The sequence below is a fragment of the Eptatretus burgeri genome, chromosome 8, assembly GCF_056783735.1.
Source record: "Eptatretus burgeri isolate ZD-2024b chromosome 8, Ebu_testis_v1, whole genome shotgun sequence".
NCBI lineage: Eukaryota > Metazoa > Chordata > Myxini > Myxiniformes > Myxinidae > Eptatretus > Eptatretus burgeri.
Window position 1 is genome coordinate 23297782 of NC_140968.1, and position 58358 is coordinate 23356139.

Sequence of the window (58358 nt, forward strand, 5' to 3'; positions counted from 1 at the left end):
GACCTTGAGCACCCTGCGGAAATGTGGTGGGGACAAATCGCAGAGAGAGCTGGGGGGGGCAAGGCTGGAGAGGAGACGGTAGAAGACAGAAAGACCACCGACCAACCTGCGGTGAATGAGTGAGAGGCCCAAAGACTCAGCCTCATTGCGGGAGATGCCAATGATCCGAAATGCCTTGGTTTTTACAGCGTGACGCCGAGAAAGGTGGGAGGCAGGAGCACCAGTCCAGAAGGGAGAGCAGTACTCCATCAGGCTGCGGACAAAAGCTTTGTAAGTTGTCAGGAGCTCAGGAGGGCCGAGGAAGGACTTTGCACGATGGAGGATTCCCAGTCGGCGACTGGCTTTGGAGGCGAGGTTTGAAATGTGGCTTTCCCAGGAAAGGTCAGGGCAGATAGTGAGACCCAGAAGCTTGAAAGAAAGGACTTCTTCCAGAGGATTGTTGAGAAGGTGGATGGGGGGGTTTTCTAAACGGTCCTTTCGAAGAGACATAGTGAGAGTGTGAGATTTGTCCGGATTGAAAGACATGTTCCACGTGTTGGACCAGTTTGTGATTTTATCCAGATCTGCAGTGAGCGAAGAAGCTGCTGCTTGCCTGTCTGAGGGATGACCGATGGTACGGCAGAGGGTGGAGTCATCAGCAAAGAGCTATAGAGGATTTTCCAGAGAGTCGGAGAGATCATTGATGAAAACCAGAAAAGAACAGGGCCCAGAACGTTCCTTTGAGGAACTCCAGCCTGGATAGGAAGAAGGGATGAAACAACTCCATTTAGGGCCACATGGTGACTGCGACAGGAGAGGAAGTCTGCGAGCCATGAGTGGAGAGATGGCCTTGGATACCAGAGGAAGAGAGTTTGTTGAGCAGGGCTGGGTGCCAGACTGTGGCAAAAGCACGTGATATGTCTCGGGATATGGCTCTGATTTCCTGTATGGCATTGAGGACCTCTATCCATTGTTGGGAGAGCAGAAGCAGCATATCCGGGGTAGAGTGACCTGGTCTGAATCCAAATTGATGATCGGAAATCAAGCCATTGGAGAAGAGGAAGGATTTGATGTCTGAAGCGATGATGGATTCCATAACCTTGCTGATGATTGGGAGAAGGCTGATTGGTCTGTAGTTGCAGGGATCTGTTTTTGCACCTTTTTTATGCAGGGCAGTGATGTTAGCAGATTTCCAAGCAGATGGCAGATGACCTTGAGCAAATGAGAGGGTGAATAGAACAGAGAGAGGGTGAGCAAGAGCAGAAGAGCAGGCTTTGAGGACACGTGGGCTGATGCCGTCTGGACCGGTTGCAGAATCTGAGTCGAGGTTTGACAGCAAGCTGTCCACCTTGTCAGGTGAAAAGGACACAGAGTTCAGGGACAGTTGGGTGCGACTGGGTAAGGTGGGTAGAGAAAGTGATGGGTTTTGGACACAAGATTTAGCTGCAAACACCGAGTTTAGGCATTCCAGCCTTTTCACGTGTGGAATCAGCAGTGTGGCCATTTGAGGTAAGGGAGGGGATGGAGGGGGAACATACACCAGAAACAGCTTTGATTAAACGCCACCAGGATTTTGAGGAGGGAGAGAGGTTTGAGAGTTCAGACTTGAAATGAGAAAGATGTTGTTTTCTGCCTCTCCTGAGGGTAGATACACACTTGTTCCGAGCTTTGTGGAAGGAACTGAGATTGCCCTCAGTTGGGTTTGCTTTCCATGAGGCAAAGGCAAGTTGTTTCAGGACAACTGCCTCACCACACGCTTCATTTCTTTTAATTCCTGTGTTTCTGTCTCTGTTTTCATTTCCGTCGTCTCTTTATATTTATTAGTTTCATCCTTTGTCTCTTTTATTATCTGCGTCTCCGTCACTGTTAATTTCTCCGTCACCTCTTTTAATTTTTCCGTCGTCCCCTCGTGTCTCGTCCTACACGTTTCCCCATCAATTGTCGTGGCGTCGCTCGTCATCCCCTGTCCGAGTTTATACACTTCTTGTCCAATCGCCATTATTTTCTCCGTCACTTCTTCCTCACCCGTCATGGCGGTCCGAACAGCCGCCACACTCCCCCTCGAATCGGTCATTTCTTCAGGTAGAGTCCTGGTCCCGTTTGCAAAATCTTGGAGCATTTGTAAATCATCTACCACTGTTCGCATACTCCAATCCTTGCACTTCATCACTTGTTCCATTGTCTCCATCAACTGCCGCACTGTCACCTACCCTGGCCGCTCCCATTGACCACATTTAGTGGTGCGGTTGTGGTTATAAAAATAACCAGATGAATGGCATCGCCACTTTTCCCAACCCTGGGGTAAGGATGTGTCTTCCTCACGGGTGTTTTCCTGAGCCACGGATTCCTTTAACATTATCTCTACACTCACAGAACCCACCTGTTTCAGCCCATCTTGGTTTGACATGTTCCGTGTTGGGAATAAAATTTAATATCGCTCGCAATTTGGGGAAATGGGGGTGAGGGGGGTTTTGCTCCTTACCCCTGATCCGAATCCCGTGGATTTCTCTACAGAGGCCGATGGGCCGAATCGCACTCCTGACTACCAATTTGTTGCGAAGCCAGGTATCGGTCGCAAGCACGACCGCTACGTGGAGCGGACGACCGCTACGTGGAGTAGTCCCTTACCGGACCGTGAATCGTCAATAATTCCACCACGTGGTACAGGGTTATTTGCCAATCTTCAAAATACCTCGAGATTCACGTGGTGAGCTACCGAGTATTCACACCCTCGACGGCACCCGTACAAGTCGAGCCGTTAGCGTGCCCGACCCGTGTGCAACCCGAGCGGATGGTTGCCGAAGTGCCGTCGGTCCAAATGTACATTTTACATTTACAGTGGCAACAGCCTTTGTAATTCACCAACACGCGCCATGCTAAGCCAATGGAAGAAACACAGCAACAAACTGATACATTTAACAAATGTATTTATTTATAATGGGGGGGGGAAGGGGGGAGCACGCAAGAAGCAGAGTTATCCGACTATAGTGATGCAAGTATGTACAGCAAAGAGCACTTAAACAATTCCTACTTACAGACGGGCCCACCAACAGACACACACACACACACACACACACACACACACACACACACACACACACACACACACACACACACACACACGCAGATACCCAGAAGGACATGGACCTGTCCACCTCGTGTGGTTCGGCTGACACGGGTGAACCAGTCCAGCGTCGAGATGCGATGATAGAATCCAGAGCTCCCTTCACCGCCCGTCCCGGCAACCAAAACTCTCCTCTGTTTCCCAAACTGTCGAGAAGGCAGGAGGTTTCTCTGCCACTTCTCCAAGTCTTTGAGTTGAACTTCAAAGCGAGGGCTGATAACTCCACACTTGTTCAAACTGCCCATCACATTGACCACAACCTTGCCTGCTCGATGGTCATCAACTATCTCAAAAGCTCTCTCGCTCACCGACAGAGATATGGCGCACAACCGACTTGCAGGTCTTGTGGAGGAAGGATCGGATCGGTCCTAACGCGCCGCAACCTTATTCACCCTTCTCCAGGGGTGGGAGGGGGCGCCTCCGCCTCCCTGCTCTCCCTCACTGGACGGTTTTGGCACACAGAATCGCTCGTCGCCCTGTCATTGGCCAAAACGAGCGGAAAGTCCATTGATTGGCCCGAGGGCGTGGTGACGTCACGCGGACCGCCTTTCTCACCGTCGCGGGGTCTGATTGGCTGAGCGACGGCCTCCTCACTCGTAGCACGCTGATAAAGATAACAAAAGAAAAATTCTTTCATAAAAATAAAAGAAAACCCTGACTATCAAAATAACTCACAGCGCGTGCACATTTATTCACCCATTAAACAAGGGATGGGGACCCTTACTTACTTAACTAAAACCACATACTTACCAATATAACTGTTCGAAAGGACCTACATGTTGTGTGCTCATGGCTTCCAGATTCGCAACAACAGCACGTACAATAGTTCATTCCAGAAGTGTGCGTAACAGCGCACACAATAGTTCATGCCTTGAGTGTGCATGACAGCACGTACAATAGTTCATGCCTTTAGTGTGCATGACAGCACGTATAATAGTTCATGCCATTAGTGTGCATGACAGCGCACACAATAGTTCATGCCATTAGTGTGCATGACAACACGTACAATAGTTCATGCCTTTAGTGTGCATGACAGCACATACAATAGTTCATGCCATTAGTGTGCGTGACAGCGCACACAATAGTTCATGCCTTTAGTGTGCATGACAGCACGTACAATAGTTCATACCTTTAGTGTGCATGACAGCACGTACAATAGTTCATACCTTTAGTGTGCATGACGGCACGTATAATAGTTCATGCCATTAGTGTGCATGACAGCACATACAATAGTTCATGCCATTGGTGTGCGTGACAGCACATACAATAGTTCATGCCATTCGTGTGCGTGACAGCACATACAATAGTTCATGCCATTCGTGTGCATGACAGCACATACAATAATTCATGCCATTCGTGTGCATGACAGCACATACAATAGTTCATAACATTCGTGTGCGTGACAGCACGTACAATAGTTCATGCCATTAGTGTGCGTGACGGCGCACACAATAGTTCATGCCTTTAGTGTGCGTGACAGCACATACAATAGCTCATGCCATTAGTGTGCATGACAGCACATACAATAGTTCATGCCATTAGTGTGCGTGACAGCACTTACAATAGTTCATGCCATTCGTGTGCGTGACAGCACATACAATAGTTCATGCCATTAGTATCTGTAACAGCACATACAACAGTTCATGCCATTAGTGTGCATGACAGCACGTACAATAGTTAATGCCATTAGTGTGCGTGACAGCACATACAATAGTTCATGCCATTCGTGTGCATGACAGCACATACAATAGTTCATGCCATTAGTGTGCGTGACAGCACATACAATAGTTCATGCCATTCGTGTGCGTGGCAGCACACACAATAGTTCATGCCATTAGTGTGCATGACAGCACATACAATAGTTCATGCCATTAATGTGCGTGATAACGTGTACAAGTGTTCATGCCATTTGTGTGTGTGACAGCACGGACAACAGTTCATAGATCTGCGTGCTTCTCATCTGATTTGAAACTCACAGTACAACTTAGCAACATAAGCATAGCACCACATGTGGCAAAGAACAGGACCTGAGCAATTGTGAGATGACAGTTCCTGGCCCTTCTTTCACTTGGAGGAATAGAGGAGAGGAATGGATTCATGCTGCCTTGCCCTGGCTCTTCATCAAATTTCAATAACCAACCTTTCTCGTCACCATTCAGAATTGTTCCATTCATCAACATTTTAAGACTGCACTGTCCATTTCTTTTAGAAAAAGAAATATCCACTTCCCTTGCACTTTCCACAGCAAAACGCTGTATATTCCATCGCACTGACTCGAACCATCGAAGGCTTGGATGTATTCCCCTCCAAGCTGTCTGGACAAGGTTTGAATCCCAACCCAGCTGTATGCTGTCATCCTGGTGTTTCACAGGTGGGGCAATTCCTCTGTGTGTGTGGGTTGTCTCTCGGATGGGCGTTAAACAGGTGTCACCATCCGCCGGCATTCGTTTGTGGATGTTAAAGTTCCCATGGTGTCCTTTGCGAAGAGTAAGCGAGCTCTCGCTGGTACAATGGCCAAGTTCCAAATTCGTGCTCGAACCAGCGGGGAGTGCATTGCATCACCTGCACAGCTGCACCCTCAGCCAATGATATTACCCCGCAGCCTTGTGTTGCATATGAACAAAAGAATGCTCCTCAGTGATGAAGACTTTTGGTGGTATGCACTTGTACTACTTTGCTTGCCATTCTCTATTCGTCTGTCATTTGAGCTTTCGAGGCTGGTTGTAATTTGTGCGGCAATGGTACACGGATTTTAATCTCGACAAAAGCCAAGGTGTGTTTTCAATTGTTGGTATTTTATATGACACCAGTTGAGACCTTTGGGTGGGTGGTGAGGAGTGGTCAAGAGTGTGCTGATGGTCAATGGCAGAAATTTCAATTGGTTCTCGTTTCAGTTATTTCCCTTCCCAAATGTGATGACGTGGCACAAGCTAATCTCTGCTGCAGATCTCCTGGGTGTGGGAGGCAGTACATGCCATTGTGGAAGAAAAACAATTATATTCATGCATTCTCAATTGTAATTGTTGCTGGTACTTTATAAATTTAATTTTCATCCTATAGTCGAATTGGCTGTTGTGAGCCTGGTGTTGGCTTGGTGGTTAGGATGGCTGGCTTGGGATCCTCGGGTTCTGAGTTCGAGCCCCGTTGGCCACTAAATTAATACCAGGGGGTCGACTCAGCCTGTCAACCTTCCGAGGTCGGCGAAATAAGTACCAGTGTACTGGTCCCGGTGTATCCCCCGGTTAGAATAGGCGTACCATATCCCTGTGTGTCGTGAAGCCTGGTGTTGGCGCAGTGGTTCGGGCAGCGGTTTGGGATCCAAAAGGTCCTGAGTTCAAACCCCGTTGGGCCACTGAATTAATACACCAGGGGGTTGACTCAGCCTGTCATCCTTCCGAGGTCGGCGAAATGAGTACCAGTATACTGGGCCGGTGTATACCCCGGTTAAAATAGGTGTACCATATCCCTGTGTCGTAAGAGGCGACCAGGGTTGCGTCAGGAAGGGCATCCGGCGTAAAACCTGTGCCAAATCACTCTGCGGATCATACGGATGATCCGCTGTGGCGACCCCTAACGGGAGAAGCCGAAAGAAGAAGAAGAAGATCCCTGTGTGTCGTGAGAGGTGATCAGGGTTGGCGTCAGGAAAGGCATCCAGGCATAAAACATTGCCTCAAGAAGGGAACCATGATTGCATGGAGCCCACAAAAAGCTTACCCCTGCTCAGCAGGGAAAAATGGCTGTAAAAAGGCTGTTTTTTATTTTTATTATTATTATTATTATTAATATTAGTCGAATTGGCTGTCAATTATGATTCCCTTTTCCCAAGAGTCTTTTGACCGACACATTGATAAGAAGGAATATCTTACTAGGAAAAAAGTTTTTGCTCGCTGCATGGAAACAGGGTGCCCTGGTTGATAACACTGCAAACTTTTGCCATGATTGTGTCATTCTCTCCCTCCCACCCAAAGGGGACACGTATTGCAGTTTTGAGTTTTCTTGCCTTATGCTTCTCATCCTCCCATTCTTTGGAATGTCAAATTGTGTGTCAGTGCAATTGCTTCGGGCTTCTGTTTCAGTGAAGTCCATTTGAATGTTTCAGTGAATCATTCAATGTTCTTCCTCCGTATATACGAAACTAAACATTGTCCTTTTGTACGCTGATCCAACATGTGGAAATTGAGTTATTTTCCACCACAATGTTGGGGCCCAAAAAGGGACTACAAACCCCGGCAGGGTTGGGAACAGCATTGTCTGACATAACAGCAAGCAAGTGGTCACGAACTAAGATGTTTGCTCTTACTTCAGATCGGATGCTGCATCTCAGCCAAACCGGTAATGTGGTACTCCATTGATAGGAGATGTATATAAAGGAGAACCTTTAGTGACAGGTCTACATATTAGGTGGTTGGAGGGCATTTGAGATTACAGGGTTTACCCTGGGCATTCGAGTGTTTTATGGGGATTGCAAGCCTCTAACGGAGAGTTGAAGGCTCTGCCATGTTCACAGGGGTTGGAGGCCTCTGAAAGGGGGGAGTAGGGGGAGTGTCAGCCCCCCCAGGAGAGGGTTGGAGCCCCTGCTCACTAAAAAGTTCAAGTCTCCAAGGGGGAGAACGAATGAGTGTTATGAATGTTTGTCGAGTTACTGCTTTGGATTTCTGTTTGTTCATTGTACTCACTGAAAGTTTTCTTGCTGTGAAACTGTTGCATTGTTATTGTGGAGAGGTATTACGGATTCGTACATCCTATAGTTTTGTATCAAGGAGTTACCTCTTTGGATGGATTCGTGAATCCTCTGTAATTGGAAATGTTAAGTTTTGTGTTGAAGACATAAGTTGGGTGTTCCAACCTGGAACTCTTGTATGTTTGTATTTATATCTGATTTGTATGTGCACTGATTTGTATGTGCACCGTTATGTATTGATCTGCATGCAGTACTAACTAAGTGAGTGTTGAAATGGACCGTGTGCGAGTCCAGTAGATTACACTGGAATAAAATGTGCTCTGTTGTGTATTGTGACCTGTGAAGCTTATAGGAATGAATAAGTATGGAAAGTGGAGATAAGGATTGGTCGTCACTGACACTGTGAAGCCTCTGGATGAGGCGAAGTGCACACGCCATTTCCAGAGGTAAAACAATGACGACACTTCTCACACGCTGTTGCAGTTTTGGGGTGGACACAAACAACTGGGTATATGTCAGCTTGTATTGAAAGACAGAACCCTGGCATTGTGGTGCAGTCTCTTTGGAGTGCAGGGCGGATGCCGTCGAGAGTGCTTTTAGACCAGATAGAGAGGTGGTGTGTGTGTGAATTCGATCTTGGTGAACATCTGAATTAGGAGCGATTGTGAGCTCGATAAGTAACTGAAGATTACTGAATGATGTCATACACGAATGTCTTGTTGGAAACGATATTGCAACAACAAAAGAATGAATCGATTGAATGTGAAACTTCAGGCAGAGAGTTTAAGCAGTCTGTGTTTGAACTTTTCTGTTCGTGGTTTGGTGGCTGGCTCATGACTTAGAGCAGAGGGATGTTTGTTGTGTGCGTTGTTGATCCCTTCTGTTTGCAGTTTAAGCATGAATACACATCATGTTTATTCCTTAAAATGATCCCTCAGATATGCGCACATGTGTTTTGGTGCAGTTTGGAATATTCCCACAACTGGCTAGGCAATTTTAGTGTGTCTTGAGTCATGAATCACATTATGCCTTGAGAACAACTATATGATGCACGAATGGAATATTGTGTACGTTCCGTGTGAGAATTCCCTCTCTCGTGCTGTCGTTAAACCGTGAGAGTCAAATTGGTTTAAAGCTCGGGCTTTCTCACTCTTTGATAACCTTGTATGCTATTTTGGCTTTGAACACTGTACGTTGCATACGTAATACATGAATGGCCTCCGAAGAATACCATTTGAATACCTGTTGAAGAATAATAATAATATAATGCAACATGTTAAGTCAAGAGAGCACTTTGGCTTGTGGCCACTTTAATAATGCCAAGGCCGTACGGTCCAACACGAAACTGGAATCTCTGTGCTTTGTCGGCAGGAAAGGACATTAATCTGATTTGGATAGACGCTGAAGCAAGAGTCGAAGCTTTATTTAAGAGCCATAGAAATGCTGATAAATTGTGAAATGACAATTGTGAATGTAAAATATATTCTGAGCGGGAGTCCATTTCAGAGACTCGCTGTCGTCAGCATTATGAGACAAAATTAATCAAATAGCGCTTTACTCAGTACTTAAAATGATGAAAAGTGGGAACTTGCCTCCAATTGCTCAGCCCAGTAGGCTGAGGTCTTACAAGCAGCTGTTACTATTGCTCGAAGAGATTTATGGGTACTGAAACACCCCGATCAATTTATATCCAGATCCAAAGGGGGGTTGCGGGGCGACCGTGTCGAAATGCGCATGCCGTGCTCGGTGACGTGTGAGAAATGTTTCCAAAATTTTGATTTGACTCGTAACCATTGTACGTAAAATGTGATCGAAATGTAGAAATGTGATTTGGAATGATTTTAAAGTGGTTTGTAAAGTAGTTGTGTGTGATTTTGGTACCTTGTGATGAACGATGATTTACACCACACAGATGATTCTCAGATAAATGCGAAGTTTAAACTCACAACCATCTCCAAAACTCCCGATTCGTGCTTTGCACGAAGGGCGATTCACAGATGATGCATGATCTCTCGGATGGACGTTAAACGAGGCGTGCTGTCTTCATTAGTCTCGACATGGCAATGGCAAACCACCCCGTGTAACCCTTTGATCGATTCAGGCAGGCAAAATTCCCTGCTTATAATGCTTGACCTGTGAACCAAGTACATCAAGTGGTGAAGAAAATTGGGTAAATAAAATCAGACAAAGCTCGTGCTCCTTAGACGAGCTCTTCATCTGAGTCCTCCTTCGACAAGTGTTAGACTGGCTGTCTCTTGCACACTCACAGCCGTGCAGGCCTTATCACAAGAACACTCCTTGGCACACTTGTCTGTCAAGGTTAGCTGCCGGCATGAATAGCAGAAAGAAAAAAATCTCTGGTGGCTTTATATGTGGCTCTATTTGTCAGGTTAATTCATGAATCGTATAATTGGACTACAAAGGTGGAGTTTGAACCTAATGGTCATCTAGAGTCGCCATTCAGGGTAAGAGGGACCAGTTGGGTGCTAATAGCAGGTTCAAATCCTGCCATGCTTCCCCCACAACAAGGTTAAACATTATTTGTGGAAAAGATAGTGGAGGTTCCAAAAGACAGCTACATGCATGGACGGGGAGTGTTTTGAGCTGCAATTTGGAGTGCCTTTCGCCTGGTGACTCAACTTTGACAAATGACTTGACAATTTTTGTATACCTGATAAAAAAACAGAGGTTTAAACTGTATTTATTTGTTTTGATAAAAGAATGGATTTGTATTTAAAAGATCAGAGCGAGTGATTAGATGGCTCGAGTAAGTGTGATGGGATAGTGCAGCATTTTGCTGTCGAGGTGAGAAAGAAGTGGATAAAAGAAATAGACAATGTCAGAGATTTAAAATGTTGATGGCATTCCGAATAGTGATGAGAAAGATTGGTTGCAGATTATCGTTTTCCCGATTTTGCAGCTCCATTGACCATAAAAATAAATGGATGCTCATCAGATCGATGAAACGACGTTATCATTTAGTAGTGTTTGAACTGTTTGGAGAAATTTTGTATCTCTTAACCGTGTTGTCAAGTTTTGGTCCCAAATTTTTCCAAATGGCAGCTCTGCAGCCAAAGTGGGGTCCACAGCTCGGCAACTCGCACTGCTGTAAAATGTCAAGGGCGAGCGGCGTGGAACTCCTATGATGGGGGAGTTCGCAGAGCTGAGAGCCCGAGAAAGACTTCCAAAATAATTGCCCCGTGACTCTAATGATAGTCATGCTACTTGTTTAATTACTCCTGTTAATTAATGTAATTATAACAACCTCGCTTTGAATTTCCAGTGCGCTTTGACCTATTACGGTAGTGATGGGGATACTTTTATGGTCAATAGGACCAACAAGTGATACTCGTGATAATGCTTGCATGATTTGGTTTCTTGTCATTCACATAAACATGGGGAATAGTTGGTAACTAATGGAAGTTGTGTATGGTAACTTAGTTAATTACTTTCAGACTCTCATAAAAAAATAAAAAAACTCATTGCGAACACTGGAGGCACAAGATTTTTGTGTTCAAGATTTGTGTCTTTTTCTCCATTACAATTCATAATGGTATTGGAACCATCATGTTTCTTTTGGTTATAATAAATATCAAGTTTTGTTTTGGAATTACAAATTTAGAAACCTTTATCATATAAGTCTCATCGTGTCCGCACTTTTGGAAGAGCAGAACAATTTAAAAGCAGTAACTTGGGACACATGTTAATGATCGGTTATATCACAGTGAGGTACACCGTTGGTTATTGATAACTTGGAAAAATTGATTGATATTGTTGCGGATCCGGGGTGGCGGGATTCTCACCCAGTCCTAGGCGCCACCCTCACCACCACCGTCTCCGGGGTTTATAACGCCGGCCGGCTCAGCACAGACCTCGGGTCACGCGCCTTCAATCGCGATACCAACGTAATCCTTGTACCTTGCCAGTTGGGGAAATATAACCCCTGGTTACAGACTGGTTTTGTCAGATGCCGAGCGTTTTCTGCCAGTCTGTAACCATTTTTGGTTTTATATGCCAATCGAACGGATCGTTCCTCGACGTGACACAAATTAATCCATAGCGGCAACTTCATACGAATTAACCAGATTTATTGGGGAACATCGGGGATCAAAACACAAGCAAAATTCACGACAATGTTTTTATTAACAATCTTCAACCCGTTCTTAACTAGGGAACCACGGACTACAAGTTTCGAGGGGGTTGCTACCGAGATATACCTTAAACAACATGCAGACAAGGACAGACAGACAGACAGCATGCATGCAAGATAAGACAGAGTACTTGGTGATGTTTCATGGACGAGAGGACAGTGTCAAAAGCACGAATGTCGCTTGCAACAGGCGGATGTCCACGGATTCGAGCTCCAGCTCGAATGCGCCGCGTGGCGAAATTGAGGTGTCGTACTCTTACCCCCTTCACACCGCACGCGGCCTCCACGCGCTCTGACCCCGAGTAAGGTCGACAATGGGCCTCAGCTGATCTCTCTCACAGTCCAGCATACAAATCCAGGCCTGGCCCGTTCACCAGACAAGGCCCAAATCGAGGTGCCGAGCTCCGCAGGCGGATCGACAAAGGTGTCGAGCCGTGAGGTGAGTAAGTACAGAGGCTCCGCGGCCAGACGCAGGCCGAACCTGTCGATCACCTCCACATACGAGTCGATCGTCGACTCGACGTGCAGGCCGCCTCTCCCACTGTCCAAAAGGGCAGACTCGACGTGCAGGCAGCCTCTCAAAGCCGACTGCCGTTTCTCAAAATAACCTTTTCACGAAGCCTTCGTTTCTCTCGCTTCGAAGCCACTCCGAGCATGCCTCGAAAACCCGACCGTTGTTTTCCACACACAATACTCTTTTCTCCGAAGCCTTCGTTCGCTCGCTTTGAAACACGAGCACCCTTTCAACCGACTGCAGTTTTGCAAGTCTGCTAAACTGAAGTTGTTCACGAGGCCTTTGCTTGCTCTCCCGTTCGCTCCTTCGACACACGAGCACGCCTTCCTCAGCGACTGCAGTTTTGCACGTCTGCCAAACTGAAGTTGTTCACGAGGTCTTCGCTTGCTCTCCCGTAACACGAGCGCGCCTTCTCTCCGCGACGCCGACAAAACTCCTCCCCTTCGCGTCACTTCCTCTTTTTGGCCACATCCTCTCAGCTGACTGGGCGGGGCCTCGTCCGGGATCGGGAAGAAGAAGAGGGACCTCTCGTTCCACCACTACCGCACAACAGTAATACAGCCTCTTACACCTCCCGACACACACATAACGTCCATTTTACCAAACAACCTAACTATACATGCATTTAATGGGGGATCTGAGCTAATCCTATATTTAGTAGTCCAATAAGGGCCATTTCCGTAACAATATATAGACATAAACAAAGACATTTTGAAGGACATTATCATACACATAAAACCACAAAGCTTTTCGTTGTGATCTCTTCAGGTGAAATTCGCACAAAGTGAGTGAGTAATGATGAAGAACACTCATCAACACCAACCAACAAAGTCAATTGTGATTGGACGTTCTCTTCTAATGCGTCATCACCTCCCAATGGTCGAGGTGGGAGGAACCTGTTCAGTGTTCAGCTCTCCAATTGGAGGTTGCAGAGTCTGAGGCTGTTGTGGAATGTTATTCATAACCAGCCGTGATTCAACAACACTACAACCAACCGAAACCAAAAAAACGAGGCAACCGAAATGATCAGAATCTAACCCTGCGACAAGGTAAATAAAAAAAAAGGAAATGATGCAAGAGAAAGAAGGAATCTCCAAAAAGGAGCAATCATTTTAAAGCATTTGCAATTAAAACGAGAAGGGTGTCGTCTTCTCGGATGTCGCCAAATATGCCTCTGCCCACATTATTAAATCATTATACATACTTGTACCAAGTTTGATTTAAATCTCTGAACCCAGATTCAAAATATAAATAATTCTGCCTGGCAGACAATGCACCCGATCAGGTTGAAATTTAAAACATGTCTTCCCCATGACGACGAAATCAAAACTGTGATGTTTCATATCGATTGATGAAGTGATTCAAAAGAGAATTATTATTATTTATTTTTTTTTTAATATTTTTGTTCAAACCAATATGGCTGCCAGACCATGTGACCTATTAATTATTAGTGAACACTGGTATCCCCAAGGATTAGGGAATGTGGTGGAAGTTTCCCCTCGACTGTCAAGCTGTTTTGGAGAAGATTTTTAAAGCTTTGAGGGTAAATCCAATATGGCTGCCAAACCATGTGACATATGACGTCATAGTTGGAGAACTTTTTGTTCCTCATGGATAGGCGATCATACCTGTGAGGTTTTGCTTCGATCTGTTCAGCTGTCTCGGAGAAGATTTTTGAAGTGTTTGATGTTTGAAAAAAATGACTGCCAAACCACGTGACCGATGATCGTCAATTTTTTTTTTTTCACAATTCCAATTCAGCCCTGGATGACATTAATGTTCAGACTGATCGGATAAAGCGTTTGACGTGTGCAATTATGATGTCATAAAGAATCCATCTATGACAACATAAAAAAAATCAACCTTATTTCCCATGAGGAGGACGTGCCATCTGCCAAATTTCAATTTTTTCCTTGGTGTAGTTTCAGAGATGCAGAGGTCCAAAGTTTTTCCATTTTCCAAACATAGCTGCCACACCCCATGACTTATGATATCATAATTATCATTAAAACATTACACATGAATCGTCACCACTCTGGTGAAAATTTTGTCTTAATCCAACAAGTGGTTGTGGAGAACACGAAAGTTCTGTGCAGACAAACAGACCCAAATGCAATACCCTCCTCTGGCGAGGGTAAAACTCACTTGTTTCACGTGGGAATTACTTCACGTGTGCCACGTTTCAGTTTTTTCCAAGGAGCGGTTTCAGAGATAGAGGTCCAAAGTTTTTCCTTTGTTCCAAGATGGTTGCCCCACCAAGTGACCAAGGACATCATAATTATCACAATATTCTTCAGGAGTAGTCACACCTATGGTGAAAATTGTGTCAATCGGATAAGTGGTTGCAGAGAAAACAAAATTAGCATGGAGGAATATACGGACGGACGGACAACCCAAAAATAATGCCACCAGTGACTTCGTCAACAGAGGCATAAAAACAAATGAGAGAGAGAGAGAGAGTTCATAGAAGACTGTGCCCTGTGCAGTTTTTAAAAGATTGTTTACAAAAAGCATCCAGAAGTTTCATGCTTTTTAGCAATCTTTTTCACCACCCCATGTGACATGTCCAAGCACTGCTAAACTGGAGGTTATTGGAAGTGCTAAGAAGGCAATTTGTGTTCTTGTGTGTTCAAGGATATAATTTAAATATAATAAGTTTAAAAGACATAAAATATCAGAGCCCCTTTTGTTTTCTTAATTTTGCTGAAAGTAATTGAAGGGCGAGCCCATATTGAAGTACAACTAAAATGGCAGCCAGTCGGCTATCTTGGCTCTGTTCTCAAAAAAAAAATGACGAGCATCTGTAAGCCATCATTCCTTATCTGAGCGCCAAATTTGAACAACAACGGTAAATGCTTGTCCGGGGAATGGTGGAAGATGTGTTCAACATCAGGTTTTTTACAACTAAAATGGCCGCGAGTCTACCAGTCGGCCATCCTTGATCAGATCGCCAAATAAAGTCAGTTGCACGTGTATGCCATTGTGTACTGTGATTGTGCCAAGGTTGAACAAAATAAGACCATGCATGTCGGAGAAAAGGTTGGAGACACGTTTAAGCAACAAAAGATTCAGCCATCTTGGATGTGATTTCGGAAAAAAACAAAATGACGTGCACATGTAAGCCGCCATTCTTTATCTGTGTGCCAAGCTTGAACAACATCGGTAAATGCATGTCTGAGGAATGGTTGAGGATGTGTTCAACACCGTGTTTTGTTTTTTTACAACTAAAATGGCCGCAGTCATCCATCTTGGATCTGATGTCGAAAAAAATATGACGTGCTTTTGTAACACATCATTCCTTGTCTGTGTGCCAAGTGTGAATAATAAACATGTCTGAGATATGGTTGTGGACGCACATGCACAGACCAGAAAAATCGAGACAAAATCCATAAGCTCCGTTTTGGACTAAGTCCAGCGGTGCCTCATAAAGATTGTAAAAGTAGGATAAATAAATTGATTCCGGAAGCTTACTGCAGTGACGTGGTGTCTTTTCCACCACCCGATCGAACACATTGCATGAGTAATTTGTGTCTGTTGTTTATCTCCTTTATGAAGTCCTTAAAAATGAAGTTTCCTGTTTGGATTGATTTTCAATTTTGTTTGACTCCCAGGCAGGCAGAGTAAAATAAATTATCTCACTCCTCTCTGCGCATGTGCGATCCAACTTTCACTCATGCACTTCCTTGGAGTTCCGTCAGTGTGCATGCAAAGTTTCAGGCTGCTCGGTTTCATGGTTTTGGAGTTATGGAGGAGACACACTGACACACTGACACACTGACACACTGACACACTGACACACTGACACACTGACACACTGACACACACACGCACACGCACACGCACACGCACATTCTTATGGATTTAATTTCACCAATTTCCAACTGGAATTCCTCTTTCAAAGAACTCTGTATAAAGGTAAATCTTTGTGTTTGTTGCTTGTGTATGTATGTCTATGTTACCACAACAGAACTTGCATCAGGCCAGGGATCGCTGATCACAACGGTCCACACGTAGGCTCTCAAACGGGAGATACAAATGTGTAGTGTGTGTGTGTGTGTGTGTGTGTGTGTGTGTGTGTGTGTGTGTGTGTGTGTGTGTGTGTGTGTGTGTGTGTGTGTCATTAAGTATAACATTGTTGTGTCAAAGTCGATTTCCATCAAAGCCAAACGGTTGTGTTGAATTGACTTTTTACTTCCTCAGACGGCGTTCAATTCATGGAAGGTTTGCGCACGTGAGAACCGAGGAGAAACCCGAGAATGTTAAAGCTTTTGTGAAAACTAACGGGTTCATTCCTGAGAAAAATAACCAGGGGAAGGTTAATCTGATGAAAGGCATACGATGGTGGGTTGTGATGGGGAAGAAAGGGAATGCAACATGGAATTGATGAATAAATAATTACATATAATGTGAATAAAACCGATGGCGCCGCACAAAAGATTTAATCACAGATGGGAAAAGAGAACAAAAACTGGGTGGCTTCAGCTGCTGGTGGACAAGCAGGCGATGAGGAGATTGTCAGGACCATAGAGGCAACAGACAGATGAACAAGAACAGTGAAGCAGGACGATCCCCTCAGAGCTCTCCTCAGAACTCACGATCCTTTCTTACGTATCAAACTCATACCATTTTGATTCCTCCTCTCCTGGGGCAATGAAAGGTGATCCAAGCTCCACCCTCTTGTGTCTCTGTTGCCTGGCAGAGCCCCAATACCATCTGGGGGGGGGACATTACAAGGGGTTACACAAACAGTTTCTTTCCTTAATAACATATTGTTGTGGGCCGGGTATCGGCGGCGAGCACGACCGCTAGATGGAGCAGTGGAGTCGGCTCCACCGAACACTCGGAATCTAGATCGTACCTTTCCGATAACTCCGAAGGTACGGGTCCCTTACAGCAGTGCTACTCAGAGTGGTGGTACGCGGACCGGTGCCGGTACGCGAGTCATTGACTGCCGGTCCACGGCGAGTTTCCAGTTTCACATTATCATAATATATAACATGTAATGTATAAAATGAAAATGTATAAAATCTTGAAAAATAATATATTTAAGCTGACAAATTCAAAATACGAGAGAGAAGTCTATATATACTGAAACGCAAAAGAAACTTACACCTTTAAAACCTTCAAATATCAACAATAACACTGCGTGTAGTAAATGTGTGAACTAATTTGTGGACAATAGTGTCCTCACTGTCAGACAAAACGGTCATGGATGGTCACTTGAACCTTCAATGGGAACTTCATAGCACAGCTGTTGAACAGCCGTTTTGACTGTCAGTGATTAGCCAAGGGGTACGGGATGATTTTAATGAGCTGCACGTGATGTCGTGATATTGGCTTTAAAAAGGCCAGTGCAAAATGGGCATTTCAATCAACATGCCACGATTGTCAAGGGATCAACGGCAGTGTGCCTTGGGCATACTGCAAGGCGGATTGAGCTACCGTGAGGTGGCACGTCGCCTTGGCTGTTCACACCAGACGATATCGGCCCTGGTGGACAGAGACACCCTCCACAACTCTGCAGATGACAGACCTCGATCAGGGAGGCCAAGAGTCACCACTGCAAGGCAGGACAGGCAGATGGTCCTAAGTCAGATGGCTTCAGACATTGAGGACTGAGTGGGACAGAATCCAGCAGCAATCCATCCAAAGGCTGGTCGGCAGTATGCGCCGACGATGCACTGCCTGTATCCAACACAATGGTGGCCACACACGCTATTGAAAGGGGACTGACATTGCATCCTGTGCTGTTCTGTAGAACAAACTTATGAGATGGTGTATCTTGGTCAAAAACTTGACACGTCATCAATAAATTGCCAATGTTTCAATTAGCAATTGTTGGTTTGTTTTATTTTGAATTGTTACAATTTTATTACATTTCAAACAAGTGGTTTCTTTTGCGTTTCAGTATATATCATACAAAATATATATTTTAAAATGTGTCTACTTTTATTATATTTTAATATTTTTCTGGTATAAATTAATATTACTACGGATGTTCAAGCAATATTTTCTAGGATCATAAACAAATAATAATATGGCACAAATATGGTACTAGTCCCTGGCACATTGGAAAAAATACCTGCCGGTCCGCCACATCAGATAGTTTGAGAAGCACTACCTTGCAGGACCGTGAATATAAAAAAAAAAATGACCGTTTTTATAGCCATTTTTCCCTGCTGTGCAGGGGTTAGGCTTTTTCTTGAGGCAATGTTTTTTATGGCCGGATGCCTCTTACGACACACAGGGATATGGTACACCTATTCTAACCGGGGCATACACCGGGACCAGTACACTGGTACTCACTTCGCCGACCTCAGATGGATGACAGGCTGAGTCAACCCCCTGGTGTTAATTCAGCAGCCAACGGGGCTTGAACTCAGGATCCTGGGATCCCAAGCCGCCACCCTAACCACTAAGCCAACACCAGGCTTTTACAGGACCGTGAATAGTCAATAAAATTCAACCGCGTGGGACAGGGTTATTTGCCAAACTTCAAAATACCTTGGAGGCCCACGTGGCGAACTACCGAGGAGTTCACACCCTCGACGGAGCTCGAACGGGACGAGCCGTTACCGTGCTCGACCCATGCGTAACCCGAGCAGATGGTTACCGAGGTCCCGTCGGTCCAAATGCACAACTACGGCAGCAACGGCCTTTTTAATCCCCCAACACACACCGTGCAAAACCAATGAAGGAAATAGTCAGGTTCCTTGTGTAATTTCGTTGGAATTTTTTGGAGAGTAGCAAACCTTTAGATTTTTGAGAAGTTTAAAATCTATTTAAATAAAAAAATGACGTTTCACATTTTTTCAACTTTTGGAAAGGTCGTTTTGGGGTGAAAAACGCTTTTTTTGAATTCCAATTTTAAAAAATCTGAAACAATACAAAATAACCAACTGATGTTGGATTACTGTTAAATGGCTAACAATGGATTTTATAAGATAATAAAATGTTGCATTTTGACTGTCGGTTGCCATGGAAACAGCATGTTTGAAGTGGAATTGCTATTTTTTAATATACATTTTTTAAATTCTATTTTCCATCGGATGGCCTGTTTGAATTGTTAAGTATAGTGACAATGATTAACTTACACATAAGTATTATGATTTTCAAGTATTGGAACAGTTGGTTGCCATGGAAACTGCCATCTGTGCAATGAAACATTGGTGTGTCTGTTGTTCAATATCAGAAGGTTTCGGCACCTTCAGTAGTGAAACGTTTGATTTTAAGTTTTTGTAGTTTGATGTATTGTAAGTGTGATCTTGTAGGGAACGCCACGTCGCGACGCCATGCCATCACCTCAGGTTACGGTTGCTGGGCGTGGCATGACGTCGTGATGTGGCGTGGCGCGCGTCCAAGCACGTGCAGCACTATGACATCATTTTCAGTTCGCTTCGTTTATTCTCGATTTATTCATGACAGTTTACTTCGGAGCTTCGTTTCATCATATGCGGTTTTCAACACCTTTCTTCCTTTTTTCGGTAAGTTGTGATCGCCTTTAAGGCGTATGTACCTTTTTGTCATTTTATGTTCTTCTGTATGGGGTAGGATTATGGTTTGAATGGCCACGATGTTGGACGTTTTAATTGCGTTTCCCGTTAGGCTAGGAGTTGGAAGTCGGGCAGTCGTCATGTTATAGCTATGTGTTTATCCTTTTTCTATTATTTCGGGTTGATCTTTAAATATGTCCTTATTTGCTGATTCGTGCTTTCATTTATCCGGAAAGAAAGTCACCATCAATGTAATCAGTCGCTGATGTATTTTGTTCCATTAGATTAACTGCTGTATAACAGGATAGGATTAGGTGAGCTTTGTGCCCAGGGGTTGGAATTACAGAGTGAGTCTATTTGGAGTTTCTATTTAGTTTACTGGCATGTAGTTAGCGCGTATTGTTGATTTCCAACTCATCTCTGCTTTTATTTTATTCAGGTAATTTTACGTCTTAGTAGCGGTTTTTATTTTGGATTCTAATAAAGTTCTATCATTGCGACATTTACCCGCATCTTCCGTTTAAATCACATAAGTTTAGGTCAATAAATTAGTCAATGAAAATAAGGATTTGTTTTTCTCATCTGTTTGCTTTTTATGGTGATGAATGTTATTTGTGCCCTTGATATGGCCCAAGACATAGGCACAGCCCAAGTTTTATAGGCTGTATCACGTATGATAGATTTGACATTCATGAGCCGACGATTTATTCTTATATTTTCAGGACCAACAACATGATGGATGAAGTACCACTGAGTGGCAAGGATTCATGCCAGATGAAAGGATCAACGAACTGGACAAAATGTGTCCTGTGCCAAGATAATTCTTTCCTGAAAGGGTCCTTGGTGTTGCAACCAAATGTCGAGTCGTTCTGCCATTTGATAGAGACAATACAGGAGCAAGCCACTTAACAGGATGGTGATTATGTACAGATTCATAAACGACCTGAGGGGATGTCAGCAGAACTGTTGCAAAAGGAGAAGGTTGTCTAGCACCGAACATGCTATTCCAACGCAACTAACAATGACAAAATTTGTTGTGCCAGTGTTCGTTATGATCAGGCATCAGGCACATATCATGTGGGTACATATCAAGGCATATGTTTGGGGTCAAGCAGCAATTTCTCAGCAAACATTTCTTGATCCATTAAAGAATGGCTTCCACAAGGACACGAGTGGTCAACTCAAACCGACAACAGACATTCTGCCTGCACCAAAGGCAATTATCGAGATGATAAGGTGCCAGTGCCAGACAGAAGGTTCATCACAGAGATGTTCCTGCAGGACCAATAACTTAAAATGCACTGATCTTTGCATGTGCAGCACTTTGTGTGAGAATGACGAGGACTCAAACATTGAACGGCATGACCACGATAGTGATGATGACGATGGCAATGAAGAGTGACATTAGAGACAGTGATGCCAATTGGCTACAAACTCATATTTGACATTAAGTACATTTCACTGATCACCATATTCATGCGTTACTTGTTTCAAGATTTGAAAGCAATACATTAAATAAATGGTAATTTGACAAAATGATAGTCGTTTTCATGGCAACTATTGCTCAATATATATATATATATATATATATATATATATATATATATATATATATATATATATATATATATATATAAATATATATATATATATATATATATATATATATATATATATATATATATATATATATATATATATATATATATATATATATATATATATACATATATATATATAGTCTGGTGTTGGCGCAGTAGTTAGGGCAGTGGCTTGGGATCCAAAAGGTCCCGAGTTCAAGCCCCGTTGAGCCACTGAATTAATACACCAGGGGGTTGACTCAGCCTGTCATCCTTCCGAGGTTGGAGAAATGAGTACCAGTGTACTGGGCCGGTGTATACCCCGGTTAAAATAGGTGTACCATATCCCTGTGTCGTAAGAGGCAACCAGGGTTGCGTCAGGAAGGGCATCCGGCGTAAAACATGTGCCAAATCATTATGCGGATCATAATGGATGATCCGCTGTGGCAACCCCTAACAGGAGCAGCTGAAAGAAGAAGATATATATATATATATATATATATATATATATATATATATATATATATATATATATATACATATATATATATATATACACATATATATATATATATATATATATACATATATATATATATATACACATATATATATATATATATATATATATACATATTCTATATTAAGAGCTGTCCTCAAGTTAACAATTATGCATCATCAGTTGCTTGCTTGCGATTAATTTTGAATTTTCAGAGCTGAAATAAAAAAAAACGGTTTTTACCCCAAAACGACCTATTTGACCACATTATATGCATTGAAAAAATGTGAAACATGGATTTTCTGTTTTGGTATTGTTTAAGCTTTCCAAAAATGTTGGGGTTAGCTACTCTCCAAAAAATTCCAACGAACGTCAAATTATGGACACAAGGAACCTGACTAAAAGGACAAGGACAAGGACGAGCTGAAACGTTCAACAAAATGGATATTTATTTACAATAGGGGGGAGGGAACACACAAAGTGCAGAGTTAAACCGACTAAGCAATGCATGGACAAGGCACTTAAACAATTCTACTTGAAGACAGGGGGGACACACACACACACACACAGACACACACACACACACACACACACACACACACACACACACCCACACACACACACACACACACACACACACACACAGACACAGACTCAGACACAGACACACACACACACACACACACACACACACACACACACACACACACACACACACACACACACACAATAAGATGGACCTCAACGGTCTTTATTCGGCTCTCCAGCCAAGGAGGATAGTTCGGCTGGGAGCCAGGACGGCTGGCTACCTGGCCGAGAGTGCGGGGCTGGACGTCCACCCCTTCCCGGAGCTCCGGTCGCCAAAGGACGGACCAGGGCAGCCAAATCCAGAGGAGGCGAGACGAGGTGACCTCCCATGCTGAGTTGGCCGATCGCTTGTTGTACTGCGCCGGACGAGACGCCTCGGATGCATGGGGTGCAGCCAGACGCAGACCAGACCGAAGACGCGCTTGGGCCCATGGACCAATCTCCTCTCTCTCGACCCGACAACCACGACGCCACACCAAGTGCCCGGGACGGAGAGTGAAGGGCGGACACCAACCAGCGCGAGTGCGGACGAAGCAGCGAGCGCCAGCAGACAAGGTCAGGCAATTCGGCAGACCAAAAACCAACTCAACTCTGACGACTTCTGTCGGATCGCGCCGAACTATTATTCACCCCTTCTCCAGAGGGGAGGAGCTGCCTGCCATGGACCCGCTCTCCCTCACTGGGTGGTTTTGGCGCGCAAAATGCGCTTGTCGCCCCCCTGATTGGCCAAAAGGGGCGCCAAGTCCGATGATTGGACCGGGGGGCGTGGCGGCCACAACGGCGGACCGCCCCTCAAACAGGGAGAGTAACATTGTCCTGCGTGGGCTGCGTTCATTGGCCGACCGACGGCAACCTCGCTCGCATCACCCGGATTGGGCGAGAGAGACGCCAGGTCCTCTTGAACTCCGCCCACCGTGAGCGTTATGGCGAAAAGATGGAGCGAAGGTGTTGTTGTAGTTGTTGGTGATGTAAAAATGTAAAAGGAAATCCTGAAGATCAAAATAACTCTGCAGCGCACGAACATTTAATTCCCATTAGACTAGGGACGGGTTCTATCTATAAACACACACTGATATAACTGTTCTATAAGGATCTGAATGGTGAGTGCAGTGAGCTTCCAAATTCGTAACAATATTACCACACACAATCCCCGTGTGGTGCACATTCAAACAAGACAATCCTTCAGTGAACATGTCGCTGCTTATTAGATTGAGATTGCCACCCGAACATGGATCATGCCACTCCATACGCTTCTATCTGTTCTCTGGCAAAATTTAACCCTCCCCTCACTCCCTTAACAAATGCAACAACATCGTTCTCTTTGAAAACTCCCCCACGTCCCCCCACCTTTCTCTTTTTTCTTACCCTGACATTTCATGCTCTCTGTCTTCTCTCCTTCCCCCCTCCGCTCCCCTCCCTCTCCCCTCCCTCTCCCCTCTGCTCCTCCCCTCCCTATCCCCTCTGCCCCTCCTCTCCCTATCCCCTCTGCCCCCTCCTCTCCCTATCCCCTCTGCCCCCTCCTCTCCCTATCCCCTCTGCCCCCTCCTCTCCCTATCCCCTCTGCCCCCTCCCCTCCCTCTCCCCTCTGCCCCTCCCCTCCCTCTCCCCTCTGCCCCCTCCCCTCCCTCTCCCCTCTGCCCCTCCCCTCCCTCTCCCCTCTGCCCCCTCCTCTCCCTATCCCCTCTGCCCCCTCCTCTCCCTATCCCCTCTGCCCCCTCCTCTCCCTATTCCCTCTGCCCCCTCCTCTCCCTATTCCCTCTGCCCCCTCCTCTCCCTATTCCCTCTGCCCCCTCTCCCTATCCCCTCTGCCCCCTCTCCCTATCCCCTCTGCCCCCTCCTCTCCCTATCCCCTCTGCCCCCTCCTCTCCCTCTCCCCTCTGACCCCTCCCTCTCCCCTCTGCCCCTCCCTCTCCCCTCTGCCCCTCCCCTCCCTCCTCTGCCCCTCCCATCCCCTCTGACCCCTCCCTCTCCCCTCTGCCCCTCCCTCTCCCCTCTGCCCCTCCCCTCCCTCCTCTGCCCCCTCCCATCCCTCTGCCCCTCCCATCCCTCCTCTGCCCCTCCTCCCTCCCTCTGCCCCTCCCCTTCCTCTTCCCTCTGCCCCCTCCCCTCCCTCTGCCCCTCCCCTCCCTCTGCCCCTCCCCTTCCTCTCCCCTCTGCCCCCTCCCCTCCCTCCCCCTCTGCCCCTCCCCTCCCTCCCCCTCTGCCCCTCCCTCTCCCCTCTGCCCCCTCCCCTCCCTCCCCCCTCTGCCCCTCCCCTCCCTCTCCCCTCTGCCCCTCCCCTCCCTCTCCCCTCTGCCCCTCCCCTCCCTCTCCCCTCTGCCCCTCCCCTCCCTCTCCCCTCTGCCCCCTCCCTCTCCCCTCTGCCCCTCCACCTCCTCTCTCTCTCTCCCACCTCCCTTTCCTCTTCTCTCCCTCTCATTGGACAAGTTTTCTTGTCTTCAGATTGGATTCCTGACATTCCCTTTATCGTTAAAACACACACACACACACACACACACACACACACACACACACACACACGGAAGACAATCAAGACATGAAGTCAAGGGTACAAAAACTCAACCCCCCCCCCTAAAGGAGATCCCTCATCCCGCCACCTTCAAACATTCACCCCATGTAACCTTCAGTGATGACTCTTGTACTGTACTGGGATGGGAGATGCTTAGCAGGCAGACACGAAGCGGAGGAACAGTCGAGCCGGGCTGTGTTGCACGAGTGCGAGCCAGGGCGTACTGTGCCCGCGGCTCTCCTTTATTCCGTACGCGGTACACTCACGAGCCGGCCGACTCCAGTATTACTACCACGCCTCAGACGGCGTGCACACCTCATATCCCTCGCCGAACCCCACGGCCACTCCTCCACCATCACGCCCATCATGCATCATCATCATGCCCCTCCCCGTGGGCATGACTACACCACACTCCTCCCTCCTAAAAGTATGATTATTAAATGATCAGTATTATAAGAAGCATGCAGAACACGAAGGATTTCGTATAATAATCATGGAAATAAAATGAAAATAACAAAGTATAATAGCACACCACATCATATAATGTGTCGATGCGAGCGAGTGGAGCAGCAAAGGTCAGGTCTGACCGCGTTACCGATATGAAGCAGCAAAATGAGAAGCACAGCGGCATTATGCAGCAAAAACGCCCCCCCCCCAGGTGGCCCATGCTGACATGACCCTGGCCAAGGTCGTAAAGACCTCTCGAGCTAACCTCCTCCGGCCCCATCAAACGCCTCCGGCCCACTCCCCCCAGGCAGACCCGACGTAGATAAACATCCCGAGGCCGGCAGCCCGCTATCTGGAAGCCGTGGCGCCAGCCTTAGACCTTGGCCGGGGGCGCTGAACAGCGCTGCTGGCTGCATGCATTTAATGCGCCAAAACAACTCACGCACCACCATCAGTCGAGACGCCAACGCCCGTCCCAACGGCCTTGAGCGAACACAGCGAGTTGTGCTCGCAATCAGAGGTGGAGGTAACGCAGACCAGGGCACCAGTCTTGGTTCCGAGTCGATCTCCGAGACCCACACGGCCGCTAGACGGGAGCAACTCCACTTAAACCACACTGCAATCATAGGCTCGTTATAAATCATTACGAATAACATTCGAAGCATCGTAAATTCATTTTTCCGTACAGCGCGCTTTTTTGATAAAATCCCAGCACATGACAAAGCAATTACCTGCGGCCTGGAGCAACTGGAGGCTAACAAACCTTCTTTATTCGCCCCCACATCACATTGACCATAATCCAACTCCCATTGACTGATCTCCGCCACATCCACTTTTACACGAGAACTGCTGGCATTTATTTCAACAACGTTAAACTGCATCACTAGAGCAAGGAAAAACACATATGCCATGAACAACAACCCACAACCCACATCACGAGTCCGCTTCTTGGTTGTCGACTTGATGCTGCGACTCGCGACTCCCTTTAACGCCACGGGCGCACCGCCACCTGTTGAAGCTGCCTGAACCACACCGATGCGCATTGCCTCACGAACCTTGCCAAAGCGCGGGAACTCATCGCGAACGAAGCGCGGGAACTCATCGCGAGAGCTGATATGGCTCTCGCCGCTCCTGGAGCACACATCATCGCCGCAGGCAGCAACGAACGGTGGCTCCCGCTGCATCGACGCGGCCCCCGCCGCCAGCGCCTCGCCCTCGGTATTCGACGAAGGTCTCGAAGAGAGCACTGGCACATCTGGAGGCACGAACCGGAACCCGTTCCGACCCAAAAGGGTCCGGCTCGCCGAGCCCGGCTCCTGCTCCGGCTCGCCGGCATCATCATGCCCCGGCTGCAGGCTGATCTCCAGGTCACTGGGGTCCTGCTGCGGTGCCCCTTCGCTCCCGGTGCGATCGTGCTGCGGTGCCCCTTCGCTCCCGGTGCGACCGTGCTGCGGTGCGCGCTCTCGTCCCGCACCGCTAGGCGTGCGAGCACCCTGCGGCACTTGAGCCATCGCGCGGACTTGCGCGGTCACCGGTGTCTGCTCGACAGATGAAACAGTCGCGATCGCCGAGTCGAATGTGATGTCGGTCAATGGCTGCTCGCAGACCAGAAATAAAATGATCTCTGAACCGTGCCGGATGCTCCTCTGCCGTGAATTTGCACGGCACAGCCGAATGCGATGCGCGGCCAGCACGAGTGGACTCAACTCGACACCCGATCCGTGCCCCGCTCACTTCCCCCCCCCCTGCCACTGATCTTGTCATTTCCGGATCAATCGCAAGCAGGGTTCGACGCGGGACGGAAGGATCGCCTCGCACACCGCCATCTATGACCGTAACAATGGGCGATGACCCTCGGCCCACACACCGTAGACGACCTCGAGAGCCCAGACCGCCGTCCGAGTGATTGCATTGCCACGCTCGCCCACGACCCGCGCCGCAGACCGTGCGCATGGCCGTGCGTGCCTGGCCCATCGCGATGACCCCTAGACCATCTGCTGTGTCCCGACCATCGAGACCTCGGATATTCTCCAGAGCTTGCGCGACGTCCAACGCCGCGTTCGAGCCGAAACGCGTATCCTCGACAAAACGAACAAGAAAATGAACCAAATGAACGAACGTTGCCCACTCGACGTGGCCGAAGTAGATTCCGACGAAGGCGGGCACACGTACGTTTGCCATGCACCGACCCTTTGCCATGTTCGCGCCGGCGAGACCTTTGGCTCCGTAGCCTGGAACCGCACGGGTCATTTGCCGCCCTTACACACGTCGATCCGCCGATCCTCGTCGCCACTGTACTGTACTGGGATGGGAGATGCTTAGCAGGCAGACACGAAGCGGAGGAACAGTCGAGCCGGGCTGTGTTGCACGAGTGCGAGCGCGGGCGTACTGTGCCCGCGGCTCTCCTTTATTCCGTACGCGGTACACTCACGAGCCGGCCGACTCCAGTATTACTACCACGCCTCAGACGGCGTGCACACCTCATATCCCTCGCCGAACCCCACGGCCACTCCTCCACCATCACGCCCATCATGCATCATCATCATGCCCCTCCCCGTGGGCATGACTACACCACAACTCTCACCTGCTCGGGTGATGTTTGTTCACCATTGATCTGAGAGGAATCGTCTCTGTTCGTTTCCCCAAAATCGCCTCAAACCACCAGAAAAATAAAACGGTGAGAAACGTCAATTTCCGACGTCAATGTCGTCATGGAGATTTTCAAGGATTAAACAACAACGAAGGATTAAACAACCAGGAGAGAACGAGGGAAACAAATCTGGGCCGACAACTCATCACTCAACCACCTTCACCCTCCCAACCCAGACCGCCAGACTCCTCCCACATATTACGTCACTTCCGATATTTTTCACCTTCCGGTATCTCAATATTAGTCGTGACGTCACTTGTCATATTCCGCCCATATAACTTTTTGGGATACCATGCCATATATCGTTTTTACCCCATCTCTCAATGGTGAAGAATCAGTTTAAAATTAAAATAAATTCTCCTTTCTGTGTCGACATCCGATCAATTCGCCCTCGTCAAACACCCAACCGTCGTCATGTGTGACGTCACAATGATAATTCCAACATCCGAGAACACATCAGGTCGAGACGTGTTGTGGAAACGTCATTCGGCGCATCGAGCATCGACCAAGAGGACACAGCAGAGATGTGGGTTGTCATGGCGATCTTGGTGTTGATCGTCGTTGGTGAGACATCGCCACCTCCGCAGCAGGTAATGGGGATTGTGAGGGATGACGGAGTCGGGAAGGTTCACAACACCAAAGGAGTTCGTTTATCGGTAGTTTTTGTGGTTTGATGTGAAAGGGAACGGGTGTTGTATTGAGAGTTTGTAACACGAGTAAGTTGTTCGTGCCCGCTCGGGATTCCACACGGAGTCCGGATAAAGGAGGGAAAATACAAATGGAGTCTTGTATCGTCGAGTCGGCAAGTTGGGAGGAACAATTGACATTGATGACCACGTGTGGTCCAAGTTAAATGGTCCGATGATGACGAGGTGATCCATTTGAAACGGTTTGTTCGATATTTGAACCTTTTTCATTCCGAGGGTCCGTCATGTGAACTTGTATTGGAGTGAAAGGTGGAGATCCGTTGGGAATTAACCGTGGGATTGGGAAAGGTGAAGGACAGGGACGAATCTCTGGTGGGACGAGGGATGGTCATGTCATGGAAGTGGTGTTGAGGGTGATGATGGTAGTTGTGATGGTTTGTGTGGAAGTTAATTTAAGGACCAGAAAAGAATGATGTAATGTGGAGAACGTCGTGACGTCACAGTTGAACAATTAAGAATAAATCTTTAAATCTCCAGTTCCCCCAATGTGGAGAGTGTCGTCACAGTGCATGATGACGTCACAGTGCATGATGTCGTCACAGTGCATGATGACGTCACAGTGCATGATGACGTCACAGTGCATGATGACGTCACAGTTAAACAATGTGGAATAAATCGTTAAATTGCCAGTTCCCCAGTTCGAGGCTTGACGTGCACCAGCCACCAGAGATGACGTGGGTTATTATCATCATGGTCTTGCTGGTCCTCAGTAGTGAAACCTCCAGATCACCTCAGCACGTATGTGGAGATTGGAACATCCCCACAGGAAAGGTACAGAGAAAATGACACAAGTTGGGACTTATTCAAGTTTGATAAATGGGATAAATTGATGGTTTTCCAGGGAAACTGTTGAGGACATTTTTTGTTGTCTTCTGTGAGTTTGATTCCACTGTCATCGGATCTGACAATTAAAAACTGTCATCCTTGTACATCACAGTCAGGATATTCTCTCATAACGGGACAGCCAGCTTCACGTCCCATCCCTTCCGAGACCTCATCAAGTTGGCTGTCTTGTCCAGTGGCACTTTTTTTACACAAATCTAACATTCCTGGAGTAGCCTTTAAAAACAGTAGGTCAGTGTGTGTTGGTGCACTGTTTAAATGCCATATTTAATCTTCCTTGTCTGTCCTTTTAATGGTTGTGATACCTCATTGCCATGAGGATGTGATGAAGAAGACAAAGAGAGTTTATCTTTGGTTGGAAACTGCAGGTTTAGGGATAACTTTCCCCATTCGGCAAAGTTGGAATTTGTCCCTTCAAGGTAAAAGCTCCTTCCTGGTCGTGTCGAGGGAGGAATCTTCACGGTATATTTTACACGTTCGTGGACGTGAAAGATCCCACGGTGTTTCCAGCAAAGACGAGACGAGTTATCGCGAGCATTCTGAACAAATCACAAATTGCTTCCCAAACCCTCTTGTAAAACTGTGCTTGGCAAACGTGGTCATCAAACCAAAACACCAAGTGTGAGTTCAATGTCACCTTCATCCTGCATTGGGTTAAAAACAGGATGATGGTGATGGTGATGGTGATGGTGATGGTGATGGTGATGGTGATGATGGTGATGGTGATGGTGATGGTGATGATGATGATGAAAACAGCTCGAAAATATCACTTCGTTTCACCTTCAGTGGTGGAGATAAAAAAGATTCCCCAATTTAGACGATTTTGACCTTTTGATATGAAAAGAAAAACATTTCATTCTGCTTCAAGCTTTTAATCGGTGAAGCACTTCATGACCAAGCTGTTGGTCAACTTCATTCTTTAAATTTCAGGTCAATTGTGTGAAACTTGACGATTTTATGTGATGCTGAACTTTGACCGATTAACCAAATTATTAATATCTGTTCTCCATATTCTCATAAGAAAACTCTGCTGAACATTTCATGACAAAGCTCAAACGGTAAATTAAAACTTCAGGTGAATTGCATGGAAATTGATGATTTTTGGTGAATTCGAACTTTTAACATGATTATTAATTTTAATCCATATTTTAATAATAAAGCTTTGTTGAAAACTTGATAACATTTCAAATGGTGAAAAACTTACGGACCGGACAGACACACACACACACACACACGCACACGATTGCAAAACCCCGTCTTCCGCTGCGTGAGGGACGGGCTAATAAACCTCCTCTCCCTGCCCTGTTTTCCATGTCCATAGATTCTCCAGAAAAACGCAGTGGAGGAAACAATGTTCTCCAAAGTTCGTGACGTGGTCGTCGTCGCAATTGGCATCTTGGCATTTGCCATGGTCTCGTCATTTGACCCATCGTCCTGGTTCAATCGACAGAAGAGGCACAAAAAAAAGGCCCACATTCACTGGTAAGGAACACAAGTGATGTTTTCATCAATTTGATAATTCCCTCATCCATAATGGGTGTGAAGGTCCAAATGGTCTGTGGGGTCTCAAGGGGACAAAAGGGTGAAGGGGTTGAAAGGGCCGTAGTTGGGTGGGGGTGGGGATGTTAAGGGTTTTGGGGGTCTTCGGGGTTTGAAAGAAGTTTTTTTTGGGGGGGGCCTTGAAGATCATGAGGGGTCTAAAGGATCTGAATGATTTTAACGGGTCTTCGAGTTCTAAAGGTTCTTGGGGATCTTTGGGGTCTTTGAGAGTATAAAGGAGTCTAAAGGGGTCAAGGGGTTTTTAGGTATCGAGGGGTCTGGACTATGCATGCATGGCTCCGATTATGCAGTAGCCTGCAAAAGTATTCTCCCTCCCAAGTTTCCAATATTTTGATGCCACCTGAGCTTATTTCTTGATGCTTTTGAATCAAACTTAATGTATGGTCTTCCCGAACTATTCCAAAGTGATAAATATAAAAAAAATGCAGATGAAATGTGAATAAGTGAGATTAACAGAGAAAACTATGCAGGCACTTGGTGGAGCGCATACCTCCGCAAGGCTGATTCGTTTACGTCTTGTATCCCACTGATAGGCCGGATCCGGATTCAGATCTTCACCAAATTCTAAGCATTTTGTCCATGTAACATACCCAAGCTCTCCAGCAAATTTCGTCCAAATCCATCAGTCACGTGGGTTAATCTTTCTCACCTTGAGAACTCTCAAACCTGTCTCCCTCCTCCAAATCCTGGTTGCGTCTTGTCAAGTCTGTTTCTGATGGATGTTCCCCCTCCATCCCCTTTCTCACTTCAAATGCCTGCACAGCTCACACTCAGCGTTGAAAGGCTGAATGCCAAAACTCGGTGTTTACTTCTAAATCTTGTGTCGCAAACCCATCACTTTCTGTACCCACGTTACCCAGTCGCACCCACCTGTTCTTGGGCTTTGTGTCCTTTTCTCATGACAAGGTGGAGATTTTGCGGTCAAACCTCGACTGATTCTGCAACTGGTCCAGACGGCATCAGCCCACCTGTCCTAAAAACCTGCTCTGCTCCTCTTGCTCACCCTCTCTCTGTTCTATTCACCCTCTCTTTTGTTCAAGGTCATCTGCCATCTGCTTGGAAATCAGCAAACATCACCGCTGTGCAGAAAAAGGTGGAAAAACAGATTCCTGCAACGATGGACCAATCAGCCTTCTCTCTATCATCAGCAACGTTAGAGAATCCATCATCGCTTCAGACATTAAATACTTCCTTTTCTCTATCCCTCATATTGGCAAGCAGCAGCCTCTTCACTCTCTGCTGATCTGGATAAAATCAGAAGCTCGTCTAACACTCAAAGTTTTGGGTCTCACTATCTGCCATGATCTTTCCTGGGAAAGCCATATCTCCAAGCTGGCTTCCAAAGCCACTCACCAACTGGGCATCCTCCATTGTGCAAAGTTCTTCTTTGGCACACCTGAGCTCCTCACCACATACAAAGCTTTCATCCACAGTCTTCTGGAGTACTGCTCCCCTCTTTGGGGTCATGCTCCTGCCTCACACCTCGCTTGACTTCATGCTGTGGAAATGAAGGCTTTCAAGATCATTGATGTATCCGTGATGAGGCTGAGTCTTTGGATCTCTCACCAGAGGCAGGTCGGTGGTCTTTCTCTCTACTACCGTCTCCTCTCCGGTATCGCCCCCCCCCCCCTGCTGTGTCTCAAAGCCAAAGCTCTCAGTTAGTGAAACGGCCCTCCACGGAATGGTGATGCAACATCAGGCGACAGAGGTGCAGTTTATCTCAAAAGAGGGCAAAATATCCTGGTTGCGAAATAAAATTTGAATTAAAGATTATTCATGTCTGTTTTTCCATCATTTCGAAAGTGAATGTTGAGCTTTTTAAAAACAGAACAGGAAGCGACCGCCTTCAATGGGAGACAGACAAACGCACGGACAGACACCAACCCGGTTCACAATGGATAATTAATGACTTCATTTCCAAGGAACTTCAACACAGGAAGACACCATTCAGCCAATCAAACCTGCACAATGGTTGCCAACCTGGCAGTTTTTGTTTTCAGAAGCTCATTCTGGTTCTCCTTGAAGTTTATTTTGAAGCGTTATTTTTAGGTCACAATGTTAAATGTACACGTTTTTACCTCCGCCACGAAAGGTGGGCATTTGTTGTGCTTTCACCCCTTTCTGTTTGTTTATCTGTTTTTCAGTGAACAGGATATCTCACAAAGTTATGGATGGATTCGGACAAACTTTCGTGGACGGGATGGGTGTCTGACGAGGATGAAGTTATTAGATTTTAGTGAAGATCTGGATCCGTGAATTTTTTGAGTGATTCTTCACCATTGAGTGATGGGGGAAAAAACGATATTTCGCACGATATCTCAAAAAGTTATGGATGGATTATGACAAAACTACGTGGATGAGTTGGTTATAGGTGACGAGAACAAGACGATTAGATTTTGGTAAAGATCCAGATTCAGATCCGACCTTTAAGTGGGATACAAAACGTAAACTGTTCAGCCTGGTGAAGGTATGCACTCCACAAGGTGCCGTTCTCGATATTTAATGAAATGATGAACATTGCAGCCTTGTTCAAAGACTTTCAGGAAAGGCTACTGTTATTAACAACATGAACATGGTTTATTCAACTTTGTGATAATCTTCCTCCTCTGTCACCCAGAGCATTGGTGCAACCACCAAAGCAGATTTGCCTTCCCATCAGTAGTTTGGGCAGAAATTTGAAATTTGGCCACACTGCTACGAAATGCTCGCCCACACTTCATTAGCGAAGAAAACATGGAGGATTTTTAACCTCCATCGAGTGATGTCGGTTGACGGGACAACCAGTTTAACGTCCATCAGAGGAACGGCACTTACATTGATTCACCCAGTCTGTGAAACACCGGGATGACAGTTTATAGCTGGGTCGGGATTCTAACCCAGGCCAGGAAGTTTAGAGGCGAGTGTGCGAACATCAAAGCCATGCTCTCAGCCCAGGTCATATCTTCATGAACTGTAAAACAAACTGCGATTCCATGTTGTATTTATACATTTAAAAGGTATCTCGTTTGGTATCATGCATTTCTTCTGGTTAAATGTTGAGCTTTGCCTGCATGCGGAGCTTTTAATACGCAGCGTGGGGAGCGGCTGCCAGATACGGGAGACAGCCGAACGTGTGACCATACAAACATATGGACAGACACCACACCACACTTAACATTATATAATAGATAATGCACTTTATTTTAGATCGAACTGACAAGTATTATCTTTGTTTCTTGCAGTTTTCGATGTGGCCGCAAACAACTAAAGAACATGGGAAAGAAAGAGCAGCCGTTGCTTGAGGAGGTTCCAAAAAATGAAGCTTTGGACATGCAGAATGTGAAGGAACAGGAGGATGAAAGAATGAAGTTGTGGCAGAGAGAGAAAGAGAAACTTCAGGAAAGGGGTGAAAAATTGCACCAAAAAGAAGAAGAACTAAAAGAAAGAGAGCTGATAGTTCAGCTCGGAGAGCAAGAGATTCAGGAAAAAGTTATGCAACAAACATGTGAGGAAAAGGAATGGAGAAAAGAGAAAGAAATCGTGGAAGAACAGCAGAGGAAAAACAAGGAAGAGGAATTGAGGAAAAAAGATGAGGAGGAGCAAATTACAAAACAACATGAAGAGCAAAATAAAAAAAACGCTTCAGAGTGGAGGAGAATAGAGGAAGAAGATCAGAGAGAACTCACGGAATTTGTACGACGGAGGGAATCCGTGTATCAAGAACATACACGGAGATGTCTTGAGATCGAACAAAAAGAGAAAGAGGTGCAAAAGAGTGAGCACGTGGTCAATGACTTGGAGAACAGGATTGCTCAACATGAGGGAACGGAGCGTGGAAAACGGGCACAGTTTGAAAAAAGGAACAGGTCAAAAGAACGGGAAATAAAACATCGAGAGGTTGAGACATGTCATCAAGAGGAAGAGATGAGAGAACGAGAAAAGGAGGTTGAGGAATTGGAGAGAGTGATGTACCTGCGAGAAGAGGAGGAGCGGAGCCAGCAACTGCGATTATTAGAGGGAAAAAAAATAAAAGAGGAAGACTTGTTCCGTCGAGAAAAAGAGGTACATCAGCTGGAGCAGGAGATTAATAAGAGAGAAAACATGGTGCGCACACGCGAACACAAGGTGTGGAAAAGTGAGTTCAGGAAAGCAAATCGACAAGAAGAGGAAAAGGAGAGACGAAGAGAAGAAGAGGAAAAGCAGAGACGAAGAGAGGAAGAACAGCAAAGAGTGGAACAGGAAAAACAGAAACTACTCGAACAAGAAAAGAATAGACAAGATGAACAGGAAAACGAGACGGTAAGGAATCAAGAACTCGAGAAACCCTTTCAGAAATCCGACGAGACTAAAGAGGAGGCAGAACATGTGCAAAAAATTGCTGAGTGTAAATTGCATCAACAGGAAAAATGGGATGAGACTTCCGATGAGTGGACTGAGACGTGGAATGACAAGCAACAGCTGACACAGCAAGTTGTTCAAGGGTTCCAGCGGAAACAGAGGCCTCATTCTGATCGAAAGCTGAAACAGCAGCAGAAGCAGCATGGTGTTGAAGGGCCACACCACATTCAGGACCTTCAACAGGTAAGCATCCATCAGTACTTTGGAGATGTTGTGGAAACATTGTGGGGAGAAATACAGCAAACCCCAAGATGAAAACCTTTAGTTGAAATAAATTTTGACATTTCATCTTTTATTGAAGTTGCTATAAATTCTTCTTTTGATGAAGAAGAACATCATAAATTGTGGAGATAATTGTGATTATATTTTTGGTGGGAAAGTTTACTTGTTGCTCCAGTCTTCCCCACGCAGGATCGATCACAATAATTTTAACTCCCCTTGATTATATGAGATAAACTAATTCACCTTTTCACTGGTTACCTATTCAATCAGTGCATTTCCTTCTGTGCCATATCCTGAACAAGTTATTAAACTGATGAACATTTCATTGTGTTTAATCTTTCACATTTTTATTGTTTTTCCAAAGACCCCTCAGAAGAGACTCCCGTTCCCTCCTCCACCTCCCTCGTACAAGAAACCATCTTACCGGTTGGAACGTAAGTTACCAAGAATCTTTCCTTCCATTACAAATTATTCCAAACTTTATCAACATTTCATGTTCTTCACGTCCATCGTGTCCCATTTGATCTGTGCTTCAGAAGTGTTGAGAACAATTGAATATTTTGCTTCACCCAAAGCCAGACAAACACCAAACAAATCTTCCAACTGGTGGAAGTCTGATGTGAACGTCAATGTATCCATAAAGAAGTCATTGTGAACACCTGGATGTACAATAAAATTGTTTCAAAAATCAAATTTTTACAATCCCACTTTCAATGAGCGACGGGTGACTCGAGCTCCCTTCCATGAAGCAGTCCATCTTTGTTCTCTTTTATCTAATCAGATGAGGTTTTGTTCATTTAATTTGAACAGTAAGTGGGGATTTGTGGGCTTTATATAAAGCACAGGAACGATGGAAGAAATTATCTCAATTCTCTTGAAAGGTGACACTGTGGGAGTTGGTGATGAAGATGTGAAAGTGGAGGGAAAAGTGAAATAAAACGTGAACTGAAATATACAAAACGAGGGAGAGGGAGAAGCACAGAGAGATAGAGAGAGATTAATAGATATTCATTCCAGGGCCGTGTTGGAAAGCAGGATAATGATGGAGATTATGATGACAATGCTCTTGAGTGGTTTTGACTTCCTTTTGTTGATGTGTGTGCAGAGGAAGAAGTCATAGTAATGCCTGCTGGAGAGGAGGATGCCATGTTTGGGAGTGAGTCACTCATCACTCGGCCATATAAGGTGTCCAGGAATGCAAAAAGATTCGCCAGGCTCATGCAGATGGCTGATTCAAGCTATTTCAAATGAGCAGTCTCCAGAACTAAGGTACGATAAACACTCGATTGACTTATTTCATCACCTCGATCCTTTTTGTGTCCATGGTTGTCAATCTGTCACTTCCTTGTTGAAAACATCATGATGAGAACTTACTAATTCCGAGTGTGGAGAATTTAATAATTCGAATGAATACATTAAGCAGGTGAGGTCCCTCCCTGATTCATGAAGGGAACGCAGATATTAACCCTTGTTGGTCACTACTTGACATGTGTGAATTCATGACTGCACATCATGTGTGACTTTCTTACTGTACATCATGTAAGATTTCATAACTGTACATCATGTGTGACTTTCTTACTGTACATCATGTAAGATTTCATAACTGTACATCATGTAAGATTTCATTACTGTACATCATGTGTGACTTTCTTACTGTACATCACGTAAGATTTCATTACTGTACATCATGTGTGACTTTCTTACTGTACATCATGTAAGATTTCATAACTGTACATCATGTAAGATTTCATTACTGTACATCATGTGTGACTTTCTTACTGTACATCACGTAAGATTTCATTACTGTACATCATGTGTGACTTTCTTACTGTACATCATGTAAGATTTCATTACTGTAAATCATGTAAGATTTCATTACTGTACATCATGTGAGATTTCATGACTGTACATCATGTAAGATTTCATTACTGTACATCATGTGAGATTTCATGACTGTACATCATGTGAGATTTCATGACTGTACATCATGTAAGATTTCATTACTGTACATCATGTGTGACTTTCTCACTGTACATCACGCAAGATTTCATTACTGTACATCATGTAAGATTTCATTACTGTACATCATGTGTGACTTTCTTACTGTACATCATGTAAGATTTCATTACTGTAAAACATGTAAGATTTCATTACTGTACATCATGTGAGATTTCATGACTGTACATCATGTAAGATTTCATTACTGTACATCATGTAAGATTTCATTACTGTACATCATGTGAGATTTCATGACTGTACATCATGTAAGATTTCATGACTGTAAATCATGTAAGATTTCATTACTGTACATCATGTGAGATTTCATGACTGTACATCATGTGAGATTTCATGACTGTACATCATGTAAGATTTCATTACTGTAAATCATGTAAGATTTCATTACTGTACATCATGTAAGATTTCATTACTGTACATCATGTGAGATTTCATGACTGTACATCATGTAAGATTTCATTACTGTACATCATGTAAGATTTCATTACTGTAAATCATGTAAGATTTCATTACTGTACATCATGTGAGATTTCATTACTGTACATCATGTGAGATTTCATGACTGTACATCATGTAAGATTTCATTACTGTACATCATGTGAGATTTCATTACTGTACATCATGTAAGATTTCATTACTGTACATCATGTAAGATTTCATTACTGTAAATCATGTAAGATTTCATTACTGTACATCATGTAAGATTTCATTACTGTACATCATGTGTGACTTTCTTACTGTACATCACGTAAGATTTCATTACTGTACATCATCTAAGATTTCATTACTGTACATCATGTATGACTTTCTTACTGTACATCATGTAAGATTTCATTACTGTAAATCATGTAAGATTTCATTACTGTACATCATGTGAGATTTCATGACTGTACATCATGTAAGATTTCATTACTGTACATCATGTAAGATTTCATTACTGTAAATCATGTAAGATTTCATTACTGTACATCATGTGAGATTTCATGACTGTACATCATGTAAGATTTCATTACTGTACATCATGTAAGATTTCATTACTGTACATCATGTGTGACTTTCTTACTGTACATCATGTAAGATTTCATTACTGTAAATCATGTAAGATTTCATTACTGTACATCATGTGAGATTTCATTACTGTACATCATGTAAGATTTCATTACTGTACATCATGTAAGATTTCATTGCTGTACATCATGTAAGATTTCATTACTGTACATCATGTAAGATTTCATGACTGTACATCATGTAAGATTTCATTACTGTACATCATGTGTGACTTTCTTACTGTACATCATGTAAGATTTCATTACTGTAAATCATGTAAGATTTCATTACTGTACATCATGTAAGATTTCATGACTGTACATCATGTAAGATTTCATTACTGTACATCATGTGTGACTTTCTTACTGTACATCATGTAAGATTTCATTACTGTAAATCATGTAAGATTTCATTACTGTACATCATGTGAGATTTCATGACTGTACATCATGTAAGATTTCATGACTGTACATCATGTAAGATTTCATTGCTGTACATCATGTGAGATTTCATGACTGTACATCATGTAAGATTTCATTACTGTAAATCATGTAAGATTTCATTACTGTACATCATGTAAGATTTCATGACTGTACATCATGTGAGATTTCATGACTGTACATCATGTAAGATTTCATTACTGTACATCATGTGAGATTTCATTACTGTACATCATGTGAGATTTCATGACTGTACATCATGTAAGATTTCATGACTGTACATCATGTAAGATTTCATTACTGTACATCATGTAAGATTTCATTACTGTAAATCATGTAAAATTTCATTACTGTACATCATGTGAGATTTCATTACTGTACATCATGTGAGATTTCATGACTGTACATCATGTAAGATTTCATTACTGTACATCATGTGAGATTTCATGACTGTAAATCATGTAAGATTTCATTACTGTACATCATGTGAGATTTCATTACTGTACATCATGTGAGATTTCATGACTGTACATCATGTGAGATTTCATGACTGTACATCATGTAAGATTTCATTACTGTACATCATGTAAGATTTCATTACTGTAAATCATGTAAGATTTCATTACTGTACATCATGTGAGATTTCATGACTGTACATCATGTAAGATTTCATTACTGTACATCATGTAAGATTTCATTACTGTACATCATGTGTGACTTTCTTACTGTACATCATGTAAGATTTCATTACTGTAAATCATGTAAGATTTCATTACTGTACATCATGTGAGATTTCATTACTGTACATCATGTAAGATTTCATTACTGTACATCATGTAAGATTTCATTGCTGTACATCATGTAAGATTTCATTACTGTACATCATGTAAGATTTCATTACTGTAAATCATGTAAGATTTCATTACTGTACATCATGTAAGATTTCATTACTGTAAATCATGTAAGATTTCATTACTGTACATCATGTGAGATTTCATGACTGTACATCATGTAAGATTTCATGACTGTACATCATGTAAGATTTCATTACTGTACATCATGTGTGACTTTCTTACTGTACATCATGTAAGATTTCATTACTGTAAATCATGTAAGATTTCATTACTGTACATCATGTGAGATTTCATGACTGTACATCATGTAAGATTTCATTACTGTACATCATGTAAGATTTCATTGCTGTACATCATGTGAGATTTCATTACTGTAAATCATGTAAGATTTCATTACTGTACATCATGTAAGATTTCATGACTGTACATCATGTGAGATTTCATGACTGTACATCATGTAAGATTTCATTACTGTACATCATGTGAGATTTCATTACTGTACATCATGTGAGATTTCATGACTGTACATCATGTAAGATTTCATGACTGTACATCATGTAAGATTTCATTACTGTACATCATGTAAGATTTCATTACTGTAAATCATGTAAGATTTCATTACTGTACATCATGTGAGATTTCATTACTGTACATCATGTGAGATTTCATGACTGTACATCATGTAAGATTTCATTACTGTACATCATGTGAGATTTCATGACTGTACATCATGTAAGATTTCATTACTGTACATCATGTAAGATTTCATTACTGTAAATCATGTAAGATTTCATTACTGTACATCATGTAAGATTTCATGACTGTACATCATGTGAGATTTCATTACTCTAAATCATGTAAGATTTCATTACTGTACATCATGTGAGATTTCATTACTGTACATCATGTGAGATTTCATTACTCTAAATCATGCAAGATTTCATTACTGTACATCATGTAAGATTTCATTACTGTAAATCATGTAAGATTTCATTACTGTACATCATGTGAGATTTCATTACTGTACATCATGTGAGATTTCATGACTGTACATCATGTAAGATTTCATTACTGTACATCATGTGAGATTTCATGACTGTACATCATGTAAGATTTCATTACTGTACATCATGTAAGATTTCATTACTGTACATCATGTGAGATTTCATGACTGTACATCATGTGAGATTTCATGACTGTACATCATGTGAGATTTCATAACTGTACATCATGTGAGATTTCATGACTGTACATCATGTGAGATTTCATGACTGTACATCATGTAAGATTTCATAACTGTACATCATGTGAGATTTCATGACTGTACATCATGTAAGATTTCATAACTGTACATCATGTGAGATTTCATGACTGTACGTCATGTAAGATTTCATTACTGTACATCATGTAAGATTTCATTACTGTAAATCATGTGAGATTTCATTACTGTACATCATGTAAGATTTCATTACTGTACATCATGTGTGACTTTCTTACTGTACATCATGTAAGATTTCATTACTGTAAATCATGTAAGATTTCATTACTGTACATCATGTGAGATTTCATGACTGTACATCATGTGTGACTTTCTTACTGTACATCATGTAAGATTTCATGACTGTAAATCATGTAAGATTTCATTACTGTACATCATGTAAGATTTCATGACTGTACATCATGTGAGATTTCATGACTGTACATCATGTAAGATTTCATTACTGTACATCATGTGAGATTTCATTACTGTAAATCATGTAAGATTTCATTACTGTACATCATGTGAGATTTCATGACTGTACATCATGTGAGATTTCATGACTGTACATCATGTGAGATTTCATGACTGTACATCATGTAAGATTTCATGACTGTACATCATGTAAGATTTCATTACTGTACATCATGTAAGATTTCATTACTGTACATCATGTGAGATTTCATGACTGTACATCATGTAAGATTTCATTACTGTACATCATGTAAGATTTCATGACTGTACATCATGTGAGATTTCATGACTGTACATCATGTAAGATTTCATAACTGTACATCATGTGAGATTTCATTACTGTAAATCATGTAAGATTTCATTACTGTAAATCATGTAAGATTTCATTACTGTAAATCATGTAAGATTTCATTACTGTAAATCATGTGAGATTTCATTACTGTCCATCATCGTTTTTATAGACGTTGCTGTAAATACTTCCTTTGATGAAGAAGAATATCCTTGATTGTGAAGATGTTTGCAATTATATATTTGGTGGGAAAGTTAACTCATTGACACAGTCATCCTCATGCAGGATCGTACACAAGAATTTCAACTCCCCTTGATTAGATGAGATAAACTAATTCACCTTTTCACTAATTACCGATTCAATCAGTGCATTTCCTTCTGTGCCATATCCTGAACAAGTTATCAAACTGATGAACATATCAATGTGTTTAATCTTTCATATTTTTATTGTTTTTCCAAAGACCCCTCAGAAGAGACGCCCGTTCCCTCCTCCACCTCCCTCGTACAAGAAACCATCCTACCGGTTGGAACGTAAGTTACCAAGAATTTTTTTACCTTCCATTACAAATTATTCCAAACTTTGTCTAAGTTACATGTTATTCACGTCCATTGTGTCCCATTTGATTTGTGCTTCAGAAGTGTCGAGAACAAATGAATATTTTCTTTCACTCGAAGCAGACAAGCTCCAAACAAATCTTCCAACTGATGGAAGTCTCGTGTGAATGTTAATGTGTCCATAAAGAAGTCATTGTGAACACCTCAATGTTCAATAAAAATAATTGTTTGAAAAATCAAATTTTTCAATCCCACTTCCAATCAGCGACAGGTGATTCGAGTTTCCTTCCATGAAGCAGTCCATTTTTGTTCTCTTCTATATCATCAGATGAGGTTTTGTTCCTTGAATTTGAACAGGAAGTTTTGATTTGTGGGCTCCAAATGAAGCACAGGAACGATGGACCAAATTTCCTCAATTCTCTTGAAAGGTGACACAGTGGGAGTTGGTGATGAAGAAAATGAAGATGTGTAAGTGGTACTCTCGTAGCTTATGGTGGTTTTGTATGCACTTGTATGTCCAGAGGTAAACTCTTCAAAAATCATCTAATTGAAGGTCATTGAACAATTTTTCGTTGGTTACACATTTGCCACTGACGGCGAAATAGGTGAAATGGCCACGCCCCTTTTTAAGCGAAGTACCACCACCCGCCATTACTGTATCTCCAGAACCATTGGACCTAGAAGGTTGTGTGACCACTCAAAATGCTCGGAATGACCACATTATGGGGGGGTCAGTAATACGTTTCCATGTCCAAAAGTCAATGGTTTTTAAGATATTTGCCAAAAACTGATTTCAGCATGGTACGGATTTCAATTATTCATAATTGTTCCTTCTTCTTTTGTTCAATTACTTGACTCCTGAAGATTCTATGTGGGCAATAATCGGCATTAAAAAGATTACAATTCACCAAATTATTCCTTTGTTGTTGGAGGCGCTCGGTGTTCAAGTGTTAAAAAGTTCTCTGATTGCAAGTAATTCTACCTTGGATCCCTGCTTGCTGTTACTATAACATGGTATGATTTCATTATAGTTAAATTATGCACATTAAAATCATCTGAACAAAGTTTTTGAATAATAACTGCGTCATCTACAATTAATTATGCAAAAAATATTTTTTACAGGAAACTTTAGTGGTTTCAAGGTCAGCAGCCGAAGGGTTTTTGATGGGACTTCATGCGTTATTGGCAACACTGCTTCAGGAAAAAACGTTCACAGGTAAATTTCAGATGTAATAGCATCAGAACCCTATTTGTCCAACTGATGAACAATACTTCCCTTACCTCACAATGTCTATGGATGAAAAAGTGTGTACTTATGTGTGTGTATACAACGCAATGCTTGTAAAAATCAAATGTTTGGTACCTTTGGAACACAGGAAGATGGACCCTATTATTTTGGTGATATTTCATACATATTATTTTTCAGGAACTGATGATGGGCGTGCCAAAATCCAGATGGCAGCAGAACAAATGGATGATTCTTTAGTCATCTCAAGAATAAACGCATTCAGCAACACATTCAAGTACCATCTGAAGCCGAAAGCCTGTTATTCCACTTACATTCTGAAGTCAAAGATCAGCCAAAACGAAAAGTGAGCCAGAACTTGTTGAAGAGGTTGAAGAGGGAGAAAGCAGTGACAGTTATGAGGCCCCCAAAAGATGAAAGAAGAGTACTAGTTCCAGTTGCAAAGACGTTGAAAGGAAGTGCGTTATATGTGACAGAGCAAGAGAGAGTTGTGGTGATAGAAATCGGGTGTTGTATCGCATCTCAGAGTCTGACAGAGCAGCATTGTTTCCAGATGCCTTGAACTTTGATAAGGATGAAGTGAAGACAAGATGTGCTTTTCTGGATACAGCTGGTGATGTGTTTGCTGCAGATGTCTTCTATCATGGGAATTGTTTTTGACAATACTTGCTAAAGTGTAACAGACAAATTGATGCATTGTTTGAAAATATCCAGCGATCAAATGAGGCAGCTACAATTGACTTAAACTGCAAACTTGTGTTTGATCGTCTCGATTTCAAAACCAGCAGCTACAGTGTTAGCCCCATTTGTGACCTCGTCAATGCTAACTTGGAGACAGATCAGCAAACCGATAACAGACGGACAAAGGTTCTTCTAATCAAGTGCTTCAGGGACACGATCTGCTTCACTTATCCTGATGACTGACGAAAATCACAGATGGTTTATTCTGGCTCCCTCCTGCAGGGTAACATCATCGAGACTGCGATCTTCTGTGAAGTCAGGCCCACAGAAGTGTGCACTGGAGCAACTGCATGAATGCAAAAATTATGACTTTGGTCTGGAGGCAACAAACTGCACGAGTGAGGATGTTAAACTTTCAATGGACCACTACAGATCACATCGCCCCCAACAGTGGATGCAGTTCATGAAGTTCATGTTCCCAAACACCAGCAACACCAACACAGATGAATGGCTCCTGACGTTTGACACACTCTTTCAGTTTATTCATTATTGGTTAAGTTTTGGAAGAAGTAACACTCCATTTCACTGTAGTTTGACACAAACTGTCCATAACCTGTCAACATCAAGACAGCTTGTTGACATCATGAACAGGATGAACTTGGCCATCAGCTATGATTCAATGCAGAGGATCAACACTTCAGTGGCCCAAAAGATGGTGGAGGATACCCTACCCAACAGATGTCCCGTGTCATCAAAAATCTCTGAATGGCATGTTGTCCAAGGCGCAATGGACAGTTTTGAACATAAAGAGAACACTGTTTCAGGAAAAGATTCCAGTCATGACACTGTTCTCATCATATTTCAGAACCAACCGAGAGATCGTGATTCTGAGGACATTCAGATGACAAGCTGCTCAGAACCACTTGGAAAGAGAAAGTTGGCTGATGTGCTGCCCTGCCAAGTCATTGAGAAGTCACACATGGTCAAAGGCACTGGTGATATACCAGTCATTTTCAAACTGTTTGCTGGCACTGAAACACAGATCGCAGAGCTCTCAAGCAACCAAGAAGAAGCCGATGACAGAATCCTGTTCCATATTAATGATGGTGTTGTGAAACATGGGGTTCAATTAGTCTTGGTTGACTCACCTGACACAGATGTCTTTGTCAACCTCATCTTCCACTTCAAGAAAACCTGGCAACTACAAAAGCTGTTTGTAAAGCTTGGTAACTGGAAAAACAAGAAAACTGTACCAGTCCACCTGTTAGTTGATCAGCTGGACAACAATTTGGTGTCGCGTCTCCCAGCCATTCATGCACTTAGCGGGTGTGACAGTACCAGCAAGGTGGGTCCAAAACTGTCTGGCATGAAAGCATCCATGGATCTCTCCTGACTGGAAGGGTTTGGTGTCAGATGACACCATCTGTCACCACAGATGATAAGTAATGCTGAAAAATTCCTTGTGTCTGGATTAAAGAAGACCGACTGTTCCACATTCGATGAGTATCGTTGGGAGCAGTACCACAACTCCAAGAAAGAGCTCGACTTCAACCAGCTTGTGTGCTGTTCTTCAACGCTTCGAGAACACATAAAGCGAGCATATCTGCAGTGTAAGATGTGGTTACAAGCTCCAAATCCTGCAGTCACCAAACCAGATCCATGCCAGCATGGTTATAAAGCAACAAAGCTGTTGGAAATACACCTGTGATACTGCCAGTACCGTGCAGGCCCGATGACCTGCCCCCTCCATGCAAATGTCCAACATCATGTATGAGTACCAAGACGTGCACTTGCAGAGGAATGAACATAAAATGTGTGGTGTTTTGTGGCTGTAGTAAAGGCAAAAAGTGTAGAAATCCACATAATTAAACTCTAAAATATGGACAATGTGCAAAATTACAATAGGTAATAAAATAAAGGGTCAGAACTGTAGTGCATACCATGTTGAAATCAGTTTTTGGCTAATATCTTAAAAATCGATTGACTTTTGGACATGGAAATGTATTACTATGACCCCCCATAATGTGGTCATTCCAAACATTTTGAGTGGTCACACAACCTTCTAGGTCCAATGTTTCTGGAGATACAGTAATGGCGGGTGGTAGCACTTCGCTTAAAAAGGGGCGTGGCCATTTCACCTATTTCGCCGTCAATGGAAAATGTGTTAACAACCAAAAATTGTTCAATGACTTCAATTAGATGATTTTTGAAGAGTTTAACTCTGGACATACAAGTGCATACAAAACAACCATGAGCCATTCCAGCATGGAGGGAAAAGTGAAATAAAACGTGAACTGAAATATACAAAACGAGGGAGAAGGAGAAGCACAGAGAGATCGAGATAGATTCAGAGATATTCATTCCAGGACTGTGTTGGAAGGCAGGATAATGATGGAGATTATGATGATAATGCTCTTGAGTGGTTTTGACTTCCTCTTGTTGATGTGTGTGCAGAGGAAGAAGTCACAGTCATGCCCGCTGGAGAGGAGGATGCCATGTTTGGGAGTAACTCTCTCATGACTCCACCACATGAGCTCTCCAGAAATGTAGAAAGAAACACCAGGCTCTGACAGTTGGCCGATTCAAGATTTTTCAAATGAAAAGTCTCCAGAACTCAGGTACGATAAACACTCGATAGACTTATTTCATCACCTGGATCCTTTTTGTGTCCATGTTTGTCCTTGTTCAAAATATCATGATAAGAACTTAATAATTCCCAGTGTGCAGAATTTAATAATTTGAATGAATATATCAAGCAGGTGAGGTCCAAACCCGTGGAACACGTGGAACAAACCCTTATTTGAACAATCAATGCCAATCATGAAGGGAACTGCAGATATGAACCCTTGGTGTTCACTGCTTGACTTCATTTATGCACATCATCAGTGACTTCATTGCTGTACATCATGTGTGACTTCATTGCTGTACATCATGTGTGACTTCATTACTGTACATCCTGCGTGACTTCTTCACTGTACATCATTCGTGACTTCAACACTCCACATCATGCATGACATCATTACTGAACATCATCCGTGTGCATCAATGAACACTCCAACATTGTCTCACTTTTTTTTCTCCCTCAATTTAGGTGCTGCCATCATCTGCATCGAGTTCTAACATTCTTCTGAATCATCTCCAGCCTTAACTGTCAGCAGAGACTCTTCCACCTCATCGACTCAAAGACTTGGTCAATCAGAAATCTGGTTCATTTTTTCCATTCATCCTTCACTCCGACCATCTTACTAAACCCACATGCAGATTGAATGAGAAGAACTTCAATAAAGATCTCATTCAAATCCTGTCCTTCAAACGTTTACTGTCATTATTTGAAATTTCTCTTCTCATTGCTATTCCTGAAGGAAGGTCCCTTTCCATGTTTCTCTGACCTTGGTTTTTCATTTCACTACAGCATCCAACCCTCAACTCATCAGTTATTCCAGACCCAGAAGCAAACACAGCAACAATGACTGCATTCTGCCCTCCCGTTCTCATGATTCCACAATCATTGTGTTGTTCTTCAGTCGGTTGTCCATATTATTTGATTCAGGAGGTCACAGTACAAGCCGATGAAACCTTAGCTGCTCCTGTGTGAAGCGGGGCCATCGCCGTAAAATACAAAACACACAGGAAATGGCGCTTTGTGTGGAGGCGCGGCGGTGATGGTCATGTTTAACCCTCGACCAGTCAAAGATCCCCGGGGGGTTAAACACGGCAAGGTAAGCCTTGGTCTTATTTGCTGTCTCTCACCTGTCTCTCTCTTCATGTTTCCTCCTGCCCGCTCCTCCTTCCTCCCCCCCACCTCCATCCTCCCCGTCCCCCCCCCACCTCCCTCCTCCCCCTCCCCCTCCACCCCCACTCCTCCCTCTTCCCCCCACCTTCCTCCTCTCTCCCCCCTCACTCCCACCCTCTCCCCCCCATCTCTCTGCCCCCTCTCTTCATATTCCCTGTCTTAGTATTTTCCTGTGGTATCCAAGGACATCTCCACTCATGGCTCGCAGACTTCCTCTCCTGTCACAGCCAACGTGTGGCCCTTAATGGAGTTCTCTCTTACCCTATTCCTGTCCAGGATGGAGTTCCTCAAGGCAGTGTTCTGGGCTCTGTTCTTTTTCTGGTTTTCATCAATGATCTCTCTGACTCTGGAAAATCCTCTTTATTTCTTTGCTGATGACTCCACCCTCTGCCATGCCATCTGTCACCCCTCATATCAGCAAGCAGCCGCCTCTTCGCACTTTGCAGATCTGGATAAAATCACAAGCTGGTCCAACAAATGGAACAAATCTCACACTCTCACTCTGTCTCTCCGAAAGGCCTGTCTAGAACCCCCCCCCCCTCGCTCGCAGACTTCCTCTCCTGTCACAGCCAACGTGTGGCCCTTTATGGAGTTCTGTCTTCCTGTATTCCTGTCCAGGCGGCGTTCCTCAAGGCAGTGTTCCTCAACACGTGGAACAAATCTTTCAATCCTAACAGATCTCACACTCTCACTGTGTCTCTCCGAAAGGCCTGTCTGGAATCTCCCCTCCCCCTCTCCCTCCAATCTACTTTCTCAACAAACCTCTTGAAGAAGTCCTTTAATTCAAGCTTCTGGGTCTCACTGTCTGTCATGATCTTTCCTGGGAAAGCCACATTTCCAAGCTGGCCTCCAAAGCCACTCACCAACTGGGCATCCTCCTTTGAGCAAAGTTATTCCTTGGCATCCCTGAGGTCCTGACCACTTACAAAGCTTTCATCTGCAGCTTGATGGAGGACTGCTCTCCCACTGGGCTGGTGCTCCCGCCTCTCACGTTTCTCGGATTCACGCTGTGAAAACCAAGGCATTTCGGATCATTCATTTTTCCCGCGATGAAACTGAATCTTTGGGTCTCTCACTCTCTCACCGCAAGCAAGTCCATGGTCTTTATATCTTCTACCGTCTCCTCTCCAGCCCCGCACTCTCTGCTCAATTTGAGATTTCTCCCCCCCCCCCGCATATTTCTGCAGGGCGCTCAAGGTCCTCCAGCAACCCCTTTCTGGTAAAACTACCAACATCAAGAATCATTGCTCACCTTCACTCTTTCATTCCTCTTTTTACCCCACCTCTGGAGCAAACACCCACACTCTCTTCAATTCCATTCTTCCCTCCAGATCTTCAAAAGAGCTGTTCACCACCATCTCTTATCTTACCCCATCCAAAACCACGATCTTTTCTACCCCCACTAATCCACACCAAACCCACCTCTTTCAAAATCCCTGCTTTGCTTCCTGAAAGTCACTGTGGTGTAAGGACCTGAAAGTCACATGATGTTCATCTCACATGATGTTGAGAGAGTGATGGGGAGAAGGAAGGAGAGGGATAGAGAGATGTGGGAGGAGAGTGCTGTGCTGTATTTGGAGGGGGTGGAGTGAGGATCAGACACAGGGAGAGGGGAGTGAGCAGAGATAAAATGTTTGTGTGTGTTTTGTTCATCAAGCCACACATACACACACACACACACACACACACACACACACACACACACACACACACACACACACACACACACACACACACACACACACACACACACACACACACACACACACACACACACACACACTTGGCTGATATTGGCAGATTGGAGTCGGTGTGGTTATCGTCTCCAGTCTGTCCTGCATACAACCCAAAAACGTTGCGTAGCTTTGACCCTTGTTTTGGGGGAATTTCAACAAGTAATTTTTAAAAGCAACGTTGCATGATAGACGTTTCAAGATGCACATAAACATTATTATTTTTAGAAAGCTGCCAATCTTCATGTGATGGGTAAAAAAATTGGATCTGCCATTTAGAAAACATGTTTATGTGGCAAACGGCTCGGCCATCATGTGTTCTCAGCTTTGAAACTCCCAAAGAGGAACTTGTAACGATTCTGAAGCAAACCTCGTTCATATGAATAATCAACCGCCGCAGAAACAGCCACCAGGACAAAATAGAACGTGATCACTTGTACGCCGCTGAGGTTAAAAGTTAAAACCTACTATACCTGTACGTCTCTTCCTCCATCCTCGCCACACCAAGTTTGTGTGTCTCCCGATCACACCTACGTAATGTATTACACAAGCATTAATTATTGACGTTATATGTTCAAGTTGTACCAAACTCCAGAAGTAAGGCAGCTAAATCGGCCCCACATGCACCCCCTGAGTACTGATGCAAGCATACTTTTTTTTAGAATCCTAAAGGTGTCCCGTTTACATTTTTAGATGTTAACAAGATAATTAGTTTGGTCTTGCGGTCTGTTTGGCTGCCATCTTGGATTTTGACATGCCCAATCATCGAAAAACAGAAATTTTCATAACTTTTCACCCAAATGGAATAGAAACACAAATTAAGCATTTATTCTGCACAATTATATCATGGGAAATGAAATCAAATCATCATGTTTAACATTAGATGATATCATCTGCCAAATTTCAATTTTTTCCTTGGTGTGGTTTCAGAGGTGCAGAGGTCCAAAGTTTTTCATTTTCCAAACATAGCTGCCACACCCCATGACTTATGACATCATAATTATCATGAAAACATTCTACATGAATCGTCACCACTCTGGTGAAAATTTTGTCTTAATCCAACAAGTGGTTGTGGAGAACACGAAAGTTCTGTGCGGACAAACAGACCCAAATGCAATGCCCTCCTCTGGCGAGGGTAAAACTCACTTGTTTCACGTGGCAATTACTTCACGTGTGCCACGCTTCAGTTTTTTTCCAAGGAGCGGTTTCAGAGATCGAGGTCCAAAGTTTTTCCTTTTTTCAAAGATGGTTGCCCCACCAAGTGACCTATGACATCATAATTATCAAAACATTCCACAGGAGTCGTCACACCAATGGTGAAAAATTTGTGTCAATCGGATAATTGTTTGCAGAAAAAACAAAACTAGCATGGAGGAATATACGGACGGACGGACGGACAACCCAAAAATAATGTCACTGGTGACCATCGTTCGCAGAGGCATAAAAACAAATGAGAGAGTTCATCGAAGACTGTGCCCTGTGCAGTTTTTAAAGATCGTTTCCAAAAAACATCCAGAAGTTTCATGCCTCATAAAGATTGTAAAAGTAGGACAAATAAATTGATTCCAGAAGCTTACCGCCGTGACGTGGTGTCTTTTCCACCACCCGATCGAACACGTTGCATGAGTAATTTGTGTCTGTTGTTTATGTCCTTTATGAAGTCCTTAAAATTGAAGTTTCCTGTTTGGATTGATTTTCAATGTTGTTTGACTCCCAGGCAGGCAGAGTAAAATAAATTATCTCACTCCTCTCTGCGCATGTGCGATCCAACCTTCACTCATGCACTTCCTTGGAGTCCGTAAGTGTGCATGCAAAGTTTCAGGCTGCTCGGATTTCATGGTTTTGGAGTTATGGAGGAGACGCACTGACACACACCACCCAAACACACACACACACACACACACACACACTGGCATTATTACAAGTGCGTGGCAGACGTGCAAAAAATAAAAATAAAAAAATTTCAAACCGCATTCCAGAAACAACAAACACACAGGCCGTTCCTTCGCTCTTGCGTGCCCGTACGTGCAAAAACCCCTCTTCCTCTGGTATCCAAGGTACGACAACCCCTCGTCCAATCCGGAGGTGAGTTACCTCAGAGCGGTTCCCTCGACCCACGGGTGGGGGGGGACGAGGGGGCAGAGAAAGGATAAGAAAAAGGTGGCGAGCTGTCCTAAAAGAAGGAGAGTAGAGTCGTCGTCGTCGTCTTTGCTCTTGGCCCTTTGGTCTGCGGTCATGGTCTGCCAACGTGTCCTGTCATTGGTTTGGTAAATAAATGGCCATAACTTGGGAACCACTTGTCCGATTCATATCAAACCTTGAAAAGGCACTAACTCAGGTCCCCAGCAATATACCTGGCAAGTTTCAATTACATCGGACCAGTGGTTGTCGAGAAACAGCACTCAAAGACAGATCGACACACAGAGATTGCTGCAATTATAGATGGATGGATTGAATTTCACCAATTTCCCACTGGAATTCCTCTTTCAAAGAACTCTGTTTGAAGGTAAATCTTTGTGTTTGTTGCTTTTATGTATTGTATGTGTATGTATGTATGTCTATGTTACCACAACAGAACTTGCATCAGGCCAGGGTTCAGTGATCACAACGGTCCACACGTAAGCTCTCATATGGGAGATACAAGTGTGTGTGTGTGTGTGTGTGTGTGTGTGTGTGTGTGTGTGTGTGTGTGTGTGTGTGTGTGTGTGTGTGTGTGTGTGTGTGTGTGTGTGTGTGTGTGTGTGTGTGTGTGTGTGTGTGTCGTCATTAAGCAGGGTTTATTTTAACTTGCAGTGGACCCCTACTTGTGCAGTTCTAAATCCAATTTTGTGCAGTACTAAAATTTATAATAAAAACTCCAATGTCATATAAACAAACAAGAAGTCAATGCATGACCATGATGTGGAAAAGCAAAAGTACCTTTATTTACTGTTTATATGACAAGAAGTATATTTTTAGTTTTACATGTACAATGTATGCTGATTTGTACTTTGTTTTAAATTTCTTGTCAAATACTAAGAAGGTTAAAACTGAAAACACTGTTTGTATGACTAGATATATATTTTTAGTCTTACACATGCTGAATTGTACTTTGATCTACATTTTGTATTAAACAGTACATGGTTAAAGATGGCTAAAACAGTGAAACTTTCATAAATGCAAGATTTGCAAAGTTGTATCTTGCATATAATCTAAAAACATCTTTTTTCAAAGATGGTTCAGCTGTATCTGATTCTGCATCAAGATTGTCATCAGCATTTCTTTTCTGCGCTTCAGAGAATACACCTTGAAAGTAATTTTGTTCCTTTGCTTTGGTTACTTCTCTTGTTCGACGTGCCTTTGTGGAAAGCCAGGTGAGAACAGCAGGCCATGGATCCCACAAGTCAATTGCAGGCATATTGTAATGGACGTATAAATAATAATTATCTGTCTCTAATGACATTCTTGAGCGGTCTCTGCTTTTCAGTGCATTGCTGGAGCTGATAAGTCTCTCCACATTTGCTGAATGTGGCTTTGCTGCTAAAATTCTGGCATAAACTCTGGCCAAAGTATCGTAGTGCCCACCTGCAGCTCAAAGCTGGCTGATTATTTTTGACAGGGTAAGGTTGGAGAATTGCCCCGACTCTGTGAAATCGTTGTACTCCATGCCCAAGGCAATAAGATCTAGATCTCGACACATAAGTTTGTGGACTGCCTCGAGGTTTGCATCCTTTTGAAATTTGAGAAAAGGAGCCAAAGTTTCCAAACACTCATTGTCAGTGCCAAACCGTTGAGTTAAAAATTATTTTAGTGCTTCTGTGACCTCAACCTTGATTGCTGATAAATTGCGTCTGAAGCAAAAAGATGATGATGATGATTATGATTTCTGCGCGTTTTGAATGCACTTGGATATTTACAGTTATACTTTTTGCTCATGATACTAATTTTATCGACTCCAGTGAGGCATCTTGTGTTGTGTACCTTGTCAAAGGATACAAAGGAACTTAAAATCTAGAAAATGTGAAAAAAAATCGCCATTACAAATGCTTCTCAGACTCAGAGAATCTCAAACACTGGGCCATGGCACCTGCCTCAACGATTTGTGCAGTTCTAAAATTTCCTTAAAATAAACCGTCATTAAGTATAACATTGTCGTGTCCAAGTCGATTTACATCAACGCTGAACGGATGTGTTGAACTGGCTTTTTACTTCCTCGGACGGCGTTCAATACATGGAAGGTTTGCGCACGCGAGAGCTGAGGAGAAACCCGAGAACCTTAAAGCTTTTGTGAAAACAAACGGGTTCATTCCTGAGAAAAAATAACCAGGGGAAGGTTTATCTGATGAAAGGCATACGATGGTGGGTTGTGATGGGGAAGAAAGGAAATGAAACATGGAATTAATGAATCAAAAATTACATTCAATGTGAATAAAACCGATGGCGCCGCACAACAGATTTAATCACAGATGGGGAAAGAGAACAAAAACTGGGTGGCTTCAGCTGCTGGTAGACAAGCCGGCAATGAGGAAATTGTCGCGACCATCGAGGCAACAGTCAGACGAACAGGCGCAGGGAATTAGGACGATCCCCTCAGAGCTCTCCTCAGAACACACGATCCTTTCTGACGTATCGAACTCGTACCATTTTGATTCCTCCTCTCCTGGGGAAACGAAAGGTGATCCATCAGAGGTGATCCAACCTCCGCCCCCCTCCCTATGTCTCCGTTGCCTGGCAGAGCCCCAACACCATCTGTGGGGACATTACAAGGGGTTACACAAAGAGTTTCTTCCCTTAATCCTTCCCTTAATAACATATTGTTACGGATTTGGAAGCCTCTTGCACACAACAGCCAGAGTCCTCGCAGTTCAGTTATTTCGATAAGTATGCATTTTTAGTTCGGGTCCCGTCCTTCTGTCTAATGGGTTAATTTCATGTGTGTGCTGGGGCTTTCTTTTGTCGTCAGGTTTTTCTACATCTTCAATCAATCCTTCATTCTTCGCACCATCGCTATCCATCACCCACGTGCAACATGTCACATACAGGGGTGAGGTTCTCTCTGCCCACCGTGAGCTCGTCCAATCGACAGCCGACCTGAGAACGCCCTTCCCCGCTGCAAGGGTGGATGGAGAATGGGGTGCTCCCCTGGTTGTTCCGTCTGGGTTCTCAGACACGCACGGGGGAGGGTAGTCGTTGCCCCCTTCCACCGGACCTCCAATCACGAATGGCCACCATTTTAAACCCACCGAACCAATCAGGAGGCTCATCACCTCAGGGCCGACTGCGCCTTAGCCAGATGGAGTGCTCGGCCCGACCAATAAGGTGAGGCGACTGATCGCCCGACATCCCCTCTGCCAATCCAGAGGCGAGTTACCTTGTTGCAGTGCCAGCACGTCGGCCGCGACACGACTGCTGGATGGAGCCGCAAGTCGACTCGACCGGTCGCCAGGAATTCAGATCGTATTTCTCTGAAAAAGTCCGGAGAAGACGGGTCCCTTCTGGACCGAAATCCGCCAATGGATAGACCACGTGCGGCAGGGTCGATTGCCATCTTCAATTTACTTATGTACCCACGTGGTCCAACTACCGGGGAATTTCACCCTCGATGGAACTCGTACGAAACCGAGCTGCTTGGCGAGCTCGTTCTGTGTGCGATTCCGAGCGGTTTAATCACCGTGAACCGTCGGACCGAATTATCCTGCAACCACGGCAATGCCCAACTAATCCCTCACACGTGACATGCTCAGTCAATGGTAGAATGGACACGACGAGCTGCGAACATTTCACAATTGGGGTTTATTGATAATAATAATGGGGAACCAGGGAACACAAAGAGCAGAACTATACCAAATACAATAAATTAAAGTATAAAAACAGCACAGGCATTGAAACAATTCACCACTTAACGACTGGTGCCAAGAACAGACATACGCACACTCACACCCAACGAAGTGGTGGCTATCGCCTTTATTAATACCCCCAGCTCGGAGGGAAGGTGAGCTGGAGGTAAGGGTCTATCTTGGACCTGGTCCTCAGGGCCAAACTGGAACCCCTGGTGTGATCCGGACGATCCAAACGGCCGAAGTCGGCAGGGCGGAGGCGGGCGAGAGAAGTCCCTCCGTGCGCAGACACCCTTCAGAACTCATGCGCGACCTCCTTGCCATGACCAGAATGATGAATGCGCAGACCGCGCTTGACCCAGAACAGAACGAACGCCAAGGGGACGACGATGAATGCCCAACCGCGTGCAGACCGAGCCTATAATTATATCCCCCCCGCTTCGAAAGTGGGGAGGGGGGGTCTCCTCACGAACCTCCCATCGCGGGCCTGGATTGGCTGAGTGGCGGTCACCCCACCCGCTGCACGGCGATTGGTCGAGGGCCGCCGCGTGGCTCCTCCCCAAACTCTGCCTTCTCCACACCGGACGACCTTCTGCGCATGCACCCTCGTCATTCCTCTCATTCGCCAAAAAAGGGCGGCAAACCCCCCGATTGGCCAGGTGGCGTGGTAACATCACTTGGACCCACCCTTCACAGGAAGTGGAGCAACAGGTTTCTGCAGGGCTCCGCCCACCCCCGACGTTGGCCAGAGCGAGGTGCAGGGAGCGAAGTGAAGGCGAGGTGATGCGGTGTGGTCAGCGGTGTCGTCGGTGGTGTAAAAATAGCTGAAAAGAAGACCTGATGATTTAAACAACTTCGCAGCGCAGGAACATTTAATTACCCATTACACCAGGGTCGGCACCCGACCTGGCTACGTGTAATTACCGATATAACTGAGCAAAAGGACCTGAATATTGAGTGCGATAGCTTTCCAAATCTGCAACAACCTCAGAGCGGTTCCCTCGACCCGCGGGGGGGGGGGGGGGACGAGGGGGCAGAGAAAGGATAAGAAAAAGGTGGCGAGCTGTCGTAAAAGAAGGAGAGTAGAGTCGTCGTCGTCTTTGCTCTTGGCCCTTTGGTGTGCGGTCTTTTTCTGGGGTTCCTCGTGGTGGTGGTGGTCGAGCAGCCAGGACCGTGGTGCTCGATCGTCGTTCGAGTCAGCCAGGATTGTGGGCTCGTTGGACTCTGGGTCGTGGGTTCGATTCCCACCATGGTGGGTTGGAGTCGGTGTAACTGCACGAGGCGGACAGGTACCCGGCCAGACTGAACTATCTTCCTCAGCTGGAGGATCAAATAAAGACCCGGTGGGGTCCATTTTATTTTGGTGTGTGTGTGTGTATCTGTGGTGGCGCCGTCCTACAAGTAGAATTGTATTAGTGTTGATTGCTCATTGTACATTGCCTGTATATTTGTGATAAGTCTGCTCGGTGTTTCCCTCCCTATTCTAAATAAACCCCTGTTAAATGTTCCAGCTCGTTGCCTGTCGTTTCTATCATTGGCCAAGCATGGTTCGGGCTTGAGAATTAGGGAGGGTGATTGGGCCGGAAATTGTTCATTTGGTCCAGCGTGGCCTTGGTAACTTCCGCTCGGTTGTGCCGGATCCGAGTCGGTGACAGCGACTCGGTTCGGACAAAGTCGGCCGAGGGTGTGGCTTCCTCGGTAGTTGGATGGCGTGGGTACTTAGGTAAATTGGAATTAGACAAGTGGACCCGACCTCGCGCCGTCAAAATATTGGCGACCACGGTCCTTCAAGCGACCAGTTGACTCCGGAGTTATCCGGGGTGACGACCTTCGATTCCGGGTGTTCGGTGGGAGACGGCCCTCCTGCTCCGTCTCGCGGTCGTCCTCGCCACCGACTCCGGCCCACAACAATATTACCACACACAATCCCTGTGTGGCGCAGATTCAAACAAGACGATCCTTAAGCGCACATGTCCCTGATTATTATATTGAGATTGCCACCCGAACATGGATCATGTCACTCCATACGATTCTATCTGTTCTCTGGCAAAATGTAACCCTCCCCTCCCCTCCCCCCTCTAAAGGAGATCCCTCATCCCGCCACCTTCAAACATTCACCCCATGTAACCCTCAGTGATGACTCTCACCTGCTCGGGTGATGTTTGTTCACCATTGATCTGAGAGGAATCGTCTCTGTTCGTTTCCCCATAATCGCTTCAAACCACAAGAAAAAT

General features: G+C 44.3%; 1 protein-coding gene and 2 long non-coding RNA genes across 4 annotated transcripts; 2 read left to right on the forward strand and 1 right to left on the reverse strand.

The window, feature by feature from the left end:
* Positions 1-11855: 11855 nt before the first annotated feature.
* LOC147021311 (uncharacterized) lies at positions 11856-28295 on the reverse strand. The gene is made up of 2 exons (XR_015060749.1): positions 28149-28295; positions 11856-17161 (listed from the first exon to the last, which is right to left on the reverse strand). It is a non-coding gene; the product is annotated as an uncharacterized LOC147021311 (long non-coding RNA).
* Positions 28296-28391: 96 nt separating this feature from the next.
* LOC147021312 (uncharacterized) lies at positions 28392-36712 on the forward strand. Of its 2 annotated transcripts, XM_085891147.1 has the most exons (5): positions 28392-28804; positions 31086-31246; positions 34546-35602; positions 35705-35884; positions 36288-36712. In XM_085891147.1, the coding sequence occupies exons 1-5, from the start codon at positions 28739-28741 to the stop codon at positions 36576-36578; spliced, it is 1755 nt and encodes a 584-aa protein (XP_085747273.1). In that variant the 5' UTR covers positions 28392-28738; the 3' UTR covers positions 36579-36712. The 2 variants fall into 2 exon arrangements, with proteins under 2 accessions (XP_085747273.1, XP_085747272.1); XM_085891146.1 differs by having other exon boundaries at positions 34546-35884.
* Positions 36713-37009: 297 nt separating this feature from the next.
* On the forward strand, positions 37010-48054 carry LOC147021313 (uncharacterized). The gene is made up of 5 exons (XR_015060750.1): positions 37010-37192; positions 42762-42831; positions 43978-44071; positions 47237-47400; positions 47874-48054. It is a non-coding gene; the product is annotated as an uncharacterized LOC147021313 (long non-coding RNA).
* The last annotated feature ends 10304 nt before the right edge of the window (positions 48055-58358 follow it).

What these genes read in the sequence shown, in the direction of transcription:
- LOC147021312 (XM_085891146.1), top strand. Translation starts at nt 28,739, where the DNA reads ATGTGGGTTGTCATGGCGATCTTGGTGTTGATCGTCGTTGGTGAGACA. An exon ending in CATCGCCACCTCCGCAGCAG is followed by an intron (nt 28,805 to 31,085) that starts GTAATGGGGATT and finishes CCATGTCCATAG; the next exon opens with ATTCTCCAGAAAAACGCAGT. An exon ending in AAAAAGGCCCACATTCACTG is followed by an intron (nt 31,247 to 34,545) that starts GTAAGGAACACA and finishes TGTTTCTTGCAG; the next exon opens with TTTTCGATGTGGCCGCAAAC.